The sequence below is a fragment of the Leishmania martiniquensis genome, chromosome 35 (assembly GCF_017916325.1).
Source record: "Leishmania martiniquensis isolate LSCM1 chromosome 35, whole genome shotgun sequence".
NCBI classification, from domain to species: Eukaryota; Euglenozoa; class Kinetoplastea; order Trypanosomatida; family Trypanosomatidae; genus Leishmania; species Leishmania martiniquensis.
This window is the reverse complement of record NC_090170.1, coordinates 948,038-1,016,289: the sequence shown is the minus strand read 5'-3', so window position 1 is coordinate 1,016,289 and position 68,252 is coordinate 948,038. Positions and strand designations below refer to the sequence as shown.

Below are 68,252 nucleotides of genomic sequence, written 5' to 3'. Positions count from 1 at the left end.
ATTTGTGCCCATCGAGAGTCCGTGAAACACAAGTACGCGGCTGCGAAATAGACGTGCATACGCGGCCTTCGCAAGATCACGAGCCGCTCGTCGCCTCCCCGAACCTCACTACGTAAAACTGCAGAGCCCACGCAAGAGGGTCAAGATGCGATTGATGGCGCCCCCCTTTTAAGCCATCAACGTGTCAGGCTCATCAAGGCACTAGCGCAGGTCACCGAAAGCGTCATCTATGTCATCGCCGCCGCCGCCGAGGTCCGCAAACGGGTTGTAAGTCGCTGTTGGATTGTTGGCCTTTTCGTTTTGATTCAGAGACTCCCCCTTGGGTGCCCAACGAAGAGAAGCCCCGCTTGTGGTTGTGGAGGCCCTCTGCTGCGGCGCTGCGTTACTTCCCGCGCCCTGCTCCACCGTGGCCCGGTGATCTGTATCACGTTCCCAGGCTCCCTGTAGAGCGGCCTCGAAGTCCCCATCGCCTCCCCCCATCGCAAAGCGGCTCTCTGTAGGGCCTTTGGCACCAGCCAAGAAAGGATTTGAGGCAAAGGCGTCGGCGAACTCTACCCGAGCAACGGTCAGCGCGTCCTGTGCGCCCTGCTCTCCAGAGTGGGGCGCAGATGAAAGGGTGGAGGGGTTCCCTTCGGCCATCGACAGGGTATCCCCCACACTCGCTCCTGGAAGGTTTTGAGGCGTCAACGATGGCACCCCTCTCGACGCAGGAGGTGTCGGATGCTCTATAAGGTCTGCTCCGTAGTGCATCCCCGCGTGGCCACCGTGCGGCGGCGACTCGTGCGCAAGCTCACTGTACTCAGGCCGCCGTGGTGGCGGAAGATGAGGGGCCAGCGCAGCTACCTGAGGCGATAGCTGCGTTGCCGGCGGGGGCCCGCTCCCGTGCAAGTGCTGCTCGATGCCGGCGACGGAAAGCGCATACTGCCGCTGAGCCCCTTCAGCAGCGGCGCCGTCTCCCCCGCCAAAGAAGATGGTAGACGGGTCGGCGTAACAAGGCGCTCGTAGCGCAGACTGACGTAGCAGAGGGTGGTGTGCTGCTGCGGGCAGTGGTGGTGGTGGTAGAGGGGCATGACATCCCGGAGGAGGTGAAGGCTGGCCTGCGTGATGTCGCTGCGGCCCAGCGGATGACGCCGGAGGTAGGGAAGACGGCAGTGCTGCCTCAGACGCGGTCGGAGGCAGGCTGGAGACCGGGCGTCTCGCGGTTGGCACTGCCGGCAGCAAAAACGGCTGCTGCGTGAGTAGGGGGGCCGCGACAGCATCATCGGGAGCTCGCTCCTCTGCAAGGTCGATGACGACATCCGTCGCCACTTCGTAGGCATGCACGGACGCGCTACTAATCCAGTCGGCATCCGCGTTCATATTTCGCTCGGCAGCCGAAACCAGAGGGGATGCCTGTGTGGTGCTTGCTGACTCTGGCGTGTGCTCCTTCAGCACTCCCGCCGCTCCGGAGTCCGTCGTATTTTCTGATGGCACGCACTCTGGACCGACCCCCGCTGCTGCCGGCAGCAGCGGGTCTGCAACGGCGAAGAAGGCTTCGGCCCTCCTCGCTGCGTCCTCAACGGCTGGATGTTGCAATGCCTCAGCCCCCCTTCTCACGCTGGGGCCAGTGTCCTCCGACCACGGCCGTGCCGGTGTGTGTGCCATGGACGAGCCAGCCTTGACCGACATGCACTCTTCGTTCAGCTCGGCCACCAGCAGAAGCAGTTCGCTATAGTCGCTACTGACACTTTGCAGTGCCCGCTGCAGCCGTGCAATCTCTTCTTGTGATAGTGCGAGCTGCTGGGCTACCGCATTGCGCTCCGCCTCCATCGCGCTCATCAGATCCTGCGGCGGAGAATGCTGTTGCTCCTGCTGATGCTGTCGCTGCTGGAGAAGCGCTTGTTGCTGGGAGGCGGCGGCGGCTGTGGTGTTCGAAGCGTGCCGCAGCTGCTCTTCCATCATGTTCAGTGATTCCACTAGTTGCTGATGCTCCTCTTCCTTCGACTGGAGCGCCTCTTCGAGCAACTGAATATTCTCCAGGAGTCCCTCGACCATGCCAGCTGATGCGGGGTGCGAGTTCGCGACCTCCGCGGACGAAGCCGCCGCACCCTCTCCTCGCACGCGCTCTTCTTCCGCTGCTTCCGCGGCACGTCTCTGCTGCCGCTCCTCCTCTAGGGCAGCGCACTGAGCAGAGATGTGCTCGGCTCTCTCTCGCCACTCTTCTAGCGCGTTCGAGAGACTCGCCTTCTCCGCGCGGGCGGCTTCTAGCTCCGCTTGTAGCGCCGCCAGTATCTCACGTGTTTGTGCATCTAGGCCGAGAGGGGCTACTACCGGGTGCGATGTGGGGTCGAGTGGTTGCGGTGGGGGTGGCTCGACGCGGTAGTCGGCAGATGACATAGTGCTCTGTCCGAGGCTTGTGAGGGACGCAACACGGGGGCCACAAGGCGGCGGCGGTGCAAGGGACGGCAACGCGACTCTGTGCTTTTTCAGCGCCTCATCTGAATGCGGTTGTCCCGATTGTGTGGGCAGCGGCAATGCCATCGTCGTGAACGGCGTCTGTGACGAAGATGCCGCAACGCTGGCCAACAGGCGTTTGAACTCCGCCACAAGCTGCTCCACCATAGCCACAATGTCCTCATCGTACGGGCTAGGGTTCTGCGCTCGCAGTCCGCTCACCACAGGGTGTTGCCACCCCGGCGTGCTGGCTTGAACGTCGAAGAGGATTGTGTCAAGAGACGCACCACTACCGACCATCTGCAAAAAGCGCTGCGCGAGAACCGTTGCGGCCGCCGTGGCTGTGGTCACCTTCTGGGACATGACGCAGGCACTTGCTATCAGTACGGCCGACCACAGCCGAAGATGGGCGGCGCCCTCGCGGCGAGCCTGGTGCAGCAGCGCCTCTCCCCATGACACTTCCTCAACGAACGCGGCCGCCGCAGAGGGACATGAGCCCATCCAGGCCAGCAACGCACCAACGTAGGCCCCGAGAGCCGCCGTGTTGACCTGCTGCCCTGCCGCGCCGCCGCTGAGGCAGAAAAGCAGGAAGGTAGCGATGTAGTTGAAGAAAGAGGGCGGCAAGCGAGTGGACAGTGTCCACCCCGGCTGCGCTTTCACAAAGCCCTCTAGCGCCAACGACTGCAAGTGCGGTGGTACAGACGAGTGCACAAGGGCCTGAACCACTGGAGACGCGCCAGGCACCGCAACGAGCGCGCGCAGGACCTGCGCGGCATAAAATTTCTTCACAGCCGGCGTTTGTGACGAGAGCAACACATGCGCGAGAGCCACACCACAATGCGTATCCGCTCTGACGGCGCTGTCATTGACCGTGTGGGCACGGTCTCGTGAAGTCGCAGTCGACCCCTGCGCGGTGGCACTACTGCCGCCGCCGCCTCCAAACTCTGGAGCCGGCGGCACCAAGCCGTTCAGGAACACGCCTACCAAGCGCTTTTGAAAGGCAGGCACGCTCAGCAGCGCTGTGAAGAGCTGCACGCCAGCGCTGACGAGGGTTGTGTCCGTTGTTTCACAAACATACGAGAGCAACGCGCGCGGGGCAGGCCACACTTGCACAGTGTATGGTAGAGTATCTCGAACCAGAGTCGTGACGGGCTGCAGGTCAAGCCACTCCTCCACCGTCTGCTTTGAGCCACTCAGAAGCAACGCCAGCACCCGCACGGACTCGATGCGGGTGGCATCGTCGATGGCCAGTCCGCTGAATGCGAGGCGCGTTAGTGGGCTCAGAAGACCGCATCGAAGAAGGGCTTCTTGCGTCGAGTGTCGCTCCTCCTCCCCATCGTCGGTGCCGCGCAGGATGCACGCGAGAATGGAAACGGACATGAGCACGTTAAGCATTGTGTCGGACCTCTTGATTGCGTCAAGGAGTGCCTCCAGCTTCTCCGTCAACACTATCGGCTGGGGGTAAATCTGCCCTGAAGGACTGCTGCCAGCACCCTTGTGGCGGTGAGCCGCCACCGTGCACGCCACTAGCTCGGATGGAACGGATTCGAAGAGGGCTGCCAGCCGTGCAGCACAGCCCATTTCACGGAAGAGCTTCTGAGTTGCCTTGTTTGAGCGGAGCATGTTGTGTACAACCGTCAAGCAGTCCTTCACAATCGAGTTGGCATGCCTCTCACCGCCCTCACGCTCGATCACATCAAATAGCGAGTCGAAGGCGTTGTGGAAGGCGAGAAGGGTCTGCAGCTCCGCATCGGCCAAGGTCAACGACGTGAGAAGCGCCAAGGCTTGGTTACGCAGCTGGTGATTGTGCTCGACTTCGTTCAGGGCATCCAGCAACACGCTGATGCCGCGGGCGCCTAGCAGTGCCTGATTCAACTTATAGGAGTCGAACGCCTCCAGTCGCTGGAGCAGGACGACGACATTGTACCGGTTCCAGAACGGGGCTGTTGTTTTCATAGCGTCTAGCAGCAATGGTACCGAGTCCACGAGGTGCTCAAGCAGTGCGTCCCTCGCGTTCCTCTTGGCCGCCATAGTGACATCCACGATGCGACGGTTCACCTCCACTTGGTCCGGATACTTGTCCAAGTCTGTGGCGTTGGCAAGCAGCTGCAGCGTCGGCTCCGTGATGGACTCGTCCTCGGCGTGATTGAGAAGTAATTCAAGCAGCGCCTTCAGCGACGTCGTGTCCAGAGCGTATGGGAGGTCAGCGCAGCGTAAGAGGTCGCGCTGCGCGTCACGAATATCCTGTGCCATGATGCAGCCTTCGATGCGCAGAAGCAGCGTCCGCGTTGATGTGCTTGGTCGCGGTGACGGCAATGTGGAGAGAGGCGACAAATGTGGCCCCCCTAAAAGCGTCGGTGAGTTATTAACCGGCCCGGCAGGTGGAGAAGGCGATCGCGCAGCCGCACCGCCCGGCTTTGTCGTGGAGGTGCTGCCGTGATCTCCGTTGGTGGCCAGCGATGCACTTGCCAGCTTCCCAGGAGGCACTGCTGACGCCTTGCTACAACGTGCACCGGTTGCCGCGGCTTGCGGCGCCTTGTCAGTGGCCGGCGGAGGGGGATGCACCACGCGCTGCCCCAATACCGCCTTGAAGAGGAAGCTCATTATGGGTAACGAAAAAGAGGGAAGGGGGAGATCGAAACAAAAGCAGCACCGAAAAGGCTGGGAGAGAAGCACAGCGGGTTCACACCTTTCTACGGTATCCCCCGCTGCGTTACTTCCAGGTGCGATAGATTCGAAATAGCCTTCGCTTGGCCCCGCTTCGTGGGGAGGGGGGCACTGAGACAAAAAAAAGACAGAGGCTGCCTACTACCCGCAAGCGCAGAGGCGATTGTATGCCCTTCGTCCTCTTCGAAACGCTTCAATCAATCGGGGAGATCAGAGTGAGGGCGTTGAGTGGTATGGGGGCGGTGGCGGGTAGAGCGGCAGCGGCAGCAGTAGCCACAACAATCACAGGCGCAGCATATATATATATGTATATATGTGTGCAGTGCTTTCGAGGTGCCATGCAGAAAAGCCCCACGCAGACACACATCGTGGGCGGAAAACGGGAAGACAGAAGTTCGGCAATCGATGAGAGGAAGGGAAGAGGGGTGAGGCGATGGGCTGGAGAGTGCAAAGAGGGGGAAGGGGAAAGGAGACGAGCCCTCTGCGAGCCCGCACGCGCCCCGTGGCATGCGTGACGGTGAAGCGAGGGATGCGATCGTGCTCTCACATACGCTCCCGTGAACCCTGCCTCAGACTTTCCGCTCTATGGCCAGGGGCGCTTCTCGGAAGCATTCCAGTTTCGTCAACATTGCCACCCCCCAACTGCGCATCACGCCGGCACCTGGCATCATCCCTCCACTACATTCTTGGAATAGCAAAGGCCAGTGATTTACTCGAAGAAAGAAAGACAAGCACCTGCTCAGGTGAGGAGGGCGTCAGAAGTAGCCGTCGCAACAAGCGATTCGTGCTCCGAGACACCGTCAACAAATGCGTTGCCACGAACCTCACACGTTAGTCACACCTTTAGAACAGCGAAACAGACCAAACAAAACGCAGCATGCGGCTCCGCAAAGCTTCTGGGAAAGAGTGCTGCACACGAGAACAGCTAGGATGCAATGCTGCTTGCGCCATTAAGGGAGCAGGCCCAGCATACACAGGGCCGCATGAAGCACAGCTCTGTCTTATGCTCCTCAAAAGCTCGTCTGTGGCATGACGCCAAACTCCTCCCGCTTCACGCGCACCTCATCCTTGGGCTTCAGCACCTTGCGCTTGTTGTACGTGTGGCGCATGCGTGCCGGCACTAAATTGCGCTCCTCGAGCGATTTCATGCGCTCCATGACGGGGTGCACATATCCGCCGCTGAGGTGACGCAAGGAGCCAACGAGCTTGTCAGTCGGCATGACGTCGAGGGCTAAGGGGGTGTGATAGTATCGGCCGTAATGCTTGACGGTGAGGTTTTCCTTCTTCGCCGCACGACGCTTCTGCCGCGCCGCTTCGCGCTTCTTCAGCTTGGCCGCGTGTGTAGCGAGCAGCTCATCGAGCTCATCGGTTTCTCTCGTGATGGTATCGCGATGTGGGTGACGCCGATGTACCATGGCACGCTTGGCTTCCTCTGCCGTTGCCTTCCTTGTCTTCTTTTTCTTTGCCGCCTTGCGATCCTTCGCTACAGCCGCAGAAGCAGCGGCAGCCTTGACACTGTTGCCCTGTGGCGCCGCAGCGCTTCGCATGGAAGAGGGGGTAGAAGACAGTAACGCCCCGCTAGAGGAAGGCGCGGCCTTTGTAGTCTTCTTTTTTGGCGGCTTCGCAGTCACCGGCGCCGACTCCTGCACCTCCTCCTCCCATGTTTTGTCCGCCGAGAAGTTGCCGGTGTACTTATTGCCGCGGCCCAGCATCATCATCTTCACAAACTTCTCGTCCTTAAGCTTCTTCTTGGTGAGCTGGCGAACAGCTTTGCCAAGGGCCTCCTGATGCTCTGCATCCACCGGGTTGTAGCTCTGACCACCAAGCGGAGTTGCTACGGCGTCGCGGTTGTTGGGGCGGATCGGTGCGTACTTGCGCCGACGCGGAGCCAGCGGCTTGGCCGGCAGGAGGTCTGGCGTCACCTGCCACCCTTTGGCAACAGCAACCTGTGGAGGGCGATTCAGACACTTGGTGCCCGCATCGTTATTCCACAAGTTGCGAGACTTTTGACGGCCCATTTTTTCGTGGGCGCGCCTCTCCGAACTTGGGGAGAGAGAAATGGGGAGAGAGGAGGGGCGGAGCCGCGCTGTTGTGTAGGTCACTTTGTGTGTAACTCTTTTCGTGGAGTGGGCGTGCGCATGTTGTGCGCCAGCGACGTTCAGCTCACAGACGCGGGCGCCGTTTGGCGTTGGCGGCACGCACACACACACACAAAGGCAACGAAGGCAGTGATAAGTGCGGAGGGGGGAAGGAGAGAAGAAAACTGCGGACGCGGCAAATGTGAAGAGCAGAGCTCAGGAGCATAGATTCTAGTGCGCTAATTGGAGGGCGGTAGCCTCATCACGTGTGAAACTGTGCGAGCAAAAACACAAGGCCAAGCAATGTGGTTCTTCCTCGGGCAACTGGAAGCGAACAAAACAAGTGGCTTTTTCAGTTCCTTTGTGGCGCTCTCATGGGGCGGGGGCACACTCCGAGACGTCTCCGCGCGCCCCCCTGTGCCTCGGCACTGCTCAGCCCGCAGTCGCGTCTCTCCGTTTTATGCTGCCTGCATCTCTGAGGGTGAATGGCTAATCGCGCATTACCGTTACGCCCACATGCACTCTTATTCGAATACAAACAAACAGCAAAGAACAAAAAAAAAACGGCCCATGACAGCCGGCATCCATGGCCAACATGCCGACGGACACCGCCGCATACGCGGAGATATCTGTCTTCACCAGGACATGCCCTGGTGAGGGTCAGTGCGTACACAGTACGTTTCCGCCACACGCATGCGCATTGGCTCGACGAAGAGTGCTCGCCCTCTCCTTTGGGCGGGTGCGCTTCGCTCCAGAGAGTCTCTCTTAGACGGGACCCCCCCTTCGCCAAGACAGCATTAGCACACTGCACGGCCACAGTGTAGTACGCGTGCGTATCGCGGAAGAGCAGAAGCCATCAGCACTCACCGCCCTTGACGGTAGCGTTGGAGGCGCAGAGAGAACGGGGTGCGAGAAGCGGTAAGCAGGGAAAAGTGAAGGAGTGAGGCAAGAAAGGAAACTGAGCGAAGCCGTCCTCACGCCCTCGACGGTGCGGATCGTGTCCGTCTCGGGTAGGCGGAGAGCAGCACGGAAGCGTCTGCGGTATCCGTCTTTGAGCACGAAAGCAGAGAAGTGCCCCTGCCCGCCTTCCACTCTTCACCTTTGGCAACGTTCCCTTCAGCCCTCTTCAGCTCCGGCAGCATCGAGGGCTACCATGTCGCTCGCGCACATCATCCCCCCATACACGCAACAGCAACCGGAAGAAACAACGACATACGGCAAGCAGAGCAGTGAGCAAAGACAACCAGGCCAGGTCTTACGGCCGCAGGAAAGAGCCACTTGTGGAGGGGCCCCAACCATCGAGCGAGCTGCATCGGCTTCAGAAATTCTTGATGGTGCGCTGGTGCTTTTTGGCCTCGAAGAGCATCCTGTTTGGTCGGCTACGCTTGAGGAAGTTCTCCGCGTTACGAGTCCACTGCTTGCTCACCTGGAACTGGTAAAAGTCCGAGTACGTGCGTGAACTTCGACGACGACGGCGGCGCACCGGCTTTTCAGAGGTCTCCGCCACTCCGTCACCACCGAACGTTGACTCGAGTTGCTCAGGGTCGATAAGAGCCTCTGGGACCTCTTTGCCCTCACGCGCCTTCTGCGCCAAGAGAAGCTCTCGTACGACCCGCTTCACGTTCTTCGGCACAACATATCGAAACCCATCTTTGTCTCCGCCGCGGCGGTTCACCGCGCGAAGATGTTTAATGTGCTCCTTGGCAACCTTGTTAAGAGCCCGCTCTTGTTTGCCGAGGCTCTTGAAAAAGTGGTGGGCGTTTTCGAGTAGCTGGTCGGCCGAGACGGCCTCGGCGTGCTTCTTCTCCGCGTAATCGTCAAGGAAAGCGTGGTCAGGGTAGAGAGAGGGCTCTTGGCGAATAAACGCTGCGCCATCGTCAGCGCCAGTGGATGGGTCGCTGCCAAGCAGATCGTCGCCACGGATTGCACGAGAAAGCAGCTGCCGGTCACGCTCTGCTTGCGACAGCAGCTGCTTTGGCTCCGCAAAGGATGCCGCCGGCGCGGCCACCGCAGACACCTCGCCCTTCGTCACCTTTTCTGCCGCTTGCTTTGCCTTCAAAGGCTTGTTAGCGACGATGACAGTGGTAACCACACCAGTACGGGGAGACTTGGTCGCTGACGGCCGCTCCTTCTTGGCGGAACGCTTTTGCTTTTTGCGGTTTTCCTGCACCAGTTCACGCGCCCTCTTCTTCTTCAGTGTCTCTTTGCCCGTTTCCACATTGCTCACTTTCAGCTTCGGCACACGCGTTTTCGGCGTCTTTTTCGCCCTCGCGTCTGCTGCAGCGGTGCCACTAGACTTCCTGGCCGTCGTGGACTTCTTCTTTGTGACTTTGCTTGCGGCCTCGGCCTTTTCGCTGGCTGGTGATTTCTTGCCGGTGGCTATCGCTCGCTCCTTCTCGCGCGCCTCGACGCGTTTTCTGTACCTGTACTTCTGCTTCTTCCTGAACTCCTTGTTGAATTGCATCTTCGGGAGAAGCTCCCGCAACTCGTCCTCTGTTGCCATGACGGCGGCCCTAGAGAACCTTCGAAGGGAGCAGAAGCCAGAGACCGATGGGGCGGCAAGTGCGAAACGGCCTGGGCGTCGCCTGCCACGCGAGCCAGGAGAGAAACGCAGGCGAAATGCTTGAATCGAAGTTTATAACGGAGTGCAACGGATGATGTTGGGCTTTGCACCGACGAACTCCGTTCGGATGCTGGCAAGAGGCTGCGCGGCTGTCAGGAAAAGAGAGCTGCAGGCGGTTCGCACAGTGGCAAGCAAAAAGGGGGGACGCGGGAAAAGAAGGCGCGTGGGAAGTGGGCCGCTGGGCAGTACGCAGATGTATTGAACGATCGCCCATCCGCTCCTCGCCACCAGCAAAGCACATCATGCCATGAGAGCTGGTGCCGAGCATCCCGCTCTCCGGCACATCGAGAGGGGAGCATCAAAGAGTGTTTATCGCATCAGCAGAGAGCTGAGAGAGACATGTGCCACAGTGTGAATTCACACGCTCTCGTTTGGGCGGAGGAGGAGGGGGGATAAGGGAGGTGGCAGGAGGAATGGGAGAGGTGCTTTGCGAAGACACCACAACAGCTGCCAGGGCTACAGCTCGTTTGCCCATAGATTTCGCTGAAACTCGCTATTGCTTCGGATAGACCGGACGCTGCAATTGGAGAAAACGTGACGGGGGCGCCGAGGTCGAACATACATACCCTCTCACACCGCGTCAACAACGATAAGCAACGGGACAGTCTGCCCACGCAAACACGACCCGAATCGAAGCAGCCTCCATTCTCCAGAACAGCAACTGGAAGCGAAGCACACACGCGCAAGCGAAAAAAAAAACACAGCTTTCACTGTCCACAGCGCCTTCAGCGACGCGCACCCGCCACCTCTGTCTTCCCTTTTGCGGCCGCGGCTAGAAAGGCGGCCGCGTGGACAACCGCGCCCACACACCCAGACAGACACGCAGAAAGAGAGGCATAAAAAGAGGGGAGAGAGAGCACACGGGGCAACGTATCAGAGAGAAAACCGTAGAAGAACCGCAAATACACGAAATCCTTGAAAAAGATGTGAGACCATTCGCAGTCACCTTGCAGCAAGGGAAAGCAGGAAGCGACATATATATATATATATTGACAGCGAGAGAGGGAGGAGGAGAGAGGAACATATCATTCCCTATGCGAGCTTGGCAGCACACGCCCACCAGCGCACACATTCCCATACAGGAGACGCGACAGGACAGCAAGGCAAGACAGACGTCCACAGCACGGCGGATGCGAACGCCAACATCAGAGGCGAAGAGGAGGTGGGAGGGTGAGGGAAAGGGGTGAACAAAGAATCACAAGCCGAAGCTCACTGTGAGATCCGTGGGCGTCATGGGAATACGGTAACCGGAGGGGGAGAGGCCAAAGGAAGACGAAAACGACGCGGGCGAAGGAAGAGCAGCAGCGCTGGCGATGGCACAGGAGAGCATCGAGAAGCGAGAAGCACAGATAGCGGGACACTAAGAAAGGGAAACAGTATAAAAGCGAGCGCAGCGGAACCGTACAGATGAGCAAACACGAAAACAAAACGAAAAATACACACACACACAGAGGAAGGGAGAAGGGGAAGAGGGGGGGTTGAGAAGGTTACCAGTGTCAAAGGTGGCAAGTGCAACGAAAAGAGAGAGAGACAACGGCAAGCAGAATAGGAAAACACACACACACACACACCAGACCAGAGCGAGTGAAAATGTGAAGGGAAAACACGAAGAGAAGCAGAAGCAGCCCTTGTACGTTCCCCACACACCTCTCGAGCCTGCCCCATCATCATCACCCCACCACCACCACCACTACTCTCCCCCCTCCCCCTCGCATGTTCTTTCTTTTCCGCACCCACATGCTCACACGGCATGAAGTGGAGTTGCTCTATGTTCGAAAAAAACCTTCGGTCGCCGTCACCATCACCGCTGCCCGTCTGAAGGCTCGGCGAAGAACGAAAGGAAACGCAGCCAAATCCTCAATGACCCTCACACAGCCGGAAGCAAGCTCCAACACAGCCCATCGCAGCGGATTCCAGAGAGAGAGAGAAGGGGGGAGAAACGAAAAGGCGGCCAGAGGCAAAAGGGGCAAGGTGCGTCGAGGTTCGGTGGAGGATGCGCACAGATGTCGTTTCTACGAGAGCTCGAAGGAGCCACCAGATAGCGTAATGCTCATCATCAACTTCTTGTATAGCAGCTCCTCGCTTGGATACGGTGGCAGCTTCAAATACCGGAAGCATGTGTTCACCGACGGCAGCGCCCACTCCGACTCGGGCAATTCAAGCAGCACCGTCGATGCCAAGCCCCCCTGTTCCTCGGATGCCGAAGGGTAGGTGAGCGACAAGCTACGGAGCGGAGTCTCGTGCTGCCCAGACGGCGTGTCGTCCGCATCGGACTGTGCCGTCTGCTCGCACAAGCCGCCGATCAGGCCACCTTCGTCTTCTTCCATGCCGAGCATCCCAGCCCCGCCGCTACTGCTCGCCGTCGCTGTAGCTGCCTCCGCCCGCAGCGCCTTGGCACACCCTTCCTCAAAGGCGTTAGAGCGCTTCACTACCGTGATGGCGCCGAGAGCGCGGATACCGCCGATGGGCAGCCGAGGGCAGCCGGTACAGAAGAGGAGGAAGCTGCGCTGCTCTGCTGGTGTCAGTCGCTGTCCAAGAACCTTTGCCAGCAGTTCCAGCTGCGGCGAGTCGTTCTGGTAGCCGTGGTCGCCGACCAGCACGGACCGAATCTCTTCTGTGGTCCACAGCGGGTCATTGGGGCTTTTATTTTCGCCACACAGCACCCCAATTAACTCCTTCACCTCCATCACCGTCAGCGCCTCCTGCGGCACGACGTCGCGGCAACCCATTGTCAGGAAGTATAAGGGCACTGCGACGGATTCGTACAGCAGCGCGCCAACGACGCGACGCTGATACAGGCGCAAGTTCTTCTTGGTCACCTTCATCTTTGCACCACCAAGCAGAAGTTCAAAGTTGTCGTCGCCCGGAAGGGTGAAATGGAGATCAAGCGAACCCAGAGTGGCGCTATCCATGGTAGAAAGAGACGCCAGGCTCCGTGCAATGTCCGGGTCCACCCAGCTTGCCGCTGTCAAGGGTAGCTCAAACAAGTCGATCGGGAACTGCGGCGGTGGGTCCATGTGCGCCACGTCGGAGGCCACGCACTGGTAGGCCGGCAAGCCTCGGCGGATAAAATAGGCCACCGCACGAGAGAGTGGGAGCGGAAACACCTGTTCATCTACGAAGGCGCGGCCGAGTGCAGCGCCGATGGCATAGTAGGCTTTGGCGCGCCACCGCTGCTCCAGCACATAGTCCCGCATCAAACCGACATTGCTGTCCACCAAGCACGCTGCCTTGCTGTGGCAGTGGGTGCCACCAGCCCCTGTGGCGGCCGCGGGATCGATGAGAGAAGGGTCCTTCTGAGTCAGTGACGAGGCGGCGTTCCTGCTGCCGTTTTGGCTCAAGACGCGAGCCACGCCGTCATCGCGGACGGTGCGGCTGCGGTGGCGGCGTCGTGGCGGCGTCGTGCGTAGACTCTCCATGTCCTCGATGTAGCGTCGCGCGCCCTCCATGTGGCGCGGATAGAAGCCTTCCGGTGGCGCTACGAGGACGGCATCGGCTTCCAGCGCCGCCGCCAGGGACGGATTCGTGGTGAGGTTAGCGCTGGGTGGCGCACTGTATGCCGAGGCTGAGCGCCCAAAGGTACGCGAGGAGGACGTGGTAGAGGCAGAACCGAAGCTCGGCGACCTCAGCATGCCGCCTACTCGGTTGTTGAAGGAGCTGAGACGAGGCGTTCCACCGCGGGCCGGGCAGGCTGTCGGGGTCCGGCTGCTTCGGCGCGGTGGAAGCGAAGTAGGCGGCGGACCAGCCATCACCGGGCCAGTTGTGGACATGACGGCGAGAGCGGAAGGTGGCACAGTTGCAATGTTGTTGTTGCTGCCGTTTCCTTTGTCGTCACTCACCCGCCACAGCTCGGCGCAGCGCATGCTCACCTCTGCTGCTAGCAGCGTGTAAAACTGCGCCGTTGGTCCCTGGCCGACGCCGACGTCGCCCTTGAACTCGACCGAGATGGGAAACCGCGCTTCAGAGCACTTGCGTAGCAGCATGTACGCGTCCCGCGCGAATGCCTCGCGGCTGACGGAGAACTTGTGGTTGGACAGCTTTGCCCATTCGGCCGGCAAGATCATGAGCGCCCTGTCGTTGCGCTGATTTCGGAAAGCTCGCATGTGCTGGGTGAAAGCGCGCCGTGCCCCGTACGCCAAAAAGCGCGACGCCTGCTCTCGTACCGACAGCGGGATGAGGAAGCGCCCCTCCCGTAGCAGGAAGTTCACCCATCGCGGCAGCGCGTAGCGCGGTGGCAGCATGCTCACACGCAGTGCCGACGCCTCGAGCGAGCGCACGAGTGCGGAGGTGATTGTGTTGTTCACGAAGATGCTGTCGTCACCGCCGAAAATGCTCTGTGCCTCTGCGGCATAGGCGATCAGCCCATGGGTCTCCTCGAAAAGGGCGCGGTGTAACATGATGAGCAACAGCATATCGGCGCGGTGGGCAAAGTCGGGTGCAGTGAAGGTGAGCGCCGGAGGCGCGTCCGTGTGAAGCTCCACGCGTGAGTGCGCGCCGCATGCGCAGTACGCCGCCGAGTCACTCTCGAAGTGATGGAAAAGGTAGGTCTGGTTCAGGGCAACGTGGTGCCCGTCGAACTCGCTCGCCTCCATCGCCTCTTCCACGGGCGACGTGTTCGCCTTGCCTGAAGTGTCCGAAGCGGGGGCGCCGGCAGGGACGGCATTTCTCACTGCCAGCGCCGCCTCAGGTGACTCGGCGTTTCTTGTTCCTCGCGCGCTCTCGCTACGACAGTTTGAGGGGGCAGCCGGATTCGATACCGTCACGAAATGCTTTGCCTTCAGCGTCAGCTGCTCCTCAGCAGCACCTTCCACCCGCAGTAGACAGTTCTCCAGCTGCAGGAGCACGTGATGATCGCCAAGAGCGAATGCGCGGCGGTAAAGCGTGCTCAGCACCGTCTCTTGAAATGGAAGCATGCCACATGAGGTGCGATACAAGATGTACCGCTCCTCCACCGCCTCCTGCACCATATCCTCAGCTACCTGCCGCTCCGCTGCCGTGGTCAGCACCTTCTGCACCTCGGCGTCAAGGCTGGCCGCAAGCTCCGGTGTAACCGGCGTGCCCTCGTCCGTCAGCGCACCGCGCGTCACAAACCGTGAGAGGTACTCGTACGTCAGGCGTCGAACAACGTTGGCATGATTTAGGAGCTTCTCTGCCACCTCCACTGAAAGATTCGTGCTTGCAGCCGGACTCGGGGAGAGCAAGTAGGGGGCCATGGCACCGCCGACGTGTGGCATAGGTGATGCAGCGTAGGCGTCGAGAGCCATTGTGTAGCGCTTCAGGAAAGTGAGGACGCGCGTCGTAAAGCGCTCGAGATGATGAAGCGCTGACTGTGAGGTGGGGGCCAGCTCAGTCCCTTTGGTTGAGCTGGATCCGGTGCGGAACCACCGCTCCAGGTCGCCGATGGTGGCGCAAAGGTGCACACGGTTCCGCTCCATCACTGCCTGTGACCGAATCAGTTCGGTGTTACCCGTGTAGCGACGATAGCACTCTTCGCACACATCGTAGCTGCAGGTGCGGCAGTTGTGCCCGCTAAGGATGTTGCGGTGGCACTGGTCGCACCGGCGCACCTGGGAGTAGTGCTCCATGTAATGAAGGCCATGACCCGCCATACAGCACTCCTTGGCAGTGCGCGCTATGTTGACCGGGTCGCTTACCCGAGACGACCCAGTCCCGCTGCGTGCTGATGAGGGTGACAGCAAAGTCGTCTTGCACTGCCTCGACTCTGCCCGGTTCGTGAGCGACGCGTTAGACGTCGAGGCGGCGCCAGTCGCAGTCGCAGAGGAGTCCACACAAGGCAGCGATACAGTGTCGTCCACCGCTGCGGGCTTGACGGCAGCGGAAATGCGCCGGCCGGCATCGCCGCAGAGTGCGACCAACGGCGAGATCATGCTTAGTGCGTGATGCACCTGAAGAGGCGTCTTGCAAACCACCTTGTCGTTAGTCACCACCGACTCTACCATCGGGAGGTAGCTCTGGAGGGATAGATTCGCCGTGAGGGTAGACACGAGCCGGTGCATGCCAGTTGGGTAAGCCACCGCGCACTCAATGAAGCACCGCATCCGCTTCTCCACGACAAAGATGGCCAGGATATCCGCCACGTGCATGCCGCTTGCTATCATAGCCTCCCACGACGACGCAGCTGGGTCGATCCGTCCCATTTGGCCGTCTGGCAGCCCAGCAGCCTCGCGCCTGAAGCTGGAGGAGGAGGCGGAGGTAGAGCTATCGTGCGCCGCTGTATACCCAACCATGTGCTCGAGCGGCCGGTCGCCGAGGAGGTAATACAGCAGCGTCGACGCCACGCCGACGTTGAAGACCTCGTAGGAGGTAATGTCCTCTGATTCTTGGAAGACGCACAGCAGTTCTCGGATCGCGCTCTCGTGCGTGTCACCGCGTAGCTTGTTTCCCCGCGCAGGGCTGCCGCTGTTGTCAGTCGCGGCGGCTACCGTGCCCTTAGCAGTCCCACACGTGCACCCACGGAGCTCGTTCAGCACCGTCTGCACACGCAGCATCGTGCTCGACAAAAAGGCCCCACCAAGAGCGGAATTTTCGGCTGCGCTCACACTCGCGCCTGGCCCACTGGCCTGCGCAGAACGGCGCTCTTTCACCTTCTCTACTATGCATCCCGCTAACGCGCTTGCTTTCTCCACAAGCGTCGCCGTTCGCGTTGGCTTGTCGTGCACCACCAGCGTCGTCTTGGACAGGATAACCAGCTGATCCAGCAACCCGCAGCGCACTGCGCTTTCAGTGAACTCGCACGGCTCCGCCATTGGGTGGTACAGCATCCACTCAATCATTGTCAGCACCACTGCCTTTGTTGCCTTGTCTGCTGAGATGAGAGCCTCGCGGTACATCTCGCACATAGGCAGCACTGCCTTCCTCATCAGCTCCTCAAAGCGCTTCGAGGCGCCGGACAAGAGCATGAGCTGCAGCATGGACGCGCACGCGCACGTGGCTACCTGCTTTGCCATCTGCCCCGACGTGTTCTTGGCAAACACGCACAGACAGCCAAAGTACTCCTCGGCAAGTGAAATGTGGCCCGCCGGCACCTTCACCTCCGTATTCAGCAGTACCGGCAGGGACACACCAGCCGCCGCAGTTGTGCCCTCTCCCTCGGTGGAAGCCTGAGGCGTGCAGGCGCCTTTTCGCCGACTACGCTTCGCGGAACCTGTATCACTGCTCGTGCGGCCATCCCCTTCCCCCGCCCTTGCAGCGGTGGCTGTCGCGTTATTGTTGCGCTTCGACGACGAAAGCGGCTTCCACACAAGCATGGTGCCATCCGTCGCGCATGGCCCGGCCTCCTTGACAGCGACGATGGGTCGCAGAGTCGCCTCATCTGCAAAATGGTACACAAACGGGATGTAGGTACGGCAGATGTTGCGGCAACCTCCGCCGCTTCCCTTGGTCATAGTCATGCTACGCAAGTCTACGTTCAGCTGCTTCATGTGAACAAAGATGCGGGCCTGGTGGTCGAGCCGTGTCCAGCTCTTCTCGAGAGACAAGCACTGCTCCTCGATCAGGCGATTGTTGTGGCGCAGCTCATCCTCCCACATCCACTGGTGTACCGGCAGCACAAGCTTCGGCTTCAGGCCGAACGCATCTGGCGGCACGGTGGGGCAGGCTAGCACAAAGAGCTGCAAGGCACCGATGGAGGTGATGTGATCCTTGTCGCGACGCTGAGTGCTGCGAGCGGCGATGACAGCGCGCGGGAAAGGGTCGTCGAGTAGGGTGGTAATCTCCTCCGTCGAGTCCTCTAGAATGAGCTGGAAGAACCGGTGCGCCTCCGGCAGCTGCAGGCTCTCCAGCATCAGGTAACGGTGGCAGTTCGTCAGCAGCGCCAAGGTCGTCTCGCAGAGGAGGACGCGGTCGACGCGAGCGCCAGGCTCCAGGGTGACGTTCGACTCTGTGTCGACAATGAGCTGAAACAGTATTTTAGGCAGTACAGGGGAGGCAAGCGTGCGGGCCGTGTGCGGTCGGTGACAAATTAGCGCTCGATCAATGAGTGTTCCGAGACATTGCAGCAGCAGCTCAAGCAGAGCCCAGCGCTCTGGGATCGACGCCAGTGACTTGGAGTACTCCTCGATTAGGGAGACAACCAGCGGTGAGATAACGTTCTCGACCTGCACCACCGTGGGGTGGTCCGCGTGCGGCACAATGTCCTCAGGTGCTGCTGCCTTTGGCGATGAGCTTCCGCTGTAGTTGGACGTGCGACCAGCCTTGCTGGCTTCGCTGCTCGTGGCCGATGCCTTTTTCTTTGACTTGAAGAAGGAAAGAATGCCTGCTGCGAAAGAGTGGGACGGCTTCTCGAGCTCCGATGGCATTACCACCTTGGAGCACATCATCAGCAGTGTCTCCAAAGCTTGTCGTGCCACCAGCGGAAGCGGGTCCGCGCACAGGGTCAGCAAATCCCCAACGAGAGCGTGGTGGATGAGCTCACCAGTCATGTCGTCCTTGCTGATGAAGCGCATGACGCGCAAGCCTTCCTCGATCATGGAGGCGCTGTCCGACTGCACGAAAGTCCACTCCAGGCAGAGTGCGCGGTGAATCGCCTGGGATGAGAGCTGCATGAGGACGACGTGAAACGCCTGCGCCGCCTCGTAGGAAGACGGCACGTGCTCCATGATGAGCGAAAGCGCACGCAGGGATATGACAAGGAGGTCGCCGTGCGAGCTCTCTTTCATGAAGGTTTCGCAGACGTCGGCAAGGAGTGGGATGGCGGCGCCAGCGTCGAACTTGCGCAAGTAGCCCTCGAAGCCCATGACAAGAGAGGTGGACATAGCCTCGACCGCCTCGAAGAGCTGCGTGGTGCTCATTGCCTTCAGCGCTGCCGTCACGGCCTTCACCTGCACCTTTGGATCATAAACGCCGACGTCCATTCTTCGCCAGAAAAGCGCCTACAGCGATCGGTGTTGATAAGGTGGTCAAAGGTGTGGCTCCACCTGCTAGAAGGGGGGTGCGCCGACTCCCGAGAGGCGTGAACGCGTGGCACACCAGCAAAACAAGAACGGGCTGCAGATTCTGCACCACCCAGATGCACAACTCCCGCGGAACGCCGCTATCGGCTCCCAGCACTTCAACGAGGTACACCGGCAGATCCGCGCCCGCGGATCGAGAGCGAGAGACGGGCAAAGGAGAGGAGAAGATCACTGCTCTCCGTCCTGTGTGTGTGTGAAGGGGAGAGGAGGGGGGAGGACGCTGAAGACTCGAGACGCCCAAGGAAGAGTCCTTTGGTGCAAGCTCCGCACACTGACACTTCTCCAGGAGGGGTTAGGGCAACAGCAGCGACTGAGTGGAAAGGAGGAGCAGGAGCAGCAGGGAAAGGAACAACCACAATGGGAAAGGACGTCGTTGTATGCGTGTGCGTGTGTGTGTGATGGGGGGAGGGAGTAAGTATGTGTGATACGACGCGGAAAGGCGTCCCCGTCTGAGAGAAAGGGAGGGGAGGGGAGGAGCAAGCAGAGATGAACGGAACAAAGGCGAACAACAGAGAAGGACACCTGACGTGCGAGACGAATCAGAGTAGGCGAAAGGCAATGAACACAATAGCGGCACACACACACGCGCGAAAAAAAAGCACTTGCAGTCAAAGTAATTCAGGAAAGCGAGAGGACGCCAGGGAAAGGGGAAGGGTGTGGGGGCTGACTTGGGTGTGTATAAAAGCGAGAGAGGTCGGAATCGACGGAACAGGATTCGAGCAGAAACCCAAGACAAGAAGAAAGCAAAAAAAACACGGCAGCAGTCCACAAGGGTCAAGAGCGAAGCCACCACCACCACAAGAAAAAATGAAGATAACAGAACGCCAACAAGAACACGAGACTGTGCCGCAGCTACTGATGATCGAAAGCGCTGCTCCGTACACAGCCAGTGTGACCCTAGGAGAGAGCGTGCCAACGACTACGCGAGCCCGGCGACTTGGGAAATGAGAAAAATGCCTACAGAGGAATCAAAAAACTTTGACGACAGAGGCGCGCACGGCGGATGAAGATGAGATGTGCGGCGATGACAGCAGGAATGCTGTGGAAATGGACGATGCAAAAAAAAAAAACGAGGCAGGAGAGGGTTGGGTGACAGCGGAAAGTCACCTTTTCTGTCCTGCTGCCGCTGCACGAGAGAACGTCGATCGGTGTTCGATAGGCGCCCCGCTCTGGGTCTGTGCCTCCTTCACGTTTCTACACCTTCCCCTTTGCCTCCCCGGCGTGCGGGCTGGTGTGACGAGTTTTACCAATGCGGATTGCCCGCCACGATAGAGCGCACACCAAAGACGATAGGGGCAGTAAGAAAGCTCTACCCTGGGATAGCAAGCGGCGGGCAAATGTGCTGCAGTGAGCCGAACCAACACGCGAAGCACAGCAAAGTCGAACAGGCCACTTCACTTCACTTGATCAGCGCCCTGGGGAAAGTATGAGCTGCGCGTGCGTATGTGCTCGTGTGGGTGGGAGGTGACCCAGACACGCACACAAAGATGCGCCAAGAAAAAAAAACGGGGAAATCAAAGAAGGGAGCGAAGAAAGACGCAGAGAGAGAGACGCAAGCACAGCACAGCACTTGAAGGAGATTGGGAGATCAGATACAACCGTACTTGTGTGTGCGCGTATTCAGCGACCTCACCTCAACTCGATGCCCGCACCAACAGGTGAAAACGAGAAAGAAGAGCAGACAGAAAAGAAAGCACCAAAAAGACACACTCAAGAGCGCCCAGACAAAGAATCTTGACGTCTTCGGCGCACCCTTCCCACCCTCCTCTCACTGAAAGGAGAAACGAAAGAAAAAAAACAGGTGAAGAATCAAAAAGTACACCGCCTGGGGCACTCAAGAGATCACTAGCAATAAACGCACTCAAACAAAGTGTTTGTGACAGAGGCGGCGCACGTCACTCGGCCACCTTGACGAGAAGCGGAAGGAGGTGGCGCGTCAGCAATCAGCGTCGATAGCGACGCCAAGACGCAGACACCAAAGTAAAAAGCTGCAGAGGGAGAGAGACGATGGCGATAGAGGGCAAAGCGTTCGACTGCCTACCTCTTCGTTGGGCGGCTATTTTCTTTTCGGTTTCGTTCTGTTGCTCTTGTCTCTTTGGGCCCTCGTGGCCTTACCACAGGTTCTTGCGGCCGCCACCTGGAGTGCGGCCTCTCGTGCTTTCTTGCTCCCCCCAACCCGCCCCACCCTGATTCAACAGCGGCAGCGTATTTCTCCCAGCTCGGCAATCAGCTGGGCGCTTTCTCGCTCCGCCACTCGTACGGGAGAAGGGAAAGGATCCACTTTTTGAACGGCGATGGGTGCGGGAAAGTCGTGTGCCCGCAACCTCAACTTTACCCGCTGAAGAGACGCGGAAGGAAATCGAGAGAGAGAGGAGTATGTGACGATGAAAAGAAAAAAGGGATGATTGGAGGGGCGTAGGAGAAGGAGAACAGTGACGGGGAGGAGTACCAACGAGGAAAGCTCGAGTGTAGATGCCTAAATGTTTGTATCTGCACGTGCAGGGAAAGGGGGCGCAGCGGAGCAAGAGCGCGAAAACACAACCGGTGTGTGTCCAACCTGTAAGTGTTCGTCGGCAGCGCCCAAGTTCGCACAAAAAAAAAACCGCCTCTTGGGATTCACGCAAAGCGCCCTGCCTTCGTCGCCCACATCCGACCCGAGCAAAGGGAAGGGGGAAAGGCGAAGACGAGATTGGTGAAGTCGGGACAACGACGAAGAAAAACAGAGTGTAACGGTGAGGAAGAAACTCGGTGATGGCTCATTCGCAAGGGAACAGAGGCAACAGAAAAGAAAAAACAAAGGTAGACATAGAAAAGACGACTCTAGAGTTGAGCTCAGTGACGTGTCAATCGAAATCGGGGTACCGGAAAGAAAAAATATCGCAGAAAGGAGGGCGGAAAGGAGGGCGGAATGGAGGGCGTATCTACTGCGAATGCGCTCGTGCGCGTATCAGCTGGTTCTTGCCGCAAGTACGTCCTCTCGTTCTCGCTTTCGCTTTCCTCTCGTTGATTCAGCCGGTGCGCGCTTCTATGCGTGTAGGTATGAAGGAGGGGACCGAGCTGACAGGGCTATACATGCATACGCGCACAACACAGGGCAGGCGAACGGTATTAAACCGCCGAAAGTCGTCGAAGGAGAGAAAAGGGAAATGAGCAGAGCCACAGCCAGCGACGACAGCACTAGCGGGAGAAAAAAAGTGACGAGATAGCAGGGATAGGAAGAACAGGGAGGAAGAGATGCCCCTACGCGCGTCACCCACCCACCCGCACCTCCCACGACACAGAGATCGATTGGCAGACGCGGTGCGCAGCAACCGACAGCACTTTGTCGAGTAGCTGAGCCTCGAATTTAGAAGAGTGAGCGCACCAATTTAAGAAGGGCAGATCGATGACGAGGGAGGTGAAGAAGGTGTAAAGGAGAACTGCACCACGGAGGTGCGAAGAAAACCGTATGTGTAAAGGGACTCGCCTTGGCCGGTGTAGCGACTGGCTAAGTTCTTTTCTTGGGGGGGTGATTTCTGGAAGGGAGAAGAGAGGCAGTCCAACCTGGAGTCTTGAGAGTGTGTGGCTACTAAACGCGTCTCCTCGCTCTCTTTCTGTCGCCGTAAGCGATGCTAAGATACGTGACGGGTGATGTATTAGTGCGTATAGGAACGTTTTCCCTGCCGGGGTCAGTGTGGGACAGAGGAAGGGAACGCGATGGAAGAGGAAGGGGAAGGAGAGAGCGAGTTGCACGCGGAGGCTATCCGCCAGTCAGCATATTTCCCTCGATGGATTCAGCTTCTGTCAGTGTGGGTACCGCTGCGCCGCCTACACCTGAGTCGTACCCGCGGGAGTGGCGTGCGTTTCGGTATCGGCGAGAGGGCCGTGCCGCCAGTCCTCTCACCTTCCTGTGATACCAGGCAGAGACATGAAGGGGAGGTCGTCGGGCGGGGCGCGACAGGTAGGCCACGTACATGGCCACTGAAAAAAGGGGGGCACAGAGAGAGGGAAAGAAGCGCAGGGCCACCGAGGCTCCTTCTCCAAGAGGGCGGACACTCCAAGTATCCGCAGGCAGGTGAGCATGTCGCTCCCACTGCGCACCGGAGGGCAAACACGACTGTGCGCCGGCCTCGTCGCACCGCCGTGCCCGGAGAAAAGTCTGCAAAGGGAGAAGAGAAAAGGAGCACACGGAAAGGTGTGAGCGTTTCCCTGTGGCGGTTTGCCTTCCGCGCCGAGAGCAGTGCGCAGACTCGCTCGCGTGGAAAGCAGCGAAGGCGCTGAGGACGAGAGGGCGAGAGCTCTTCGCTCTGCAGTCGCTATGCGAGGCTCACCTTCTCCCTCCTATACTTGCATCGAAGGTGTCTCCATGTTTGTGTACCTGTCTGTGTGTATGTGGGAAGGGAGTGTTGGGGGCAGGGGGAGTGGGGGAGGGGAGGGGATGGAGTGGGCCAAATAACGGCTACGTCACTGAAACGTTTTTTATTTTCTTTTCGTTTTGAAGAACGTTTCATCGACTCTCTCTTTCTCCAGAAACGGTCGGAGTTCATCTGATGGTGGCGAAGCACTCCACATGTCGATGGTGCATCCCGCGACGACAGGGCATCAGCACGCAGCCACACGAATCCGTTAGAGGTTGAGAAGGCTTGACGAGAAGGGGGAAAAGGGCAAACGGAAAACTGCTTTCCTCTGCGGGACTCTGTGACAAAACAGCCGAGGTGACATGAAGATGCTGCAGGCTGCTGAGAAGGCAAGAGAAAAAGAGAGGGGCAGCCGAAAAAAACACGAGCGCGCGCTCACTTTCTTCGTGAGCGTCGTTAGGGCTCCACCCCAAAAAGAGTGTGAGGGCGTGCTCATGTTCGCAGCTGTGGTCAAGGATAGTGATGTGTAGCGCGCCGCTTCCTTGCACCCTCCGCACGCTCACTGGGCAAGGGAGCCCGGCACGAACACAGCAGCAAAACGCACCTCACGTCTATCCCAAGCAGCCTCACTGTCCTGTGCGTGTCCACGAATTCCTTTTCCGCTGATCGCGTGGTTTTGCCCCAGCGGTGGCAGCAGATATGAACAGACAGCCAGAGAAGAGCGGCTCTCAGGCAAAAAATAAAGAACGGGGGAAGGCGAGAGAGCGAGTGGGGAGTTCAGGGACGCTGTGGGTGGATCGAGGGGGGGCGAAGAATTCTTCGTTCTCCTGCAAGAGAGCGAAGCAAAAAGGGAAACAAAATCAATTATCCCTCTCAAAACGGCGCTATGAGCCCTAGCGCAGAATACACAAAGCTGAAAAAAGCACAAGCGCCGGTAGCAGCAGGTTCTCTACACCCAAAAACGATGATGAGCATCAGCGGTGCAGGAACAATACAAAATGGCGGGTGGCTTTAGCCGTGGAAGAAAAGGTCCGTAACGCTGCGCGCAGGAACACACCTACGCACATCAACCTGTCATCGGCGTTCCACTCTCTTCCGATCTAAACGACATTCACCTTGAGCGTTCCAAGCCCCTCGATACCGGCCTCCATCACATCACCGCGACGTACGGCACCAACGCCGGATGGTGTCCCGGTGAAGAGTAAGTCGCCAGGCTGTAGCGCCACATACTTGGAGAGAAGCGCTATGAGCTCCGCCACTGTGGAGACCATGCAGTTGAGGTCGCCCCGCTGGCGCTCATTCTGGTTCACTCGGAGGAAAATGCTGCCGCGCGAGAGCACGTTCGTCTCATCTTTGTCGGATGTCATGAACATCTCCGGGTGCAACTCCTTCAAGTCCTCAGAAAGGACGAGCGGGGCAACAACAGTGGCATCGTCGGCGCCCTTAGAAAGATCCCAGGGCCTGCCGTTATCTTTCGCCATCAGCTGCAGATCTCTTCGCGTCATGTCCAGCCCTACCCCATAAGCGTAGATGATGTCGTGCGCTTCCTCCGTCTTCATGTTGGTGTAGCGGACGGGGCCTGTGCCCTGCGCGGCTGCCGAAGACAACGCAGTTTTTCCGCTGGGGTAGCCCAGGGCGACAACCAGCTCCACCTCGTGATGGTAACTCTCCGTCAGCGTCGGGTAGCGAATGTTCACAGTTGCGCTCGGGGATGTATGATTGCCATGATCCGTCACAATACTGTCGGTTGGCTTCAAGAAAAAAAACTGATCCATGCGGTTGATGGTGCAGCCCATCTCCCGTGCATGGCTGTCGAAGTTCTGCCCAGCGCAGTAGACGCGGCGCACCGGGAAGTTGAGTGGCCTTGCGTTCTTCGTCACCACGGGGACTACCGTCTGTCGAAGCGAGAAGGCTAACGCCGACATTGGCCACAAGAGCAAGAAAAAAAATGTATGAGCGAAAAGTAGACAGCAATGCAGAAAGAAAAAAGCGTCAGTAGCCTTGGCCGTCGCACCGCTCAACGCGAGGGACAGAAAAGCGATGATGAGGCGACTTTAACCCGCTCTTTGCCCCAGCAGACTGCGAAATGGGAAGCGCCCTCGACACAGATACGCGCTATCTCGTCACGCTGGTAGGCACGAGGGAAAGTCACGATGAGAGTGAGGCGACGTAGAAAGCCTTATTTCTGATGGCAAAGGGCGCCCGGATCTCCCTCGAACTCAACGTACAGCCAGTCACGCTGTGCTGCGTGATCAGCAGAGATGGCTTCTTTGTGCGCGCGAGGCTATTGAAGGAATGCAGCGGTAGTTCAAAGACTTCACAGAGAATGAAGACCTTTTCTCACGCAGTTCGTGTAGATGTTCGAGCTTGCATCCATATCGTCAACGCAGTGGGGTGCGCCATCAAGGCAGGCATTCATGAGGGACCCCCCCAAGGACGTCAAAGGGCGGCATCCATGTCGACGGCGTAGTGACGGCATTCACGCCGAAGACAAAAATAGAAAAGTGGAGGAAGTAGAAGGCAAAAACGGACGCTTGTAAGAAGGTAAGCAGGAGGGAGGGAGAGAGGCGCTGCCACCTACGACCATTGCAGTACTCCGCGACGAGATGGCATCGACGACGATGAGCAAAGCTGCCCACATCAATATTGCACTGCACACACGTTGAGGGCGAGGCAAGAAGCAGTACGCCACGTGGTTGCCACCACCTTCTTTGGGCGCTGACGCCCGAGAGCGGGTGTCGAAGCCACACAAGCGGAGGAAAAGGAATAGAGGGCGAGCATTCGCAGAGGAAAATGGCCAGCAGAAGGCGAGAGGTGAAGAAAAGCACGTGGGAAGCGCTGCCATGTCAGCGCCCATCACCTTCAAAACTCTATCCTTTCTTCTCCCCCCTGCACTCACGTCGCCGAATATACCGCCCAGGCCAAGTCACAGTTTGAAATCTGCTCTACATTCTGTTCTTTTCTGATTTGCAGCGTCCAAGAGGGAAAGCGATTACCTCATAGAATAGCGGCGACGTGACTCGTTATATATGTGTGTGTGTGCATGGGGGCTTTTCCTCATGATGCCGCTTTCCATTCATGTATAGATATGGAGAGGTCGTTGTCGATGTTGCGTCTACTTCCTGTGATGATATGTTCGGGAAAAAAGGGGAGCAGACGACAGCGGCGGACAAAAACGCACACACAGTCGACCAATGACAGTATCTGCACTGGGGGGGGGAGAATCAGGCGTTCAGGGGAAGCAAAAAAAAAACGACGCCATAACCGCAGGCACCGCGAGAGGGAAAGAAATAAGGGCAACGAAAAAGGGAAAACGCCCAGAGCGATGGGGCAGAGGGGGAGAAACGAGAGCGACGATCAGCTGAAAGGGCAAAAAAGAAAACAGTAAAGGACCCCACTGAAAAGTGGGCAGGACAGGAAGAGGCAGAGCACACGCATGGACCTGTAAGACACGCAAAAGGAAGCCGACGGATAGCATAGACGAAACGAGCTAGCACGCACACGGGCAAAGTAAGAGTTCCTTACAGATCATACACGTCAACAGACTCACCAGTGCTCCGCACCGTTCGATTCCCAACTGAGAGAAGTCGAGTAAGCGGGCAACGCTCGGGCGAACGCGAAGAGATACGCCCAACCAGCACCATGCCGAGCTTCACGTAATGACGACAATGCGACAGGCACGACGACATACACACGAACACAGAAAAAAAAACGGAATGGGCAGCGGAATAGCAGCTCAGAGAGTGAAGCCAAAAGGAGTAAAAACAGACCAGAGGGGAAAGATGAGCGTACGCCGCAGGCGCACGCAGAATGGCCGTGAAGAAAATGACAGGTGCGTTCGCATCGCGCTGATAGAGGAAGCGGCGGTCACCTAAAGCACCTCACCACTTCCTCTCCCCTATCCCACAAGTCGGCTGTTCCACAGAGAGCAGAGGAATGAGAACGCGTAACGGATCAACAAGCAGATAAACTACTACAGGAAAGGTGAAGGTGGTTTCACGTATCCCCCTCATCCAGTTCGATCATTCGTCATCGCTCCCGCTTCCCTGTGCGCATCCTTCCTCACACCGCCGCTGAGCCTTTTGGAACCTGAAGAGGGCGACATTAGTTAGGAATTCCTTAATCGCCTTGCTCTATCTCGTCCGTGCCATCGATGAGCGGAAACAGCCAGCTCTTGCTCCGAAGCAGAAGGGCCCGCTCCTCAACGGACAGGTTCAGCGATGGCCGCTGGCCAACGCTTTGTGACGGTCCGCAACACTGCACAGAAGAACGCTCGCCGCACTTGCTCACAAGCGTCTCAACGGCGCCTGCCGTGCGAGGGCGGACCGCGGGCATGGGCGATGTTGGTCGAAGCGGGTCACTAGCGGCCGCAAGCGGGGTGCTTGGCGCAAGGTTCGAGCATAGGCTCGCACCCCGTCCGTAGACCGTTGCCATCACCAATGGTGTCGTTGTCGTTCCCCGCTCGATCTCCGCGGCTAGCGTGTGGGTGCGCAATATGGTCACGCTGCCACCGCTGAAGACGCAAGTGCCGTCACCGGCCACGCTGCTCTCAGCACTCAGCACGCCGTCGGCTAGCATAAGGTCCTCAAGATCGTTTTCAACCGCGCAAGTGCCGGTATTCTGTCGCGCCCAGTCACATGCGGGTGAGCTTGGCGTGGAAGGTGCCGAAAGAGTCGCCGTCGCAGCAGCAGCGGCGACAGGAGTCACCTTGCAGGAGGCAAGGACCGGCTGCCATGGCTCACAATACCTCGGCGAGCGGCGCTTACTCCGCCGCTTCGGCGGCGCATTCGCCGGCGAGCGCTGCAGCTGTAGAGTAAGACCGTAGCTCGCGCCAGGAGTGGCGCCCTTGGCGGCCTCCTCAGTCCCCACGCTGTCCAGCATGACGAGTTCGCTGTTCAGCGAGCCTGGGGCCAGGATCGCCGCCGCTATCGGGCTGTGGACAGGCAAACACGAGGCTTCGTGAAGCGCAGGGGATGACGCGGCTGTGCTTGCGTGCGCCAAGGGCGGTGCGACGTACTCCAAATCGTTAATGTGCGGTCCCATCGTGCTGGAGAGGGCTTCGCAGGAGGGCAAAGCATGTGGTGAGAAGCCGCTTTCATGCAGATCGTCAGCGGTACGCCAGCTGGCGTGGGGAGTGACTTCAGGGTCGAGGATAGCAGTGGCCTCGTGCGCCAATGTGGCACCCGTACACACAGTGTCGCAGGAGGCGTCTGCGTCGTATGCGCACAGGGTCGACCCTGAGCCGCGGCGCGATAACTCGGGCGTATCCGTCGGTGGCGGCGGCGTGTGCGACGAGGACTCACCACTCGCGGTGGACGCTGTGGAGCGAATGTTGGGAACTAGTCCGTCGCAGGGCTGCTGACTGTCAGTTCCTCTGTTGCCGCTTTCACAGCTGCGGATGTGGCCTTTCGCATCGGCGTTGATGTTGAAATAGATCGACTGCGGCAACACGTCGGCCCTATTCCAGAAAAGAGACTCACAGGCCTCCCCCGCGGTGTCACGAAACGCCGGGCACTCGACTCCTGTGCGCTCATCACTGCTGCAGTCGCTCTGGCACGAGCAGCGCCGATCGCACATGCTATCTTCGAAACTCTTGGCATCCCTCTGAGAGTTGTAGTCATGGCTGTCGCCCGAGGAGGCGGCTCTAGTGACGGAAAGCAATGTGCCATCTACCTGCGGCTCCAAATCGGAAGCACCCGTCGAGTCCGGCGGCATGCGATCATCATCTCGCAAGCGAGTGCAGAAATCCTTTGCATTGGCTGTCACACCGGAGCCACACTCCACCACGATCGACTCGGTCACATGTGGCTCTTCAATCGAGCCTGTCAGCGGCGCAGGGGCGCGCAAGAGAGCGACTGGAGCGTACTGCAGTGGCCCCCACAAGCCTGCCCTCAGCAGGATCGAGTTGTTCGCGTGAAAGGGAATATTAAAGCGCAGGAACGCGTTTCCTGTCGCACCGTGCATCGCCCTCCTGCTCTCCGAAGCGTCGAGCGAAGCGCTGTGGCGGCCCGAAAGGAGCCTGCGCCGATCCATTGCTACATCTCGATACCTCGCTATTCCGTCGTCTTCGCCACCAGACACATTACCGACAGAGTACCGCCAGCTGAACACCCGGCGTGCGCAGCAATGCCACCACCGCGCGAGGACTCCCAAGCCTATCCCCAGGAGAAGAAGCACGAGACAGAGAATGGGCACGGGGTGCGTGAGCACGCAGTCACGATATGCACGGCCTCCACACAGGCCATGCCATCGAGAAGGGTCGCGTGATGTAGCGCCACCTCTGTTTTCAACGCATGTGCTAGATGACAGCATGATGCCTTGGGAGCCCTCAGCAAAGTATTCCTGATGGCGTCGCTCGAAACCAGAGGCAGCATGGCCATTCTGATTCACCTGATTTCGGCCCTCTGTGGAGAGTGCATCTACAGCGATCGGTGCACCACTCACCAGCACTACCGCTGCAAATGAAGACACGAGAGTCATCTTCCTCTCCGCCTCACTTTCGGGCGTTTTGTGCGGCACCCTCCAACGAGCTCAGGAGCCACACAATCACGCGAGACGAAAAACTTTTTTAAATATACCACAAAGAAAAATACACCTTCAAAAACGTGTCGATCTCTCTTCACGGCTATCGCGTATCTGAAAGCCCTCTGCCTCCGCCTTACCTGCGCGCCTCCCCTTCTGCGATGAAATTATCCTTCAGCCTCCACGAGCGGCGCCGTTATGCACGTGTCGCGTGTGCCTGGAAAAACACAGAAGAGGGCGCTCGCCAGGCCCCACCCGTTTCGAGGGGCTGCCACTGAAAGAAAACGGAAGAGGAAAAAGAGAGGGAGAGAGACAAAAGGGGGAGAGAAGGCGACCAGAAAGAAGCGAAGACAATCGCTGAAGCAATCGGCAGACACGAGCGTCACCGCACCTCTGAAAAGCCACACGAGCAAACACAAGTCGAAGGCACTACAGCAGAGAGTGAAGGAGCAACAGGGAAAAATCGGGCAGGGGAGGAGGAAAGGGGCCACTGCAGGGAGACTACCCTCGCACCGAAGGGGCTGGCAACGAAAGCGTGGGGTAGCCGACGATGGGGTATCGAGAGAGGCCCGCGCTTCTGTGCACTCCCTGAGGCGAAGAAAGCGGCTTTTCGCCCGGCCGATTTCGTTCCTCCGAATCTCAACTTGGGCAGGAGAAGAGAAAGAGAGAGGAAAACAGAAAAACAAATCAGATGGCGGCGTGTATGCATACGCGTGGCGCTTCTCCTGCCTTTGGAGTCCCCCTATACCTTCTTCTGTGGCTGATACCTTCCCGCGTGCCGGCGTGCTCTCCTCGTTATCTCCCGTCCCCAACGGCGTGGCGGCACACCAAAGCAAAAGCCCCTAGAAGAAGCTGCGGGCAAAACGTTAGAGCGCGTCAATAAAGGAGGGCCAATACCACACCACAACGACGACCCGTCCCCCGCTCGCTCTAAAGAAAAGGGAAGGGATTCAACGAAGCTGACGACACACGCGCACGCCCTTAGCACTCACGCACGCGTTTAGAGGAAAGAAAGCTGATGAGAAAAACAGCACTGCTAAGGCAATGCAAACTGTGGCGGACGGACAGTGCAGGGAGCCTCCTCTCACCCCACCCCAAAAAAAAACTCAGGGGCAGAAAGGACACGAGGAGATGAAAACGGGGCCTCCAGAGCTATTCGGGTACCTTTCTTGATGCCTTGCAACCATCCCACGACGACACACTTCCGCTCGTGGAAAAGAAAAGAAGGCGAAGCCAGAGAGAGAAGTAAAAGCAGCTCGAAAACAAATCACACAAGTCCTTTGCGTTTGTCACTCTCTTGCAAGGCAGTCACTGTGGTTCCAAACAACGAATGTTTTTCGTGTTGAAAAAAAATGTAACTTTCTGCAGTTTGATGAGAGCCGAGAAGTGGTTTGCGATAGCGCGAGACAAGAAAGAGGGAGGGAGAGAGATTAGCGTACCCGAGAAACGCGAGAGGGCGGACCTCGAAAGGAGCAGAGGCAAGCGAGGACGATAGGAAAAGGGGGTGTCCGGCGGTAGAGGAACGATCTCTTTGTCGAATTTCTTGTTTGCCTGTGCTTCCAGAGAGTAAGAGCACCCGTTGAGGAGAGCGGAGCACGCGAGAGTGCACGCACACATGCACACACAAAGAGAGAAAGAGGCGGCAGTATAGCCCAGCCCTGACGGTGCCAGAAAGAATCGGATGACAAGAGAAAACCTACTAAAGAGAAGGAGGCGATAGAAAGAGAGCGCGCGCGCGACGATATACGAGTTCAAAAAAGGAGAATTCAAAAAACAGAGAGAGGACTGCGTAGGTGGAAGGAAGGGGGAAGAGGAGGAGTGAATGTAGAAGCAAGCGGGAAAAAAACGAGAAGAGTCCGAAAGAAAGCACCAACACACACACAAACAGAAAAGAGGCACGCCAGAGATATACGCCTCCGAGACAGCCTGCAAACGTGACGGAAAAAGGCGTGTGGAAATGAGGGGAGAGGGAGAAGGACGAGAGAACAGAGGCAAGCAGAAATGGACCTCTGCCTCAATAAAGCAAAGAAAGAAAGAGAGAGAGAAACAAAAGGGGGAAGCCAACAAACGAAAGCGCAAGACGCCAATGTGAGGTCTTAGCCGTCTTCGTATTCGTCGTCGTCGTAGGTGGTGAAGGAAAAGAGGAAAGAAGAACTTCAGTTCCACGAGCTAAAATGCTTACAGCGTACAAAAAACAAAGACAGGGACAGAAAGCGCGCGACGAAAAAAAAGGGTTGTGCACTATTTTCGAAATAAGAAGCAAGCAAGCCAACAAGCGAAAAAGGGAGCCAACAATCTCAAGAGAAGTACAGTGCACCTCCGCTAGAATGGGCAGACACAGAGCAGCGAAACGAGAAAAAAAAGAGGAAGCGTTGATGACAGTGGACGGAAGGGAGCCGACAAGTGCGGTGCGAAGAGACAGGGGAGCAGAAAAAGAGTAAAAAAGCGAATGATCGGAACCGAAAAAAAAAAGAGAGGCTCAGGTCACAGAGAATGATTGATGTATGTCATGAATCGGGCAACAGCGTTGCAGCAACGGGCAAAAAGAGGGCGCCGAATACCCCGTCGCACGCGGTACGTTCTCTCTCTTTTCTGAATTTTTATGCGTGCTGTTAGCGAGTGCTCTTCTTTTATTGATTTCTGCGTGTACGTATGTGTGCACCACTGTTTCAAAGGAGTCGTCAAAAGGTGCCCTCCGCTCTCGTGTTACCTATTTGGCCGTCTGTTTTCTTTCAAGCAGGGGAGTCAAAGTCGTCAAGGACGATTCGCCCGATCTCCCGCAGCAAATCGAAAAGAAGAAGATTTATACGCGGTATATATATATATATATAGATCTAGATTTAGATATGTGTATGGATACTGATGTATGCGCGTGCGTGCGTTTGCGGGTGTGTGCCTCCTTCTGTGCCCCCACCACCACCACCACACACCCTCTTTTTTGTTGCTGATGAGTGAGGCGTTTATACCCGACGGAATGCCACGGCACCTATTTGCATCAATGGGTGCGCGCGAGCGAGCGAGAGAAAGGGAGGGAAGGAAAGGCGAAATCGACCACCATGAGAGTCCAGCAAGGGGGTGAAGAGAGGGGGCAAAAGACAGAGGGACGGCTCAAGCAAGGAAGAAGCGCACCGTAACAAGAGAGATAGTCGATGAAGATACAGCTCAGGACTGACAAAAAATGACCAAAATAGACTGAGCAGAAAAAAGGCACACACACGCACACACCAAAGATCACACAAAAGCTGAGCCAGGGGCGCAGTCAGCCAACGGGGAGAAGTCCTTATATGAGAGAGAGAGCAAGCAAGAAAAACGAGGATACAAAAAGAGCAGAATACACACGAGGAAAAGCAGGGTCAGAATCTGAAGAGCCTTTTTGTTTTTCCAGAAGGAAATCCTTTGTCTTTTTTCTCCTTCCCAATCTCTCCTCTCTTCTCTGCTTCCCGCCTTCGTGGTGTGGACGCTTTCCTTGCGTTTCGCGCGCCCGCCTGACGACGCTGCACGCAAAGGTCCAAGCAGCAGCCTCCCCTCCCCACCCCTTCGCCTCAGTATGAAAGACGGGATCGAAAGCGAAACAGCACTACTGTACCAGAGAAGTCGCACTGGGGCTCTTGGCCTCCTCCCTTTCGTGTCGTATCTGTACTCTGCTGTGAGAGAGGAACGTCAGAGCCCCTACAAAGCAGGCCCGCAGGGAAGAGGATTGGAGACTACGAAGAAAAAAATGAAGGCAAAAGGTGGCGGTGGTAAAGGATGCCCGCAGCACCAGGTACGGTCGATGACGAGAAGCGCGACGCACACGGTTGCGGCGACGTCCAAAGTCTGCGGCTAGCACCAATAGTTCTGTATCTCTCTACCAGACTTTTTGTTTCTCTTGCTGCTTTGAAGGAAGGCGCTCTTTCGGTGGTAGCCCGTCCAGGCAAGCACTGGATACGGCAAAGAAACCAACTGGAGGGGGGGCAGAAGAGGGAGAGGGAGACGGGCAGTGAGAGATGCGGAAGTCTTTGTACGCGTGCACGGAAACGCTTCGGCTCTCTGCCAATCGATCGAGGACAGAGGCAAGCAACAGAAAAAAAAGAGAGGAAACGCAGCATCAACAAAACAGACACGAGACGGGGGCTCGGCGGTGTGCTTGCCCCTCTATTTGAAACTTCTGAATTGCACAACAGTCGCAAGGGAGAAAGGAAAAAAAAAGAAACGATAGAAAAACACGCGAAGATAAAATTTTAGTGCGATCTGCTTCCGGTGATATGTCGACCGGAGAAGCAGCTAAGCAGCGCCTGACGAAAAAGAGGAAGACGAGAGGGCAAAGTAATCGCAAGAAGACACTAAAAGCGCAAAGGTAAATCGAGAAAGAGAGACACAAAGAGGATACGGAGAGAAAAAAAAGACAAAAAAGAATATACTGGCGCCACAGTCACAGAAAATCAACAGGGCCAAAAGAGGGGAGCGGCAAGAAGGGCTGAGCGTTGAGAGGGAGAGAGACGAAGACGTCTCGAAGCGAAGCAGAGGACGCACAGCGCCATGCGCCGCAAATGAAGACGGGCACGACAAACGCGTAAAAAAATAAAGGAAGAAAGGCAACTGACGAAGATGTAGTGAAGAGCGAAGAGAAACAAACAAACAAATTCTCAAGGTGTGAGCGAAAGGAGAGAGTAGAGAGAAAAGACACACGCACACACACATCAAAGGAAAGAGAGAGAGGTGCACTGAGGGCGGTACACAACGGTAAACCACACACAAAAACAAACAACAAAAGAAAATGAAGAGGTGTCCGACTAAAAAAAAAAAAAGACAAGCCGAGTAAGAGAGTCGTGGACGTTCAATAGAGCTAAAGATTTTGATGGCTGGTTGCAGAAGAAGGAGTGGGGGTAGCAGGTACAAGAGAAATGTAGTCGTGATCGTGGTCGTAGGGGTGAATGAGGTTGCTTACGGGGAGAAAGGCGAAAAGAGAAAAAAGAGATGGAAGAGCGAACGTGCAACGAAAAAGAACACCTCCGCTCGGGCGCGCGAAGAAGCAGCGACCGAAATAAAAAAATAAAAAAGAAGAAAAAGTGGTACAGGAGGAGCGAGGGGCGCGCACAGTCGTGCTGCCTTACAGTGAGTCCACTAGTCTGGCGTTGACTCTCAAGCACAGAGAGTGGGCACTTGCCGAGGGGGAAGCCTCAAGAACGTAAGGCAAATACGTGTGCGCACGACAGAGAAACACGTACAATTCGTTTTGAATTCTCCGTGCCTGACTTGAATACCACAGAGACAGAGAGAGAGAAAGGGGGAGAAGATACTGAGCACACACGCCCACACACCACAGCGCCGTAACGTGCGCACACAGAGACAGCAAGGTCGGCAGACGAATCAGAAGTGCTCCTGCGACTTTTTTGCTGTTGTTTTCACAGAAAAGATGATCGCGCAGATGCGCAGAGAGAGAAGGGCGAAGAGTTGGGGTGATCAATGCGAACAAGCGTCCAACGAAAGAGAGAACGTGAAGAAAAGGGGGCGAAAAAGCTTTAAAAAAACGTCCGTCGATGAGCAAAGAAAAGCACACGTAAAACGTTAGATCCAAAAATGGAGGGAGCGAACACACAAAAATAATGAGGGAGTCTCGGACCTGCGATCTCACTGTGATCCTATTTCGCTCGCTCTTTCGAGTCTCTGCCAGTTGTGTGTGTGTCTGTGTTTACTGAGAATGAGTAAATGTCTGCAAGCGGCTCTCTGATAGTTTTTTTCTCCTCCTTCAGGAAAATACTTGTGCAGCTGTGCGAGGGGGGAAGAGGGAAACAACACGAAAACTCAACGAGCGTTGCGCGATCGAAGGCTCAACGCAGAGGATCCTGTCAAAGACCAAAAGCAGCGCCAACTCCTCGCGATGAACTCGATGTCTTTATGCCCCTTTCCCCTTCCCTCCCTTCGCTACTGCCCTTTGTTCTCTTCCTTGCTCCTTCCGTTTTGTGCCAGAGGGGGCTTTAACGGGTACGCGGGCAATGTAAACGGGGCAGAAATGCAAAAAAGACAGAGGGAGGGCACTGCCAGCGAAACAGAGAGAGTTAGAGAGGAAGAGAGCGCGGGCAGGGTAAGCCAGTGAAAGGCGAAGCTGCTCAAAGCAGTGGGGCACACAAGGAGACACAAGCACAGACACACCAAGACGAGCTGAAAAAAAAAAACAAAGAGAGAGAATAGCACACCGACAGCACAGGAAGAGAAAAAAAGCCCACACAGATGTACCGTGTGTATGCCTTATGCGTTCGTGTGATGCTGCGCTTACCGGGGCTGAATGGGTGCGAAGAAAAAAAGCAAAGGAAGGCTTCAAGAGAACGTATAGAAACGCGCTTTTTTACGGCATGAAAGAGGAGCACGCAGACACGCGAAGCGAAGAAAGAACAACAACAAAAAGAGAAAATGCGGACGGGGGTGCGGGGAGGGGGTATTCTGGCGTCTGTCTGAGTGTGTGTGTGTATTTGTTCGCTGTCTTTGGAGAGAACGAAAAAGCGCACGCACACACAAAAAAAAGAAAAGAGAAGGAAGTAAGAGAAAGAGAATGTGAAGACAACGCGCAATGACTAATGAAAAAGCACTTTGATGACGAGGAGAAGGAGCGAACGTGTGTGTCTGTGTGTGTGCAGCCTTGACTTCCTATCAACAGAGCGATATACAATCAGTAAAAAGAAACAATAGGTAGAAAAGGAGTGAACGCGGAGGTCAAAGGGAGAAGGGGGAGAGGAGGCAGCGACGCCGGGCAGTGAGCATATCGAGTTGGTGTCGGTGCGCGTGCAAATCTGCAGAAGATGGGCACACTTGCTGTTCCCCTGAAACAGCGCAAGACCCCCAGCGTCTTCCTCTACCGACGCCAAGCTCTATGACAAAGAGAATAGCAAAGAGAAAAAGCACCTACTCTGGCAGTAATTTCGCTCTTGCAGCCAATGAGAAAGAGAGGCTTAGGACAGAGGGCGGGAGAAGAAGAGGTCTGGTGTCGCAAGACCTCAATCACGTCGCTCGAGGCACGCCGAATGCGTCTAGAGCGGCAAAGGTACACGCGCAGCGAGAAAAGTACCCAATTCTGCAAGAATCGTTTTGTCGCCCCCGAGACCTGTATGGCTGTGGCCGTTTTGGGTGTCTATGAGGCAGAACTTTCTCCTCTTACTCTTGGTGGGTGTGAGTGTGCCTGAGGGTTTCTCAACTCTCCACTGCCCTTCTCGCCCTTGGCGTTTTGCTCCTCCCGGGCACGCTGCAGATTCTGTAGGTCGCGTCTCTCTCTCTCACCTGGCGAGAGTCCCGCCCGTTATCGTCCGCGGGTGCCCTTCTTTTTTTGTGTGTACTTCGATGTGTAGATGCGCCTACACCACACAAGCAGAAGCCACCAAAAGCGAGGTCCAAAAAGAGGTCAGTGAGACTGATTACACATGCAGAGCGGGGAGAGAGGCCCGCGTGCGTTTGTTTTGAAGAAGAAAAAGAGAGGAGTGAGCCCTGTGTCGAGGACAAGAGGCGAAACGTGTGCGCGTGCTGCCGTGTCAGGCCCCGAGGCCGCGCATGGGAGAGGGAAAGGAAAAGAAGGTCATGTATGAGATGTGAGAGGTGGCAACGGAAGCATTTTGGAAGACATGAAGTGAGACGCGCGAGCGGCGAGAGGGGCAAAGAAAGAAAAACCCGGAGGAGGACCTCCGCCTCACTGCGATTGCCTGCGCGCCCCCAACGTGTCGCAGCTCACACTTTTTTTACGATTAGCGCTATTTCACCCTTTGCTCCACATAAGGCGTCCGCTATGAAGCGGTTTGTGATCGGTCATGACAGCCAAGTTGGCACGCAGAGAGAAGGCGGTCGCCTCAAGTAGAAGGTGAGTGCACCGCGGCAAACATGAGATAAACAGGAGGTAAGCGAGTCTCGGTGTATCCGGGAGCCTGCAGCAGCCACGTTACGCGCTGTGAGCCTGAGATGCTTGGAGCAGCTCTCTCTCTCCAGTACAAAAACAGAGAGCAATGCAACCCAAAGCTGCATCTGTAGTCCTTTTCAGTTTCAAAAGAAAAGGGCGCTGACACCAAGAGGACGAAAAAATCGGGAGAGGAGGCAGCGGTGCAACGGTCAAGTGAGGGGGTAGGGAAGAAGACGAGCCTATGCGCAGCTATCTGTGTCCAGCGCGTGACGCGTTCGAGGCCAGGGCAATAAGCGCAGAAACTGAAGAAGCGGGAAAAGCAGAGCCAAAGGTTCAAGCGTCTCGGGCGCTCGTCGTAGTGCGCCACCCCGGCCGTGTCCTCTGCCCCACACACTCAGGCGCTGCTTGGCGGCATTCCTTTCGAGCACAAAGAGCCCGTGGATACTGAAGCGGCTCTTCAACCCGAAAAGTTCACCCTCCTCCGCACGCACAGCCACTTGGCTGCATACATGATGGCGACGGATGCGCCACCGGCGTGCAGGAGCGCCCGATTGCTGTGCACGTGCAAAACGTCAAAGAGTACTCGTAACGCCAGGTCGCCAGGTATAGAGGTCGCAGATGTGATAGACGACTGAAACAACAGAGGAGCGAGTCGCGTCTACCCTCACTTCCTTCTGCAGCTGCGCGGTAGCAGCAGAGCAGGGCGCCATCGACGGCCCTAGCCCTCTCCTCCGTCATTTTTTGAGACGAAGCAGGTGTGCTGCTGCGGCTGCTATACCGCCACTGGTACCCCACGCCCTGAGGTACGTCGCGGAGGAGGCGCTGGCCAGCGAAACCTCTGGGCGGTCGTCACTGTTAGCGCCCGTTGTCCGTCACGGAAGCGGCGCAGGGGACATACGCACCGACGAGAAGGATTTCCGGCGTCCTAAAGGCAGCCTCTCACGGGTAGAACACGCTGTCTCGTCAGGTCAGAGAGCGGTGCTCACTCTTTGGGCGGGGGCATAGATGACCTGCCGTTGTTTTGGCGCGGGGGGGAGGCTACATGATGCCCTCGGCCTCAAAGCACCCCGCACGGCAGCAGAGTAGCAGAGCCATGCCGTGTGTGGCAGAGTGAGAAGAACCGAAATCCACCGGCAGACACAGACACACACACACACACGCACACGCACAGAGAGAGAGTGAATCAGTGCTGTGGCAGAGAAAAAAGGCCGCGGTGCTCTGATGTCTGCCATAAAGGGTGGTAAGTGGAGAGAAATCCAGGAGCAGTGGACGCCACGACACAATGTGGGACATAGACCCATGAAAGAGGAGTGTGGGTGCTGTTTCTTGCATGAATCGCCTCAGAATTCGGAAGACAGGGGATGCTGCGTAAAAAGCCACGCCCACTTCAATGGCGCTGGTTGGAACGTGGAATGAATGATAGCGCAAGGTGCTTGTAGTATCGCTTGCATCTCGTTAGGCGTGTGCCTGTATGTGTGTGTGTGTGTCACATGCCTTGCGCACAAAACCTACGGAGTCGTAAGGATGGGGACGGCTGCGCCGCTGTGATGTATTTCTTTACACCAGCGATGAAAGTAGCGAAATGGAAAGGCGTGCGCGAGCATGTGCCGCGGTGAAAAGGGTCTGCTTTCTCCTGCCATGGCATCACGAAAGAGGTGCGCTACGCACGTCTTCGAGAGGCGCGTTGCAGAGAACGGGCCCCTTATAGTTTCGTGCACCTGATAAGACGACTCTTCGCAGGAGGGGTTTGTGCTGAAGCGAAGATGGTTCACGAGCACGCGTACGCGCACACTCCCGTGGCGCAGGCAACGGCGAGTATGGACTGAGACGAGTCGCGTCCCCTTTACAATATCTTTCTGCTCTTATCCCTAATGCCCTTTCGCTCTCCATTGATGTATTCCACGGGCTCTTCCCTCTTCCGAAATATGCCGCGCCAGAAACGCTCACACGCACACACACAGTAAAGAGGAACACAGCTAGAGGGAATGAGAGCGGGTGACGCGTACGCAACAGGCATTCGTGCTCGTCAATAAGAGAGGGAGAAAAAAAAAACAGCGACCACATACACACGTCTGACAAAACACCATGACAGAGCACCGAAAATGATCTCCGGCGTGGAAAGGGTAGCACAGGCGGAAGCACGACGAAAGGGGAGAGAGAGAGGCACGTGTGGCAAAGTTGTTCCCGCATCTTTGTCACAAGTTGACCCTACAAGTAGAGAGGGCCAAAGAGGGGGTCGAGAGCGAAAAGGGAAAAAAGAAAAAGCGATAAGGAAGCGGAAACGGAGAGGCAAATCACGCGCATCCCGCCCCATGAAGAGCGCGAAAAAAAGCAGGACAAAAAGCGACAGCTATTCGTCAGAGAAGGCATGCGCACGCTCTTATCCACGAGCCGGCTTTGAAGCAGTACGCGAAACAGGGAGAAGTAGCGAGGCAACAAAAAGGGGAGGCAGCAGCGTAGCTCAGAAAGAGCAGAGGCCCAAACGCCTCCCACCCACACCCACCCACTCCCCACCAAATCTCTTGACTCGATGCATCCCCCCTCCTCCCCTCCTCTTCTGGTCATCGCCGCGTAGGGTTTCCAACGACGCACGACTGCCTATTTTCTTTTCCCTGCTGCCCTCGTAGAAGAGCAAGAGGCACCAACCATGCGTGCAGCGTATGAAGGAGGAGTCGAAGACCAGCGTAGCCGAGGGCAGAAGGCTGCCGCCATCGGTGAGGCACTACTGCGCAACCATTTTCACCCTCAGAAAAAGAAAAAAGGGAAAATGTGAAGGAAGCGTTGCAGTGCGAGACAGAGGAAGACAGACCAGCAAAGGGTTATGCGCGGGCAGCGGCACCAAATAGTACCATAAATGAGCCCCCTCCCGGCAAACAGCGACAACGACGTCAGCCAACATGCGCGGGTGAGGAGAAGGACGGGGGAGGGGCCGAGCGAGAGAGAAAGAGGCCCCCCTCCTACCCTGCCACGCTGCGAAGGGCAGGAGAAAGCCATCGCGCCCATTTTGGCGCTATAGGGACGAGTCAGACTAAAGAGGCGCCAACACACTCGACCAACAGAGTAGAGTAAGTGGAGAGAAAGAGGGAGTGAGGAAAGGGAAGGGAAGGGAAGAGGGGAGTTGTCGGTCGGCTTACCTTTTCCACGCCGCTCTATGTCCCAAGAGACTCCAATATAGGCCGCAGCGCATCCCACTCCTGCTTCATTGCCTCGGAGAAGCTCAGCTCCAGCAGGCCGAACTTCTTCAGCATATCCTTAGCGTCATATTGCTTGTTTTCGTGGAAAAGAATGAACTCCTCGCTGAACGTCTTCTCAGCGCCGATGAGGTCTTCCTCAAGGTGGGCCCGCTGCTCATTGACAAAGTGCAGCTCACTCTGCACCTGCGCCTGGTTGGCCGGTGGCGCTCGCATCGCCGACACCTGCAGCTCCTGGCTCTTCCTCTGCAAGTGGCGCAGATACTGACGGGCGCTGGACATATGATGCAGGGTTTCGCGCACTGCAGAGCACATACCCACGTAAAAGCTCAGCGTGCTCACAAGCCGCGTGGACTCATTATCAGCGTGCTTACTGTAGACGTCGGCTACCTTGCGACCGCAGTCGCGTACCCCTTCGATGGCACTGCGCAGCTCCACGTCCTCTTCACCCTCTGCAAGGAGCCCAAACGAGGCGGCAAAGTTGCTCACAGCGGAAGCGGCGCGCCGGTGGCGGTCCACCAATGACTCAAGCAGATTGCGCATATTCTTGAGGTTCGACTCCAGCTCACCAATGTACTCGCCCGTCGCTTTCCAGGTCGCCTCATCTACAGGATCTTGCGTCAGGGCCGTCTGATACGCAGCTCCTGTCTGGCTCACACCGCCAACACCGCCGGCGGCGCCACTAACACTGTGGGCACCGCCTCCAGATGAGCTGCCCGAGTGGACCCAAGACCTGGCGATCTCCTCCAGCGGCGACGACGATATGAAGCGAGGCGGCTTCACCGGGTCACGAGTGCACTGGCGCCACTCGTTGTCATTTGTGAACTTCTGTAGAAGGTCGGACTTACCGAGGATGGGGTGGTACGCGAGCCGCTGCAAGAAGCGCCGCAGGCTAATACGTCGGTACTCGAGCAGGTCGCCCTCGGAGGCTGTCGTCTCCTTTGTCGATGTCACCATACGCGGCAGCTTCCCCAGTTTATCCTGTACCGACTCTTTCTCTGGAATGGGTGGCACTATGCAGTACCAGTAGGTCGCGCACAGCTGGCTGCGCAGCGTCTCGAAGTCCGTGTACCGCCGGTTAAACCTAGCATCGCTCATGAAGCCAGGCAAGCGCATCGTGATCGGGTAGATGTAGTACGACATTTCCAGTGTGCCCTGGCCTCGCACCTGAGAGGGGACATCCACCTTCACCGAAATAGAGTTGCCGGCAGCCATCTCTCACTTAGTCAATACCGCGTGTTGACAGTGAAATGAAACGGAGAGCACCAAAAAAAAAGGTGCCTCTCCCTTCTCTTCCCTCCGCCCCTCAAAGGCAGAAAAAACGCGATTTTATGATTTTCTTCAAGAGAGAGGGTTGAAAGAGATGAGGCGTACGATGGTCGCGGCAGAATCCCTTCCAGAATGGCCGATAATGCGTAATTGTGGAGTGTTTGTGTCGGTGCTTCAGTGCCTGCAGCCGATAAGAGCCGAAGCGAATAAAAAAAATAGATTTTCGGCTTCGTGAGCGAGAGACGGACAGAAGTGGCGACACGATTATAAAAGGTAGCACGTAGGGCGTGGGATCTATCTAGATGAAGCACTCTAAGTGGAATGCCCCACGCAGTCGAGCTCGGCAGGAAAAAGAGGGAGGGAGAGAAGCCAGCAGTGAGTAGTATAGCACCAGTGCCCGCCGACAGTGAGAGGAGAAGCATCTGTCAATGTTCTATTCAAAAGGCATGAATGCCATCGATATCGGAAGGAGGAACGGAAAGAAAAAGGGAGAGAGTGCACGCTGTATCGCGAGCGCTTCCGTTGCAGTGAGCTGTAGCCCCCTTCGATTTGCAGTGTCTAGAGGTACTCTTCGTTCCTTGAGGGGGAGGAGAGGCGCAGCATACGATGCAGGCGTACGAAGTTGTGCAGCGTGCGTGAGTCGGAAACCGTGAGAAGCGAGACGCCTAAACATAGGTGGACATCACGTGCCAGCCTCTAGAGGATATATATATATATATATTTTTACAGGTACGCATGTCAGCCAACTCGTCATAGCTGTCATTTCGCACAAATTTCTCCAGCCGCTCATATTCCTGCGTTAGAACGTTGCCGTGTGCGAGCGCTGGCCGCGAGCAGAAAGCTGCTCAGTTCTTTTTCGGATATGTTGGGGGCCTTCTCGCCTCATGCCTTTACGACTGCGAGCGCAGAAGCGCGCACACACATTCCAGGTCCTCAGCGCGGACTCAAGAGGGGACTAACCTGCAAGAGAAGACACAAAAGGTGACATGCCCGCAGAGGAGGCCTTCGAGGGCCAAAACAAACTCGAGGGCGTGAGGAAAAAAAAAAGAGGGAGCAGAGAAATACAGAGAGAGAGGGGGGAAGGGCACCTTGAAACAAAAATCCTATGCTTTTTTGTGTGTGCTTGACAACAACAGCAATCAGAAAAATGAGGAAGCGAGCAGAGGAACCACGTGAGGGCGAAGCCGAAACAGGGGAAGGAGGAGAGCAGAAACACACACACACATGCCGAAAGACACAGAGCATGTAAGGGCGGCGCTGTGCAGCGAGGTCAGCCATTTTTCGACAATGCGCTTCACTGTCCGTTTGAGCGATGGCCATCGTCTTTGCTTTGCCGCTACAACTGTCTTCCCTCTCGCTCATGCCGCCACTGCCGCACCCTTCCAATGCCCTTTTCCTGCGTTCGCACAGCGGAGGATCAGTGTCTCAGGAGTAGGCAGTGGTATGAAGGCGGCGTCAAAGTCTGAGCAAGATGAGGGAAAGAGTGAGGACATGCAAAGACAGCACACCAGCACCACAACACCAACGGAAAGGATTGATGTGCTTACGCGCTGTGACTCTCTGTGGTGCAGAGCACAGGTCTTCACCTTCACCTTGTCCACAGACTGCCACATAAGTCCATTGTGTGATGATGCGGAGCAGCCGTGCGTCCGCGCTGCGGTAGTGGGTCGACTTACACGATCGAGCACGGCCTCTCGCTCACGCTCTGTCCACCCACATGCGCAGCAGGTTTCCTTTCAGCAGCGCGCCTTCTTCCGGCCACCACATTCATAATCCGCTCGGGATGGATCAGGCTCCCACCCCCAGCAGACAGTTTACAGGTCAGGGTGGATGCACTCGAGTCACGCTGAGACTCGACCCTTCATCCAAGCGGTACAGGCGTGCTCGCTGCCGCATGTCGTACCAGCGCTAAATCACCCTCGAGCTGGCCTGCCACGGTCAGCAGCGACGCACTGCACTGATTAACTCACCTGGCAGGTTCTTGGCCGTCTGTCGCTAACAAGGGGCTGGTTTGGCCTTGGGAAACGGAGAAAGGCTTGCCTGGCTTCTCAGCACACAGCGGGTGAGGTAGGATACCCCTTGTCGATGCCACGCGCTGAGGCGTTCCCACCACCAACACCACGACCACCTCCGCCATTCGTGACAAAGAGAAGCAACACAACAGCAACCAAACCAAAAAAAAACACCAACAGAAGAAGCGAATAAATATGAAGCGAAAGGGAACAGAGAAGGTCAATGGGGGCGGGCAGCAGAGACGGCGCTGAAAGAGAATGAAAAACCTGCACGAGGACACAGGAGGAGCAGCCAAACCCCGCCTCCCTACAAAAAGAGAGGTGGAAGCAGAGCGAAACGAAAACGCTGTAGCACGCATATCCCGGCACGCACCGATAGTTTTGACAAGGCCATCAGGGGGGAGGGAGGGAGGGAGGTGAAGCAGGCCCGAACCATGCTCGTCCACTATACTGGGCTGCACGCCACCCTTCTCACCACCGCCACCCCGCCTCGTGAAGACGGCAAATGCGATAGGGGAAGGGAAAATAAAACAACGACGACAACAACAAAAAGGGGGTGGAAGCAATAGCTGCCGTCCATTCCATCGCTTCCCTCCGAGCATGAGCAACACCACCAACAAACGCAAAAAAGAAAGCATATTTTTGTGTGTGTGTGTGGAGGGGGAAGGGTTTCGCAGAACAGCAGACCGAGTGCGAAGCGTAGAGAGCGTGGGTGCGCGTTTACGCGCTGAAGGTCGGTGCCATGGCACCGTGTGCCCCTTTCTTCGATGATGTTGCTGGACAGAACGGCTCCGTTTCTTCTGGAAAGCACAGTGAAAAAAAACAAAGCGCAAAGCCACCTTCATCGACTTGAGAGGTATGCATCACCCTTCCGTGCGCATGTGCGGCTGCCGGTCTCACGCTCATGTCAAGAGTAGGCTGCCTCAGCATGAGCAGCTACAGCGGAAGAAACGAGGGATTGCATGGAGAAAAGAGAGCCAGGCGCGGTCAGCACAGCCTGGCCAGTGCTGTCTGACGCAGGTCAAGAAGTGCTCGAAGATGGTAGCCTAAAATGTGAGAGAAGGGCCGCGGTGACCTTCTACTCAGCCGCTGTACGTTATCATCAGGGATGGGGCAGGGGGTGCTCAAGAGGTCCGCAAGAGACACCGAGCGCTTCGAGCCCGACCAACAACAGCAAAGGGAGAGAAGACGAGGCTGATGTGCGCACGCTGAAAATGTTTGCGGCAGAGTAAAGCGGGCCATCATTGGTGCTAAGGCATACCCGTCACAGCCTGCCGCGCGAACGGACCCCTTTCCATTCCCTCTAGTTCGGGCACAAATTTGCTCGTCTCGTCCTTAAAGCGCACCCAGCATGCCCGCAAGGGTACCCGCGATGCATGGCGCACGCCAACGCGCGACTAGAGTTCGTCTTTTAGTCATACGAGATCCGCAGAGGCGACTGAATTGGTGATACGCATGCCTGAGGAAGCTTGCCAGGGTGTGGTTCACGGGCATTCTCCCTGTACAGAGGCTCTCGATGAAGCGTTTCTCGCACGTCTGCCGTCGACGCGGAAATAGAAGAGAATGTATGCCTCCTTCGTCATCGACAGCACATCCAACGCCCTCACTTCGGTAATCTTGTCGTCGTTGCAGAGATACCATCTGCCGGCCCTTGCCGTCGTCTCCTCTGTCGAGCGCCAACTGTTCCCATCGGCCTTTCCGTTCCTATTCCGGCTGCTGCCCTCACTCCTCCCCTCGACACCGTCACCGTTTTCTCTACTGAAGCCGTTTGCACGGTCGCTGTCCTGAAGCTTCTGGGTACTCACTGCATGGCCTTCGTTCGTGCCTCTCCATGAGGGCTCAGATGACTCTGAGGATTCCGCAGCAGCCGGGGCGCTATGGCACGCTGCGGATGCCTCGCCCTGCCCCTGCACGTAGGTGTAGGATGTGTAATGCCCGTAGGAGGAGGTGCCGCGGTGGCAGCAGATGGCGTACAACTGATATTTGACAGCCTCGAAGGGGCGAAACGTGTAGGGAAACACCACCGCCGCCTCATTCTTCACTCCGGCGTTGTTGAAGCGCTTGAGATGCAGTATCAAGACCGGCGGCCACTGCTCCATCGAGTGCCAGATTGTTTTGTCCCGCAGCTTCTTGCAGCGGTCGCACGTCACCTGCATCGCACCACTCAAAAACTCTCCGCGCTCACTAAAGAACATCTCGCGCAGCAGCTCGTCAACGGCGGCGGCTCCGCCTGCCCGTGGGATGTCTTCGTGTGTCTCGGAGGATGATGCGCTGGCGGCTTTGCCGCTGTAACTGCGGGAACGGTACGTAATGGGCAACGAAATGTCTAGCAGTGCCGCAAACCGGTAGGAAATCAGTTGACAGCTCGCGCACTTCACAGTGGAGCCGGTCACACCACCGAAAAAGTCATACACAGTTGAGTTGTTTTCCTGCCGAAGCCGGCGCACCCATCGCTCGTAGGCGTCGCTCTTCTTCTCACCCTCCACGTCCTTGACGGCCTCGTAGCTGCCAGGCTTGCCGCGGTGCACCTCTCTATCGATCACTCCCAGCAGCGTGATGAGGAACTCGTGCGCGTCGTTCTGCCCATTTGACATGAACTCACCGTTGCACGCCGCGCAAGCCGCCTTGAGGCTGAGAAGCAACTGAGGGACCGGGATGCGGTGCGCGGGGCGGGCGGTGCCCAGATCAATCAACGAAGAGGTCGCCGGCGCCTTGCGTTCTGCACAGCTTCGCCGGTGAGCGTTGCCTGGGGCACGGGTCGTTGCGGAGAGACGCTCCACCTCCCATTCGTGGACAATACGCTGACGATCCTTGTCCAACGTGCGCAGCAGGCCCGGTGTGCATAGCAGACATTGCACAACCGCGTTCAGGTAGCACGTTGCACCGAAATTGCGCAGGGGAAGCGGCACGGTGTGCAGCTGAACCACAGAGAGCGTGTCTACCGCCGTCGTCACAGAAGACGCGTGGCGATCAGCCAGTGCCGGTGACGACGCGTTGGCCAGCACCGGGACGCCCGGCTGCAGCAGTGGCGGCGATTGGGTATGGAAGCGTGGTGCGGGAGAGGCGGAAGAGGCGGTTTCAGATAAATTTTCGATGCTCTCTGTGCTATCCTCTTTGGCCACAGTCATCACCGGCGCGCGCGACTGCGAGGAATTGGACGCACTCAATAGAGGGAGGTGCTGGTGTGGCGAAGTCGAGCTGTCGCCATGCGATAGCGCCGGTGTCACCAATAGCGGCCCTGCAGAGCCTGCCCCAGTCAGTCCTTGCGCACTCGGTGCCGTACTCACCGACGATGTCACATCGGAAGCAGGCCCTTCGCAGATGCTTTGCGAAGAAGGTGATTGCTGAAGTGCAGCAGGCGCGACGCGAGCGGCGCGCGTGTTGCCCGCTGCTGTGTTTCTGGTATGGCGGTTCCACCGTCGTGAGAGGTGTGGAGGGGAGATCGCTCGCGCGGCGGGAGTACTAGAAGAGAAAAGGTCTCTTGGAAGTAGGTGCAAGCGCGCTGGCGGGGGCGGTGTGGTCGTGTTCTTCGCCACGGCGCTAGATGATGAGGTGTGAAGAGAGCCGCTTCGGCATCCTACCAGTGGAGTCCCCGCACAAGCGGGCATAGCTCCGTCGTTTCGGCTGAACGGTAACGCTCCTCCGGCACTCGTCTTCAATCCATCAGACCCGTTTCCAGCGCCTCGCCTCGACATGCTCAGCGGTCGCTGAGTGAAGGGATCCGAGGCCGTAAGCCCCCCGGTCGCTGTAGACATGGGCATGTTGCGCGACACAGTCATCGAGGAGCCTACCGGTGGCCCATTCGTCGATGCGCTGTCCGCGGACACATGTGAATCGGCACGAAGGTCAGCTTCCGCTGCTGCCGGCAAGGAGCTGGTGCCGATGACGTTTGGCTGCTCGCCGCTCTTGTCAACCGCCTTTGAAGCGCTTTGTGCTGGAGGCATGGTGAGGTCGCAGGCAGCACGGGGTGACCTACTCAGAGACTCGCAGTCACAGTTGTGACGGCCATTTACGCACGACATAAAGCCGCCGTCTTCGTTTCGAGCTTCTTTGATATGGTACGCCTGCGCAGAGAAAACAGGGGTGGACGCTGCGCCTGCGGCAGCGGGCGTGCCAGCTCCGCCTGACCTTACGGGGGTGCGCTGTGTAGAAGAGCGCTCATCAGAAGGCCTGAAAGGAAGGAAAGACTTTGGCTTCATGAGGGCGCCGCCTTGTTGCCGCTGACTGCGCGACGAAGCGCTGCAGGCGGTGTCGGAGAGAAGCCGTGCCTTTGAATGCAGAGAAAATTCCTCCCCTTGCGAGGGTGTCAGGCTCCCACCAGCAAGGAAGCCTGACGCCTGCCGCCCTCTTGAGCAACGAGACAGCTGCTGCTGCTCTTGCGACATGATACCTCACAATGGGGCGTAGGTGAGCGTGCAAGATTGCGTTTGCCTTTTCGCTCTCCGTGAAAGCGAAGGCCCTCAGCTCAGGCTGCGGAGATCTGATGGAAGCACTCGTCTCGCTTCTTTTCCCCCTCTCTTTGCTCTGAGTGCGCACAGAGATGATGCAAAACACGGCGGAGCGCTCACCGTGAGTACGTGGTGTGGAAGTAATGGTGGAGAGGGAGGGAGGGAGGGGGTAGGCGCACTGCAGCAAGCGCAGGCACGTGCCTATCAATGGGGGGAGGGGGGAGAAAAGGGCGCCAAGACAAGGGCGCCTAATTCTTTTCGCCTTTGCGCGGTTCCTGGCTGCGGGTAGACGGCCACCGCGGCACAGGTAAGCAAGCTAACACGAACGCGGTAGCCACGATTCGATCTTGCAGTGTGCGCTCATGTACACCAACACACAAACACACACGCACGAGGAGAGAGAGGGAGACCAACACGCACATGCACAGACACGCGGCCGGTCTGAGCGTGGAAGAGCAATCGGCAATGCGAAAGAAGGGAAAGGGCAACTGAGATGTAATTGAAAACGGTAAGAATCACGCAGGCACAATCCCCACCATACTCGACTCTAAACGGCCACGTCCGCTACGTATCCGCCACACTTCATGTACGCACGCCTTCGCTTACGGCGCCTAATCTTTGCCTCTTACGCGCGTTAAAACTACTAGTCCCGCTGCCGTGGATGTGAGGGTGCGAGAATGTGTGCAGAGAAAGGGGGCAATTCACTCCAACAACCTCTCACGCATACGTGGGCCTTCACGTATCACCGAGAGCGTGCTCTCGGCAAACTGGCAATGGCGGCCGCGCTGATGAGTGACAGAAAGAGCGAGAAGGCAGGCGGCAAAACAGCGGAGGGTTTCGGCGATTGCATTGGTCGACGTGCGCCTGAAGAAAATGGCACAGAGGGGTTAGTTCAGGAGGGGCGAGTGATCACTCCACTGATCAGCCGACCTCGCTCTCGCTCCCTCCTCTCTCTTCTCACCATTGCGATCAAGAGAGCGAAAACGCACCACTGCAACAGGGAGAGGGATGTTGTTCAGTGTGCATTGCGCGTTTCTTCCCTTCTCGCATACTTTTTTTTTTGCAGAGCCTGTCGCTCCGGGGACGCGTGAACATCTCCTGGGTAGGTGTGTCTGTGTCCGTGTGCGAGGGTGCTGGACGGGCGTTGCGCCGCTTGCTCTGTCGTCTCCCGAACTCCTTCTTTCGTTTGGCCTTTTTCGTATTTTTTGCCTTTTTCTTCGCTCTTTCCCAGCCGAGCCAAGTGAGCCGCCAACGGTACGCCACGCTGAGAGGGAGTGGGGAAAAAAGCGAATACAAAGAAGAGAGGAGAAGCGCCAAGGATACATGACTGAGTCGCTGAGGGGAGCGGGGGTGCGAGTCCAGCGGTCGAGCAGCGAAAGAAAAAAGGCCCCACCGCAGCCCTCCCCTAGAACTCCCCCTCCCCTCCCTCATTGCACACACACGCACATACATGCGAGCGTGGCATCCATTCAAGGAGGAAACGATGAAGGGGGGATTCCAAACTCTATGAAGATGAGAAAGAGAGACGCGCCTTTTCTTCTATACATCATACCTCTTTGGGAAACGGAAGTAATTACGGCGCAGCAAGACGGTGCTCCTAACGCTCCCTAGCACACGTAGGGAGGGGAAGGGGTGTGTAAACCGTTGGGGGCGCACGCAGATCAGTTCTGCAACCCTTCCCATCACGTCCTTACAGTTTCTTCTCGCCCTATGGCTCGTCATCAGGAGGAGGAGGGGGGGTCGTAGCGTGGTGCAGAGAAAGGAAGTCAGGCCAACGGAGCGGCGACACACACATACGCAGACATGTTATGGGAGTGAGCAAGAGAAACGCGAAGAAATTTGCGCAGAAAAGGGGCGCCACATGGGAAAACACATCGAAATGCAAAGAACGAAACGGCAGCCAGTCGGCTGATATATTTGCAGCGTCGCAGAGGTCCTCATTCCGTATCGACGCGAATCGAACAGAGAGTGCAAAGTCAAGCACGAAAGAAAAAAGGGGGGGCACGCATGTGCCGAAGCCGTCTACGACCGCGTTGTCTTACCGGAACATGCAACGGATCACTACATCACTCCTCCTGCAACACTTTTTAGACCGCCTTTCCCATTCACCTCCCTACATGGTCTGCCACCACATGTTGAGCAGCACCACGCGGCCGGTGTCGTCGCCTATGGCGACTTCAGCTATGCTGCGAGGCAGCTCCACATCATCCTTGCCTGGCGCCGGCGCCGGCAGCACCGCGAGGGACAATGGTGTATTTGCGTACAAGTACTCACCATCGGCGGTACTGCGTACGACCCCCGCTGCACCACTCTGGAGCGTAACGGCGGCAGCGTAGGGCAAGCGCCAGCAGACAAGCCTGTGGCCAAGAGCCAACAAGCAGCGGCTGGAGCGGTCAAACGCGAGAGAGCGCAGCGGTGCCGAGCGCATCCCGGGTGTCGGCATTAGACTTGTGTAGACATATGTCGGCCTGCAGACCACGGCTGCGCCTGTGCGATGCTGCAGCTGCTGCTGCTGCCATGTACAATACGCCGCACCAACACAGAAAAGGTGAACCGCGCCGTCAGTCGATCCGACAGCGACCCATCGACTGTCAGGCGACGTACTCATTAAGGAGACTTGACGCTTCGCTGGCGCCGCCCCTGAATGGGCAAGCAAAGGCGCGACGAGCGGGCAGCGCACCGCCACTGCGGCAGTCCCACCGCTGGGGTGCACAGTGAGTAGTTGCACCTCGGGCTCAGCATGCAACGCCGCCAGCACGCACATGTGGGGCGGGCGCACACTCGCTGACTCCCATAGCTCCGCGCACTTGTATCCTAACGGCCCATCCGAGGGATGTGCTGATGAGGTGCATAGAGAGCAGCTCGCCGTCACTTCACACACCGCCACGTCTGCGTTTTGTGAGGTTGCCCAGCTGTCTTCTCCTGCGGCCGGCAACGGCTTCTCACACGGTCGAAGACGCCACTGCCGCAGCTCTGTTGCCACGACTGTCGTCCAGGCCTCGTCGTCCTCGGCGTCCACGAGGACATGAAGGTAGTGGCAGCGGTGGCGCCACTCAGCACAGTTGAGGCGCATTGCCTCTTCCCTTGCGGTGCCCTCTAAGCCCGCCGCCTCCGCCTGTTCCCCACTCTCCGGCGATGCGCTAGCATGTTCCTGCAGCATCTCCGACAGGCCCATCGTGCAACGCAGCCTACCTGACTCGCAGACAATGCAGCGTACGCGCGCGTCCGTCGTCACAACCCACAGATAGCGCCCCCTAGCCGAGAAGGTGAGGGAGGCGATGGGAGCATCAAAGAACTTGCTTCCGCAGCACTGCGAAACAAGGGTCCCCCTTACGCCGTCGTACACCCACACCGTGCGATCCTCAGAGACGGCAGCGACATAAGCGCTCGTGCGACACACAGTGAGTGACTCCACCGCTGCTGTTGGTTGCCGAGCGTACCACGCCACCGAACCGCTCTCTGGGTTCACCCAAGCCAACGAGCGATCCCTACTAGCCGTGACTATGAAGCGACGATTCGGCAGATAGGCGGCGCACGTGATGGGGAGCAGGTGCGCGGACTCCTTCCCCGCCGTTAGGGCTGCCGCAGATGCAGCAGGGGTGAAGAATATGCGCGACAGCGATGCCCTGTCTGCGCCACACCCGCCGCTGTCTTGCATCTGCCGGTAAACGTAAGTGACGGCATCGCGCTGCACAGAGTTCAAGAGGCTTGCTGGGGTCTGCAAAGCCGCCTGCGCCACGAGGGACGGGTGCAGAGACAGAGGCAGGCCGTACTGGTGGGCAAAACAGATGTAGTCGCGCATTCGATTCAGCACTGCAGGCAAGGCGTAGCGGCTCGATGGAGCTGAGCCGGTAGTATTGGCCGCTGCCGCATCGTCTACCGGCACGTCGGCAATCTTCACCTCACCGTTTTCCATGGCGAGCTGGCTCTGCTGCCATGATGGCTCGCCAATGTCTTCGCCGAGGAGGTAGCGCTGGTAGCGCTCGTTGAAGGCAGACGTGAGGTCGCGCAGAAATGCGTAGCCGAGACCGAACTCGTACACACGCTCCAGGAAAGGGATGGACAAGACCGTCACATCTATTTGTGCCCAAAAGTCGCCGCCTTCCGTCATGTGGTAAATTACCTCCTTCATGGCGCGTCGCTGCAGCGCCTGTATCCCAGAGCAAACGTGCGCGGCCGCATCGGAGGTATCGTCTACGCGACGCATTCTGGCGGGCGCCGCCGCCGACCCAGGCTGAAGCCACCGGTAAACGACGGAGAGATAGTACTGTGCCAGCTGCGCGTGCCACACCCGCTGATCATCCACGGTCTGCAGCTCATCCGCGAGTAACCGGATGTGCTCACGCTCCACCACTTTGAGAAACGACGGGGCGGTCAGACGCGCGGCTCCCAGCAGCACATTGCCGCTACTAAGGCCCATCATCTCCGCTGTCGCAGTCGGCGCCTCAGCCTCCAGGGCGGGCCGTAGCAGCCGCAGCAGTTCCTGCAGTCGACATGTAGACAACGTGGGCAATAGGTCCCGCAGCTCCGGTAGCAGCAGGCCCCACCGGGACGCCATCAGCAAACCAAGGACGTTGGTGATGAGCGGAAGGCCAAAGTTGCGCACAAGGCGATCATACACACCCTGCGCAGCCTCCTGGAGGGTTTCGGGAAACGCTACGATCGCCTGCGTCTGCGTTAGGAAACCGGGCGCCTCGTGCACACTGCGTGCGGCGTCGAGCAGGTAGTTCATGTACTCCGCGATCGGCGCATCGCGCTTGCTGCGAGCACACTCGAACTCGTCCTCGGTGAATACGAGGCCGAAGCGGGCGAGAGAGGCTGGGGAGAGGTACTGCTCGACCTCGTTCGCCGACACTGCCCCGAAGCTGAGGATCTCAACACTATCCCGGCCGAGATGGCGGAACGCCTTAAAGGCCGTGCTGTCGGGTGCGCAGCTGGCGATGAGGCGGACGTTGCGAGCAAGTGAGCGAGGCAGCAGCGCGCCCATCGCAGTCATCTTTGCATCCAATGAGGTCTTGGATATACACGGCGCCGTTGACGAGGGCGTCGAATGCGGCGCCTGAGCGACCATCGCTTCTGTGGCCCAGCTGGCGGGCTCGGCACCGCCGCTGCCTGACGGATGCGTCAGGGCACCACATGGCTGCACCGGCGTCGCAAAGCCCTCCAAGCCGTCCACCAGAGCGACAAAAGCGTGGGTCGAGGCCGTGTTGCCAGTGCTCGCTGTCTCCTCGGCGCCCAAGGTATAATGAGCGACGTAGCCTGGAAGCCCTGCCTGGTGCATAGCCGTGGCTGCTGCCGCGGCCGCAGCGCTGGAAGGCGCCAGCTTGCCGGTGTTCTTTGAAGCCACAGTGCCGGAAATGAGCTGCAGAAAAAACGCGCTCAAGCGCTCCAGGTCGACCTCGGCATTTACGTAACGCAGTACCGCCGCATCTGTTGTGAGCTGAGAGATGACGTGTGTCATGACGCTGCGAAGGTCGCTGGGTTCTTCGTGCAAGAGGGCTGATCGTGTCGTGTAGGCAGCCATTGTGTAAGCGTGCTGCAGTGTCTGTAGGCGAGTGGCACAGCGCGCCATCAAGCTCGCGAGCGAGGCGGCGTCCGTGCCGTGCAAGAGCAGCATGTTACGGCTTGGTGGGTTGGCAGCGTACAGTATCATGCGGTTCATCACGTTCTTCTTTGCCGCCCCGCTGCTGGCTGCGGCCAGGGCGTGCAAGTACGTTGAAACCCACACGCGTTGCATTCCAAGCCGTCCCAGTAGTTGGTTCAGTGAGTGCGGCCTTGCGTCTGACTCGGCTGCATCCCTGCGTTCACATTTGCGCTTCTCCGCGGCGATGCAAGCCTCCACAACGGTGCGGATTCGAGTATACACCGCCGTTTGAAATCCGTCAAGCTGCCTCAGCCGCACGCCACCCCGCGCGTCTATACAGTCGAACAACGCAGTGTAGTTCGGCACGACCAGCTCCGCCACCGGCGCCGTGGCCACAACATGCTCACGCCAAGCCACGTGCCGCCTCCAATGATACTCCTCTGTTGCGTAGTCCCACTCGAGCGAGGTGGGAATATCCACGGAGATGACTGTGGGCCCTGCTCTGCTGTCTTTGGCAACCTTCTCTGCTGCTGCGACGCTCGGGGGCGGGTCCTCGTCGCCGATGGCGATCGTGCGTACGACGTTGCGGTGGCGATCGGGGTGCGCGACCGCTGGATCGGCGGTGAGCAGCGGCGCTAGCGCCGCCGGGATCTGAAGCATCCGCGTGTCTCGCCTTGTCGCCACGAGAAGCCATCGAGTGTAGCGCAGCGCGGCCTCGTGCGCCTCGTACAGCACCGGCTGAAGCGGCGCGGCGGCTTCCTCAGACTCTTTGTCGGAATCGCTTTCTGTGGTTTGGGTGGTGGGCTGACGGACACCCGGCAGCCTCAGCATGTCACTGGCGGGAAGCTGCGCGTAGTCGCCAGGGCGGTCACCAACAAGCTCGATCGCCAGAAACCGAGCTCGCTGAACGACTGACGTAACATCACTGGTGGGGCGAAAGTGTACGGCGCGGTTGTAACAGCCAGCTGTGCGGCGGGCTTGCTGCCACTCTGTCTCATCACTGTTCCGATCACAGTCTTTGGCGGCCCCTGCGCCACCGCCCACAACGACAGGACAGAGAAAAAGGCGATGTGAGGCGAACTCCTGGTTAAGCCTCGGGAACACCTCGTTGCGCAGCAAGTGTATCTCGGTGTCAAAAAGCAGTGGTGGTGCCAAAATTGGAACGTCAAGCAGACGCCAGCCTGTTTGCGGGGATGCTGGTGGGAGCAGATAGCCCGCCTCCAGTGCCGCCTCCACCCGCGCGCGAAGAGTCTGCAGTGTCTCTGTCTCATCAGCCGGCGCGACAGCAGCGCGTGATCGGGATGCCGACGGTGGGGCAGCTGCGGAGGCGGCTGGCTGTGCAACGCCAATGCGGGGAGCAGTGGATCTGTAGTGTGACGCATTGTACTCGAGAGCGCGCGTCAGCTTTCTCAGCACCGCTGCAGGTACGTGTGTACCACACATATTCACCACTCGCAGCGACGGGGTCTGCTGTGCTAGGCTGACAAGCGCAAGCCCGCCGGCCAAAGAGATTTCCTTGTTGTCGGATAAGTCCAAGACAGACAGATGCTGGTGCCGTCGCATAGCCCTGCAGAAGAGCACGACAGCATCATTCGTGATGCCATTGCGCGGCGCGCGCACCTCAGTTACATTTGGGTTGTGCGGAAGTATAACCGCAATCGCCTGAAACCCGGCGGCGCCAACGTAGTTGTGTGAGAGGTCCACAATGGAGCCACTCTGCAGCACGGGCAGCTGCTCCACAACAGTCCTATTGACCTTGTGACTGAGTGCACGGCAGCAAGCTTCAAATTTGCTTGCCGCTGAGGCATCCGTCTTTGCGGAGGTAGCTGCGCCGTGCGCGGTGGCCGCACTGGCCGCGGCAGTAAGCGGTGACACTGCTGCGAGATGGCTTTGCATTCTGTCTACTTGTTTCGGCCACTCGGCACCGCTGTCTATCCGCGAAGGCGGGGCCAGGGCCCGGTCCTTATCGATGGCGAGTAAAGAGAAGCGCGGTAGCCAAGCAGACGAGGCGAGAGCACAGCAAGCCGCACTTTGCCGGGGCTCGTGGAGCGCGGCGTAATGCGCGCCGTCCCTGACTTGAATACCGCTTTTGGGAAGCCCTGATGCAATGGGGTAACGCTACGGATTTTGCTCCTCACAAAGCACCTGTGCCAAGCCGAACAGCAAAGCAGCGCTGATATGAGAGCGAGGGAACAGTGGCAGAGTGTTGCATGAAGCGAGCTCTCGCGATGTGAGCTAACCGAGATGGAGAGGCCGCTCAAGCGGGCGACAAACTGTTGGTGCGCCTATGCTACAGTAAGGAGTTCGTCGCACACGCACAACGCTCGAATCGAAAGAGTCGCCGCGATGCGACGAGCCCCAGCAATGGAGAGCAGAAAGAAGAATAAAATGCAACGGAGAAGACGTTAGAAGAGAGGCAGTGTGGCAAAGCGCTCAGCAACTTGCGTTGGCCAGTAAAGACACATACCGTGCAAGTCGCCCAGCCCACTCAGACATTTTCTAATGTGGAAGTGGCAACGCTGCGGGACCACGAAGATATGCATGCTGCAGATGGCTTCTAGAAGCAAAGAGACAGTCACCGTCACACCGAAGCCTCCCCTCTCCCCACCTCCTCATTGTGCCAGTCCCCCGTTCAGCGGACACGGAGAAGAGACAGGCAAATTACGGGTTCTCTCGTTTGCCTTCAATCTTATGGCGCTGCTGTTCATGGATGCCGGCGTCTCTCCTCGACGAAGACACATAGGGCCAGTGAAGTCGCGTGGCGGTGTCGACATCTTGCTTCTGCTTCGTTCGCGTCAGTGCTTTTTTTTTCCTGTCAGGGTGAAGTGTTAGGCGGCAGCCACGCACGCAGCCACGCAGACGCGTTCAAACACACAAAAAAGCTGCCCGGCGCACAGAGAGAGAGACATAGGAGAGATCAGCACACCTGCACGGGAGTGCGCCCTACAGAAGACCTCCGAGCCCGGGCGCATACACCACCCGCGCACCGCTGTCCTCTCACAGCAGGGGGCAGAGCACACGCAGGACTGGAATGGGAAAGGGAAGGGGAAGTACAGCACAAACCACCTCAGGACGCAGTCAGTCTCAACCGCCTACCTCAGCAAGCCTCCCAGAGCCTGCGCAAAAAAAAAGGCACCGGATGTCGAGGCCCCGCGATACCCAACCCCCCTTGCGCTCTTCCGTTTCGACAGGGCAAGAAAGGCACTGCTTTCACTCGGTCGCGTCAGCAGTCAGCTGACGCACGGACTCAGCGGCAGCGCCGCCCTCGCCCTCTAGCTCGCTTGGCATCACCTCCTCCTCCTCCTCCGCACCCCTCTCGTAGGCATCCATCTCGCTGTCCTCCTCCGGCTCATCGTCAGACAAGGTCTCGGCAAAGACGCCATTTGTCGGCTCGCGGCTCTTCATGATCAGCCGCGCGACCCAAGACTGACCTGGCGCGATCAGCCCGATGAAGTTATGGAAGTGCGGTGTGGCAAAGTCGAGGAGGTTGTCACGATCCGGGACTCCCATCATGGCGCTGCACTCCACGCAGCCCGTCGCGTACCACTGCCCCTCTGACAAGATGCGACGGCACCGGCGGCACGCGTAGTAGCGGCCATCCGTTAGAGGCAGCTGCGGTGGGGCCTCCACCTTCTCCGCGAGAGCCGCATGGAGAGGCTTCGATGTCTGCATTGCCTTCGCACTACAATTAAGATGTGAGGCGTCGTTGGCGCTTCACACTGCCTTGGGGCGGAAGAGGGGCAGACTACTATTGGCTTGGCAAGAGCACCTCTCACCCACCCGCAGCAGCACTAGCGGTACCAGGTTGCGAGAGCGAGTGATGCGAACCTCTGAATCGCTTCAGCCAGTGAATTCTTTCGAAGCTTTCAGAGGCGCCGTTGCAGGCAACTCGACCAGTGGGTAGATGCCTGCCGACTGATCAGTGCCGTCGCATTTGTGCGCGGATGCGGTTGCGTTTAAGTGTGCGCCGAGGTGAGGAAATCGATGTGTACCGCAAGGCAGCGGCGAACGCGCGTGCAGCAATGTGAGGGAACAAAAGAAGAGAAAGGGGTGGAGGGCAGTAGCAAAGCGGTACGCAGCATCGGCTCGCCTGTTCCGTTGCAGAAAATCAGAGGAAAGGGGTGAGATACCCATACGGACGACACGATAGATGTCCTCCATCTGGACACAGATTGTTGTAGGCCCTACAAACGTAGGGCCCACCAAGGTGTACAGGTGCAGAGAATGCCGAGCACAGCATTATTCTTGCTGCTATTTCGATCGCCCCCACCCCCTTCCTCCCTCATGTTCCCGCTGTGTCGTGGCAGAGCCGCACACTCAGAACGATGTGGGGGGAGGAGAGTAGGGGGCAGATGAGGGAAATGGCGCAACCGTAAAGGGGGTAGGAATAGCGTGAAGGCAAAGTTGTGAGCGGATCAGGGGAAGTCAGGCGTGGGAGAGTGAGGGATATGGACACAGAAGAGGGCCAGAGGGGACGAGCCGCAAATAGCGAGAGAATGGGGAAGGGCAAAGGAACAAAAAGGGGGGACAACAGAGAAAGAGGAGATACCGAAAAAAAAAGAATGAGCATACACGCAAGCACACTGCCAGGCTGAAAAGAAGAGAACGACGTACACCAGAGGAGACCACAGAAAGAGAAGGTAGCCACGGCCACCCCAACAAGACATATATATATATATATTGGCCGCAAGGAAAACGGCATCGGAACGAAAGAGAAAAGAGGAAGAGCAGAGGAGTACGAGGCAGAGGCAAAGGGAACAAAAACAGAACAAGTGAAAAGGTGTGGTTGTGGTATGGTGTGGTGGTGGGGAGGTGGGGGGCAGCCGTGTATGAGGGGGAAGGGATAGGTGGTGGCGTACAGTTGTGACATGCATGCAGGGGAGAGGGAGGAGAAAGGGGGGGGCAAACACGCCGAAGAAACAAAAAAAAAGATGAACGTAAACAGAAGCCAGCATGAAGAGAGAAAAAGGCAGCGGCAACTGACACAGGGGAGAGCGTGCCAGAAAAAAGAAAGGAAAGAGTGAAAGAAAATGGTACCTGACGCCTCTTACGCGTGCCTGAGTCAGGGCGCTGCAGCAGGACAGTGGCGGCCTGCACACAGACAGAGGGGCAAATGCGTACGTGCACGCATACATACACACAAAACAAAAACAAGGCAACACCCTCTTACACGAAGATGATCTACGCATCCTCTTCAGTTCTCACACTGTGAGAGAAGGCCACCACATTGAGGCATATAAAAAAAGACAGAGAATATAGAGATGCAGGCTCGCTGTTGCTTCGACCTTCTATATAACCGAGGCGAAACTGATCACACTGACGCCAGGGGATGCAGCACTCCCACACCTGTTATCAAAGGGGTCCCAGCACCCCTCCAGCGCCCTTCAACTCTGTGTCGAGAAGGAGATAAGCCAAGCGACCCCATAATTTTCTCCCAGCGGCCAACCAGCTGCGTGTTGGCGACAGACTGCCAAGAACCTGTCTCATGGGTAGATCAGAGCCATGCGTTGCAGCTGGCCTTGGCAGTCAGCTAGAGGGTGATGTAGCACCGGTACGACATGCAGCAGCGAGCACGTCTGTGCCACCCATACCATAGGCGAAGCAAGACGCGGCAAAAGCAAAAAAAAACAATGCTCATAGGCAAGCCAACTGCGATACCGTTACATCCGCATCCATACTAGCCGGTTTTCCGTGTCCGCATGATTGACGTATCCACTGATACACCAGCATTCACGGGAGTATACCACGTCGAGGGGCTACCGGGGGGGAGGGGGGTTGCGTGTCCTGCCCTGCCAGAAAAAGGGGAAAGGTGATGATAACCGCACGAGCACAAAGCGGTAGCTTCCTCCTGTGTTCTCCCCCAACAGGTCCACTACACCACGAGCAAGTCGAGTGAAATAACTGCATCTCGTCGCATTTCTCCGCTCCCTGGTACATCACAGCTAAAAACTCGCTGCTTACCTTCCAACAGCCTTCCGCTGGGTCAGGTGACGCGCATAACCGTTTCTTTGCATTCTTGCATGCGCGCTGGGGAAGGGGGTTTAGTGGCATACGTCTCCTGGGTAGGCCGCGTGTCGCCATCATAGCAGGCCGCTTCCAGCCCCCATCCCCACCTCACGACTGTTGAAGCCGTGGCCGAGATGCTACGTGCACGTCGGAGCAGACGGCCCAGCCGCACGCCACGTGTCCCTCAGGGGCCAGGCGGGCCGCCAGCAGCCCTCGCACCCTACCCCAACGCCGTGCCACCACCCCCCGAGCCGCCACGAGCCCGTGCAGCGCGCCATGCCGCATGCTGGCCCTCCACGTTGGAAAGCCCAACGTACGCGATGACGCGACCCGGGAGGGGAGTTGGGAGCGCCCGCCGTGCTACTGCCATCTCTGTCCATTCCGAAAACAGCCCGCTGTCTAGACCAGCGCGTAAGCGCCATCCGCAACCACTGCGTCTGCCTTTGGCATCAGGCTGGCGTAGGGCTTCCTCGTGGAGGGGCATGCCGAGAAGGGCTGGCGCTGAAGCAGAAGCCAGACAGCCGTGGATGGTGCGTGCTTTTCACACGGTTGCGCAGTCGCCATCCCTGCCTCGCCGCGGTAGGTACTTTCCTTGCCGCATTGATAATACAGCCAGAGATCGGTGTCATGTTCCGCTCTCTCTGCGAAAAGAAAGAGGGGTCGGGAGCCAGCCGCCGCTGGGGGGCACATGCCCAAAGTGATCGTCGACGGAGCTTTTGAAGTTCACGGCGCACTAGTCACTCCGTGGCGCAGAGGCAGTGCTCCAACCATAAAGGAAGCTGTTGAGCACCAGGGCAACATCGTCTTTCGTCTCCGACGCCCCATCTGCAGGCACAACAGCTGGCGAAAACAAAAGAGAAAGGGACTGAAAGTGCGCAAAGAAGGGAAGCCATGACAAAATGAGGAGCTGCAGAGGTACGGTGGTCACGCGACTGCAAGCTGACGAGCCGCCGCCCATGGGCTCGAGAGATAGGCGCTAGACGGCAGGCAAATACAAAAGAGGTCCCCCTATATGAAGAAAGCACATGAACGCGCGCCAGTCAGCCACTTTCTCGCCGAGGAGCACACATACACACACACACGGAGACGAGCAAGGATACTCGCATGAATCACCATTAGTATAGACACCGGTGCCACAGACCAAATCAGCAATGCCGCTGGGCGCCTTTTCTTACCCACTTGGGCTGGTGCCACCTGAAAACGCCCGAAGGAGAGGAAGGGCGAAACAACAATTCGGACGCGAAGGAGGCAGGAAAAAGAATCTGGGCAGGTGGCGTGAGCCGAGCGAAGGTGGCATGCAACGAGAGCGAGAGGGCAGAAGAGTGGCAGAACCAACAAGCAGGAAGCGATTCGTCGTGGCCCACAGGCAGAGGAAACAATAGCGGGGCCCATTTAGCAAGCAGGCACAAAAAAAAAGGAAAGGTGAAAGGTGACCACAGAAGCGAATAGGCGAGAGAGAGAGATGGGCGGAGCTTGGCTAGAGGATATCCGTCTTTCAGAGAAAAGAGAAGCGATCCGCACGAGCTTCGCGTTGGTACGTGAAGGAAGGCAATGAAGCCAAGCATTTCTCCCCCTCTCCTCCTTGTCTATGCACGCGTACATGGCGTATGCGCGTTGGCTCTTTTGTTCATCTGGTGCATCTGTGCCGTCCTGCGCAACAAGGCGCACTGCACGCTCTTTCCCTTCCTTCCGCGCCACCATGTGCTCGCCATGACGTTTCCTGCCTCCTAAATAGCGAGTGCGTTTTCAAGTTCACTGCCTTGAACATGAAGGTGCTGCTTTCCTCCGCCTTTTACATAGAAAAGCAATAGCAAGCGATACGGATAGAGTCGTCTGAGGCAGCGATACGCGACCCGAAGAAAAGAATCGCAGACTACAGAGCCCTCTTTACCGGCCCATCATGATGCTATGTTGACCGTTGTTGATGTTGCTTAGCGGCGCCTAAAGGGGGAGGGGGAAGGAGAAGCATGCGCGCATGCCGGCATGCGCAGAGAAGCAGAGAATCCAGGCCACCAAAAATAAGCGCAGGAAGGGGGGAAGGTGCTGTTTCCTTTTTCTTTCCCCCACCCCTTTTGCTGCAATGCTTGTGAAACATTTAATGTTCCCTCTTTGCTTTGCGAAGCGGATGCGTGCCCAGCACCAACAAGCGCGCGAGAGAGGGGATAGGGAGGGGAGGGGCACAACACAAACAGAGAAGTAAGCGGGGAGAAGACGGGCACAAAAATACCGAAGAGCACGAAATCAAGAGGGAAAAAAGGAATGCGCTGTATTCCTCACAGGGGACTACTGCGCGAGTGGAGGTGGGTGGGTGAGATGGGAAGGGGAGGGGGACTAGCAGCTCGGTGGGGGGGCAGCCGCAAAGATGCCAATGCCAGTGAGCCCTTCCACAGAGCAATGCATGCCGACATACATAACTGCATATATATATATATCTAATTGATCATGATCCCTGAGTCGTTCATCACGTGCCACCACGCACCTTTTCGGTTTTCTTTCCGATTTCCTCTTTCCAGCCCTTCAGCCTTTGTACGCGTATCTGCACATCCCTATGAAAAACAAAGGTGTTACATGTGACCGTAATCGCTGCACGTCGCCGCATCCTCCCCCCTCCCCCGGACAGAGAGCACAACGCTACACAAGCAAAGAGAAAAAACGAGAGAGGAAATGGGAAAAAAAGAGCGGAAGAAAAAAAAGTAAGAAAAAGGAGAAAGAGCCGCACACAATGATGAATGGACGGATGAGACAGAGGGAAGGACAAAAAAAGAGAGCGAGAGAGGGGGAGGGGAGAGGGGAGGGGCGGCCGAGGAAGGGGAGTCAGAAGGAGGTGAGGAGGTGAAGAGGGCGACGACAGAAGCTAACAAGAAAAAAGAAAGAAAAGAGAGACAATGTGTGAGGGAATCATGAGGTGGAGAACGCTTCGGCCGCACCTCAGATGATACCTGTGAAAAAGTGCTTCGCTCAGCGCGTAGAGACGCTGGGAAGCAGAAAGCGACAGCGTCAGCAACTTGCATGCAGATGCAGGAAACATGAAAGAAAAGCACTTGACACCCGGCCTCAGCAAGTGCACGTGCACCTACCGGCGCGCTGTTTGGACAATACAGCGATGTGCAAGAGACTGAAGGAACATCTTCACGAGCGCTTTCCTACGGCTGAGAGGCGCTTCTTGATCTTGGGAAGGACTACATTTTCATTGGATGAAGAGGCTGTGCCACTGGCACGCTCAAGAGACTGTGGCGCGGAGCTGTGCCCAGCTCTTATCACCAACACCTCCTCCGGCGACGAAGGCGGCGGCGTGTGTCTTCCCGTTGCGCTTGGCATGCTCCGACTCTTGCTGCCTTGCTCACCAGGAGTCGCGGCGGCGGTGCGCGAGGGGTTTTCAAGGACGCTCGCGAAGTTGCGGGGTCGCCCTGGAGGCTTCTCCTCCTTCGGGGCAGTCGGGCGCAGCGTTGTTTCCGTTTTACGCGCAGTGGGCCCAGCTGCGTCAGAGGAGCTGACCTGACAAAGCAGCCCGTCGCCATTCGCCGGAAAGCCGTTTTGCTTTAAAGAACTCACCTTGCACAGATCATCAGCTGGTGCGCGGGAGTTGCATACGCTGCTGCCGTTGCCGTTGCCACCACTACCGGGGCGGGTGATGCTGATCGTCAACGGCGGACTTGCGCGGTTCGTTGGCGGGGATGAGTGAGAACCCCACCCACCATGGTCGTCCCCCAAGCTCCATGCAGTGACGCAGCGCGCCTGTGAGGAGGAGCCCATGACGTGATTGGCAGTAGCATTCCACTGCTCTATCGACAAGCCGGTGTTGCGCTTACGCTGCTTTTCCTCTGCGTTCGCCATGTTCACCATAATCGCAGGGCTCACGACACTGCTAGGCACCACTGTGCCATCCACGCCACCTGATACGGCCTCCACCTCGTCGACGAAGCGAAGCTTGCTTGAGGAGCGCGTCAGCTCGCTGCCTGCAGTGCTGCTCAGGACAGAGACGCTGTCGTTTGGCGAGTGTGTCGCCTCCTGGCCAAGGCGCAGCGTCACCTCGCTCAGGAGCGCCTCGCGGTACCGGGAGGCGAATACCTCCGGGAGCCGTGTAAGGTGCTTGAAGAACAGAAAGTTGCGAACATCGCGCAGGTTGTTGGTCGCGCTATCTTCCGACTCGCGCGCGGAGCACTTGCCTACAAGATCAAGCACGGCTAGAAAGCTCGAGTGGAAGACGGAGTTGCGACGTAGCCCGCCCAGCCGGTTATAGGCTTTGAGGAAGTAGCCAAAAGTGTCCCTTTCTACAGTAAGCTGGCGGCAAATCGTGGTGATGAGCTGCGGCGACAACGGCTCCCGCGACGGTGGGAACGGCAACAGCGGATTCTCATCTGCTTCCGTTGGCATCACCGTCAGCTGCATGACAACGACCTTCAAAAAGCGCACGCAGCCGCACAAAACGTCCAATCCGACCTGGCAGCGCGAGCCCACACCGTTACCTCCGCACAGGGTGTCGCACACACCTTCGATGAAGTGCCAAATGTGCGACTTGTGATGGAAGACGGTCTTGAGCAGCAGCTCACGATTTGCGTTGCTGGTGAGGGTCACCATGTACTCGAGCACCCGCACTAGCGCGGGGGTGATGCCCTGAGGCAGAGGTAGTACCGGTGAGGGTGCGCTGCTGCTGAAGCCGCCGGGCACACTCCCAACAGCTCCTGGGCCAGTGTTTGGTACCCCCAGCACTGTGCCACCCGTGCCGTTTTCGCTTCCGTCCTGATTCACGGGTCGGCTGCCACCGCTGTGCGACGCGCTTGCGTTGTTGAATTGGACAATCGGAATGTTTCGGGCTGGGTTTACAACGCCGCCCAGGGAGGGGGGCAGCGGCACTGGCGTCATGAGACCACGCGTCGCGTGGGCGATGTATTTGGTGATTATGAAGCTGTGAAAGCGATTGCGGATGTCGGTGCTCTCCGGGTCCAGCGCGCGCTCCGAAGCGGCAGACCCCTCGTCATCGTGAAGGCCCAGAACGTGAAAGAGCACGAACGGGTTCGAGGAGGACATGCTGTCTCGCAGTATACGTCTCGATGACGGGGCAATGGCGAAGGAAGAGCGAGTCGCACTTGCGCCAGTGCAAGCGCCACCGCTGCCTGTCGAGAAGGCCATTCCGGGAGTCCCGCCCACGACTAGCTGCCGCAGCATGAATGTGACCAGGCCGTTGTACTTGGCGGGGTCCGCCAAGATCGGCATTCGCACGTGCTCGTTCATTAGCTGCTCCTCCTGTCGCTCGTTCAGCCGCACGACCGTGACGTCCAGAAACGCCGCCAGCTCCTGCTCCACAGCGGGCGAGTAGTAGTTGGTGCTGCTGCTTGTGCCCACAGCGGCGCCGTTGTTAGAGTTCGGGGCCGCATTACCGCCACCGCCGCTGCGCCGGGAGCCGTTCAGACCACCGCCGTTGCCGTCCGCAACGTGCTTGACGAACGCCGCCGCCGCGCCGCTCGGCATCGCGAAACGCTCCGCTACGAGGGAAAGCGGCTCCAAAAGTCCACTCTGATAAATCTTACCGACAATGGGTCCAACCATCTCACGGCCAAGCTCGGCGATGCTGAGGGTGACAAGTTCCCGGAAGAAGCGTAGATACGCTAGAACTTGAAGCTCCGCTTTCTGCGCCGCTAGGGCGGGGTCGGTCGCCGGGGGTGTCGCCATGGGCGACGGCGCACCGCTTCCTACCGCGCTCATGCTACTGCGACCGTCGGAGTAGAAAGACGTCACGCTAGACGAAGCTTCGATCGACGGAACGCGATGACGCGCACTCGGGCCACCGCTGGCAGTGGCTGGCAACACTGGAGGAGCCGCCCGAAGTGCCTCGCATGCCTCCGAGAACATGTTGTCACAGGTGAGCAACGTGCACACAATGTCGTTTCGAATTCGCCGACTCATAGCGGCGTACTTGGCAAGCAGGTCAGCGACCGTGTCCGCGTTGCCGCAGCTCGGAAGAACCGTTTCTTGGAAAAAGCCAATCCAGCGATCCTTTCGGATAAAAGTGGTCACCTCCTCCGGCACGTGCAGCGACCGCAGCGGCTCCGGCACCGACCAGCTCCACGGCGTCGCCGTGGACTGCAGCCCCGAGATGAGCATGGGGAACGTTTCCTCTGACATGAGGTAGTCCAGCAGGTCAGCGTTTGCCATGCTCAGCATCGTCAGTACCGTTTCCTTCTCCGCGTAAAGGGCCGGATTCGTCAGGTGCCGGTGCTCTATAATGGAAAGCGACAGGGCGTGCTGCTCAATGAAGCCGAGGGGAGGGTCATACTTCGTATGAATGAAGTACGAGTAAGGCAGCACCACCTCCTCCATTCGGTCCGTGGCCGCCGTGGACGGTGTGAGGGAGGACGAGCTGTCACCCGGTGCCAGCACAGTACGCTCGCTGGCTGGCCGGCATCGCTCTAAAAGGTCAAAGCGGAAGGGTGGGTAGCTCTTATCTTGCAATGCGACAAGCGCGCTCCACGACGCGGAGTAGCCCTCCTCCGAGGCGTACATGAGGCACAGAGAAAGCTGCTTCTCGAAGCTGTTCCACACAATGCAGCAGTTCTCACCGACAAACGGGGTGTCACTGCTGATGGTGTCTTCCAGAATCACGACCTCACGCGTCGAGTCATCCTCGTCAAACTCAGAGACCGTGTTTGAGAGCGCCGACGCTTCTGTGAGGGTAGTGCCCTTGCGTGTCGCCGCCCCTGCATCGCCGTTCCTCTGCACTGCAGCTGCGTCAGAGGCGGCAGGGACCGCCAGATCTACAGACTTTTTCTCCTTCTGCTCCTCGTCCCTGCCAGTGCGCGGTGCCACGACACGAATGGTGAGGTCACAAAATGCGACACGCCCATCGCCCTGCTCCGCCCACTGGTTCTCTGCGCCAAGCGCCTGTGTCAGCACCTTCACCTCAAGGTTCAGCAACGAAGTGGCAAAGGCCTGCGGCTGGTTGACCGCTGGCGTCGGTGTATCCGCCTGCGAGCGCAGCGCCATTGCACTCTCTGCCGGCGTCGCGCTAATCCTCCCAGTGGCAGGCGACGGCGACGGCGACGTGGACGGGCCGCTGCCTGCAGTCGCAGCATTCGAGCTCGTCATGCTTCGCCCATCCTCTGATGTCGGGATGGGGCTGGGAGGACTGTCTTTGTAACAGCCGATCCCGCTACCGCTCGCCTCTGGTGGTGTCGCCGCAGTCGCTACAGCGCCTTTCGCCTTTTTTCCTGAGCTAGCGGTGCCGTTGCATGTGCTGTCGCTGCTGCCTCGTGCTGACATGGATACACTACCGTTGGTACTGCTAGAGATCCCTGCGGTGCCACCGCTCGCGCTACCTGCTGTTCCACGTCCACTCATGAGAGCCACGGTGTCCGCGCGTTTCTTGATCGATGGCACAGATCGCACGTCTTCTGCCGAATGAAAAGCCAACAGCAGCGTTGGTGGCAGGCTATCGAGAAGGAGGGCCACACCACAAAACAAAATGAGGCGGAGCACAAGAGGGAGACGGACAGGTGACCACGAAATCGAACAAAAAAGGCGGTGTGGGGCACACGCGCACGGAGAGGCGAAGGCACAACTTTGCACGTCACCACACACCTCTGAAAACGACACAACGGCAGTCGCGCAGAGCAATTGTGGGGCGTACGAAGCGAGATGCGCAACGTCGACCAAGTGGGGATGAGGGGGAGGGGGGCAGACACAGTGCTCTAAACGGACGGAAAAGGGCAAACACCGATGGATTTGAAAGACACGCAGAGACGTCAAGGGAGAGCTGCCTCGAGTTTTAGAGAACGCACACGAAAAAAAAAACAGGAAGACAACTAGGCAGTGCACAAGAAAACCGAAATCCAAAGAGTGGGTGAGGCGAGGGAAACACCAACTAGAATTGTAAATACCTGAAAAAAGGGGGAAGGGAAAAAAACGCAAAGCGGCAAAGAGATGTAACAGAGGAGCGGACTGGCGACGAGGAAAGGAAAGGAAAGCACAAGTGCAAACGCACAAAAGAAAAACGTAAGGAAAGAAGCAGAGCACACTAAAATAAAGGCACACAAACGAGCGAAATGATATCCTTCTTGAAGGAACTCTGCCGATTCTTCTTTTTTTCCGACCCAGTCCACCTCCACGTATGGGTTAGAGGTGTCCGTGACGAGAGAGCGAATTCCTCCTTCTCCCTCTCATGGAACACTCTCAGCTCTCCGCCAGCGCGCTGCTTTCCTTTGTTTTATTTTTTTCACGCTTCTCGCTCGCTTGCTCGCCCTTTTCACGGTTGGCGG

At 57.7% G+C, this 68,252-nt stretch overlaps 11 protein-coding genes across 11 annotated transcripts; all 11 read right to left on the bottom strand.

The window, feature by feature from the left end:
• Window positions 1-201: 201 nt before the first annotated feature.
• Window positions 202-5,037, bottom strand: LSCM1_01006 (uncharacterized protein; the record flags this gene model as incomplete). The annotated part of the gene is made up of 1 exon (XM_067318632.1): window positions 202-5,037. One exon carries the CDS (start codon window positions 5,035-5,037, stop codon window positions 202-204), a length of 4,836 nt encoding a protein of 1,611 aa, XP_067174737.1.
• A 1,073-nt stretch (window positions 5,038-6,110) lies between these two features.
• LSCM1_01005 (uncharacterized protein) lies at window positions 6,111-7,118 on the bottom strand (the record flags this gene model as incomplete). The annotated part of the gene is made up of 1 exon (XM_067318631.1): window positions 6,111-7,118. The coding sequence occupies one exon, from the start codon at window positions 7,116-7,118 to the stop codon at window positions 6,111-6,113; it is 1,008 nt and encodes a 335-aa protein (XP_067174736.1).
• Window positions 7,119-8,496: 1,378 nt separating this feature from the next.
• On the bottom strand, window positions 8,497-9,681 carry LSCM1_01004 (uncharacterized protein; the record flags this gene model as incomplete). Its single annotated transcript, XM_067318630.1, has 1 exon — window positions 8,497-9,681. The coding sequence occupies one exon, from the start codon at window positions 9,679-9,681 to the stop codon at window positions 8,497-8,499; it is 1,185 nt and encodes a 394-aa protein (XP_067174735.1).
• Window positions 9,682-11,813: 2,132 nt separating this feature from the next.
• LSCM1_01003 (uncharacterized protein) lies at window positions 11,814-18,674 on the bottom strand (the record flags this gene model as incomplete). The annotated part of the gene is made up of 1 exon (XM_067318629.1): window positions 11,814-18,674. One exon carries the CDS (start codon window positions 18,672-18,674, stop codon window positions 11,814-11,816), a length of 6,861 nt encoding a protein of 2,286 aa, XP_067174734.1.
• A 5,536-nt stretch (window positions 18,675-24,210) lies between these two features.
• Window positions 24,211-25,035, bottom strand: LSCM1_01002 (uncharacterized protein; the record flags this gene model as incomplete). Its single annotated transcript, XM_067318628.1, has 1 exon — window positions 24,211-25,035. The coding sequence occupies one exon, from the start codon at window positions 25,033-25,035 to the stop codon at window positions 24,211-24,213; it is 825 nt and encodes a 274-aa protein (XP_067174733.1).
• Window positions 25,036-27,229: 2,194 nt separating this feature from the next.
• LSCM1_01001 (uncharacterized protein) lies at window positions 27,230-29,590 on the bottom strand (the record flags this gene model as incomplete). The annotated part of the gene is made up of 1 exon (XM_067318627.1): window positions 27,230-29,590. One exon carries the CDS (start codon window positions 29,588-29,590, stop codon window positions 27,230-27,232), a length of 2,361 nt encoding a protein of 786 aa, XP_067174732.1.
• An 11,049-nt stretch (window positions 29,591-40,639) lies between these two features.
• On the bottom strand, window positions 40,640-41,896 carry LSCM1_01000 (uncharacterized protein; the record flags this gene model as incomplete). Its single annotated transcript, XM_067318626.1, has 1 exon — window positions 40,640-41,896. One exon carries the CDS (start codon window positions 41,894-41,896, stop codon window positions 40,640-40,642), a length of 1,257 nt encoding a protein of 418 aa, XP_067174731.1.
• A 3,550-nt stretch (window positions 41,897-45,446) lies between these two features.
• Window positions 45,447-48,347, bottom strand: LSCM1_00999 (uncharacterized protein; the record flags this gene model as incomplete). Its single annotated transcript, XM_067318625.1, has 1 exon — window positions 45,447-48,347. The coding sequence occupies one exon, from the start codon at window positions 48,345-48,347 to the stop codon at window positions 45,447-45,449; it is 2,901 nt and encodes a 966-aa protein (XP_067174730.1).
• A 2,176-nt stretch (window positions 48,348-50,523) lies between these two features.
• LSCM1_00998 (uncharacterized protein) lies at window positions 50,524-55,890 on the bottom strand (the record flags this gene model as incomplete). Its single annotated transcript, XM_067318624.1, has 1 exon — window positions 50,524-55,890. One exon carries the CDS (start codon window positions 55,888-55,890, stop codon window positions 50,524-50,526), a length of 5,367 nt encoding a protein of 1,788 aa, XP_067174729.1.
• A 1,314-nt stretch (window positions 55,891-57,204) lies between these two features.
• Window positions 57,205-57,666, bottom strand: LSCM1_00997 (uncharacterized protein; the record flags this gene model as incomplete). The annotated part of the gene is made up of 1 exon (XM_067318623.1): window positions 57,205-57,666. The coding sequence occupies one exon, from the start codon at window positions 57,664-57,666 to the stop codon at window positions 57,205-57,207; it is 462 nt and encodes a 153-aa protein (XP_067174728.1).
• A 5,463-nt stretch (window positions 57,667-63,129) lies between these two features.
• Window positions 63,130-67,335, bottom strand: LSCM1_00996 (uncharacterized protein; the record flags this gene model as incomplete). The annotated part of the gene is made up of 1 exon (XM_067318622.1): window positions 63,130-67,335. One exon carries the CDS (start codon window positions 67,333-67,335, stop codon window positions 63,130-63,132), a length of 4,206 nt encoding a protein of 1,401 aa, XP_067174727.1.
• Window positions 67,336-68,252: the final 917 nt, after the last annotated feature.